This window comes from Pogoniulus pusillus, chromosome 25 (assembly GCF_015220805.1).
Source record: "Pogoniulus pusillus isolate bPogPus1 chromosome 25, bPogPus1.pri, whole genome shotgun sequence".
Lineage (NCBI taxonomy): Eukaryota > Metazoa > Chordata > Aves > Piciformes > Lybiidae > Pogoniulus > Pogoniulus pusillus.
The window spans coordinates 8,802,067-8,873,502 of NC_087288.1; the positions used below are offsets into that span (position 1 = coordinate 8,802,067).

A 71,436-nucleotide genomic window follows, 5' to 3' on the forward strand; every position below is an offset into this window, starting at 1 on the left:
CCAGGAATGTGGGAGGCTAGATGAAGTGCTCATCCTTTCCTGAATCTCTAACCATCAAAAATAGCAATCAGACTCTCACAGGTGCCCTGTTAAAATCTAGACTTGTTAGGCTGAACTAACTAACCCATCTAATGCTCCACCTTAGCTCCTGAAGCCACAGATGGCATTAGATTGGAAGGGATCATCAAAGATCTTTTTCCCCCACTACCCTGCACTCCGCAGGGACACCTTCAACTACATCAGACTGCCCAGGACCATATCAAGTCTGATCTTAAATATATCTCCTGCTAAGGAAAGGCTGTAGAATACCTGCCAAGGTGTGTTGTACTTCCTCTTGTTGCATTCAGATACACTAATCATAGAGCAATGAAGAGAAGGTAGCAGCATTGAGGAGACACCAGCAAAGCTAGACAGAGATTAACTGAAAGGAAAAGTACTGCAGCCTGCAGGGCTGGGAAACAGCATGTTACCAGTCACCTAGTTATGTCACACCTTGAGTAGTGTGTCCAGTTCTGGGGCCCTCAATTTAAGAAAGATGTTGAGGTGCTTAAACGTGGCCAGAGAAGGGCACCAAGGCTGGTGAGGAGGCTGGAGCACAACTCTACAAGAAGCAGCAGAGGGAGCTGGGGGCGTTTAGCCTGGAGAAGAGGAGGCTTAGAGGAGACCTTATTGCTCTCTGCAACCACCTGAAAGGACATTGTAGCCAGTCAGTGTCCATCAGCAGCCCTAGACACAGAAAGCAATGAACCAGACTCTTGATTCCTGCAGGAACAAAGAAAACAGAAGCAAGACTGGAGATGAGCTGTTACAGACACCTGAGGGACCAATCCAAGAGAAAAACTATCTACAGCAGAGGTCCACAGCCCATGCCAGAGACAGGGCTTCAGACAAGCACACTTACCACACGATTCAGACAGTACTCAAGCTCAGTCCAGAGTTTAAATGGGTTCTGGAGCCTGTGGGCAGGAAGGCCCCAGGTGAGGACGTTCAGTGACATTAAGGGCTTTTAGTGTTCTCAGAGATGTGAATTAAAATGGCACCACTAACTCAGGAATTGGCTGATTGGAACAGGTGAATATGAACTTCTCACAGCACAGCACTTGCAGTGGCATTTCCTAATTCCTGTGTTTTTAGAACTTCAGCTATTATAATTTAGAATGAACTTTCTCCCTGGAAATCTACCAACCTCAGTCTGGTGGTATCTCATGCTCAACGCTGACCAGTTAGCAAGAGCAACATGCCAGATCTCATTCCAGTTCCTTGCAGAGTTCTGCCCAAAACATCATGCACCTGCTTGGCAGTTTCTGATTCGTTCTGAGGAGATCCAATTTTAGATAGCTGAGAGCGAACTAAGTCAAGAAGAAGCATATCACAAGGACTGGAATGATTTTAACCTGGTACTTGATTGACCATTTTTGCCTTCCCACTACCAATTCACTAGGAATCTCAGAGTCCCTCTGGACTTTTCCTGCTAAATCAAGCCTACTGGGCATTGTCGTTTGGCTCCTGGGTTTGTCTCTTGCTACCTTAAGCTGAGAAGCAAACTCAGAACTTCACAGCACACAGACAGTGTGAACAAAAGGAGTTGGCTTCTTCCAGGTTGTATAAGTGCTGAGCAAATGTATTTCTGTTTGGAAGACTTCTTGTGGGTAGCTCCCAAAGCAATAGAACAATGCAGCACTCCTTCTCCCAAAATAGCAAGCAAACAAGATAAATCCAGTGATGCTTACACACAAAAGTAGTAGAGTTAGATAATCATAGAGTCATAGAATGGTAGGGGTTGAATGGGACCTCTGGAGATGATCATCAAGTCCAGCCCCCTGCCAAAGCAGGATCACCTAGGGCAAGTAACACAGGAACACATCCAGACAGGTCTTGAAAGTCTCTAGAGGGGGAGACTCCACAACCTTAAAGGTCTTTTCCAACTGCAACGATTTTATGATTCTATTAAAAAAAAAAATAATAGGAGCTGTTGGAACAAATGGAACAGTCCAAAATTAGAGGCAGAAAAGCAAAATGACAGAGCCAAGAGATGGATTAAAAATACATAGGTCAAAATCTATCTGAAACACCAGGAGAAGCTCTTCCTGGTAAATTCACTTTAGTGTCTGGTAACTGTTTGAAAGCAGAGTCGAACTATGTGTCAGGCTAATTACCCCCACTCCCTGCTTTCTGATGGCTCTTGATAGTATCTAAAGCATCGTGCCTACATCTCTATCTTCTGGGACAACGAGGTATGCATAAGGCCTGTTATATTACTGTGCAGCTGTCCACGGACATCCCACATAGCTACATTTATTCTAGTTCACGGTTACTAATAGTTGTCATTAGCTGCTGATTAATGAACGTGGTGGGGCTGGGTCGGGGGCTGAGGTGGGGGGTTGTGTGCAGTGACTCACTGCCTGAACCCTTAAGCAAAACGTCAGCAAACACAAGTGGGACTGAACAAGAGATGGTTGCTAAATGATCCATTTAAGTTAATCAAGACTTCAAGATTTGCGGGGTTTGGTTCTGGGTAACCTGGGAGGTTTGCTTTTGTGTGGAGTAGCTCCATCCCTGGTGACTCATCACGCTTGAGGGCAAACGATCGTTAGCCCTTGTCTTAGCTATTAAATTATTGCTAATTTAGGTAAGCTTGTTTGGTTTATCTGTTCCTCAGTTCTTTGGCCCACACCCACAATCTGATGTTTTATTTGCATGTAGGCAGCGGCAAGCTCCAGCTCTGAGTTAGCTGTTGAACACAGAGATCAAGGTAATGCTGCAACAAAGCTGAGAAACAGAAATGCAATTGAAACCTGGAGAAATTTGCCTTGATACCTAAGCAAACAGAAAACTGAAATAATTGTATACATAAACCATGTGTAAATTGCCTGGGAAGCTATATCAAGGCAGGACACTACCTTGCAAAAGAGGCCTTCTATGCAAGTGGAATTCCTCACTGCTCAGTGCTGGGGCCAGTCTTATTTAACTCTTTATCACTGATTTAGATGAGGGGATTGAGTGCACCCTCGGTAAGTTTCAAGAAGACATGAAAGTAAGTGGGAGTGTTGATCTGATGAAGGATAGGAAGGCTCTGCAGAGATATCTGGATAGGTTGGATCAATAGGCTAAGGTTCACTGCAGGAGGTTTAATAAGGTCAAGTGCTGGATCCTGCATTTGGGTCACAACAACCCCATGAGCACTCCAGGCCTGGGGCAGAGTCGATGGAAACTGCCCAGCAGAAAAGGCCATGGAGGTGCTGGTAGGACAGCCATCTGAAGATGAGGCAGCAGTGTGCCCAGGTAGCCAAGAAGGCAAAACAGCATCCTGGTCTGGGTCAGGGACACTGTGGCCAGCAGGACCAAGAGAGTGATTGTGCCCCTGTACTGAGCACTGGTGAGGCTACACCATGAATACTGGGGTCAGTTTTGGGCCCCTCACTACAAGAAAGACATTGAGATGCTGGAGAGTGTCCAGAGAAGGGCATCAAAGCTGGCAAAGGGTCTGGAGAACAGGGCTAGTGAGAAGCAGTTGAGGGAATTGGGGTTGTTTAGTGTGGAGAAGAGAAGGCTGAGGGGAGATCTCACTGCTCTCTACCTGGAAGGAGATTAGAAAAAGCCCAGTGTTGTGATCTTGTCCCAGGTAACTAATGCCAGGACAGGAGTATTTGGCCTCAAACCACACACAGGGAGATTCAGGTTGGATATTTGGAAAAATGTCTTTATGCAAAAAGTGGTCAGGCATTGGAATAGGCTGCCCAGAGAGGTGGTGGATTCACTGTGCCCAGAGGCATTAAAAACGTGAGTAAATGTGGCACTGTGGGACATGGTCTAGTGGTCATGGAGGTGTTGAGTTGAAGGTTGGACTTGATGATCTTTTCCAGCCTTAATGATTATATGATTCTGTTGAGATTTCACTGTAATATCATAACCCAGTGATTTTGCTTCAAGCAAACCAGCATTTGAGAGTCTCTTACAGATTGCTCCTCCTTGCTGTGCTTGATTCTCCACTGCATTGCTTTTGTGTGGAGGCATTTAAAACAGGGCTGAGCTAAGTGATCTCTTCTCTCTAGGAGAGCATTGCAGAGTTATCAACACTCTACATGAGACAGAGTGATTTAGAGAGATTTTTTTGGCTCACGGCAGCAGTTCTCAAGCATTGAGGAGTCTCAGCTTCCCAACCATGGTCTTCTATTTCATTTCCAGAATTCTGCATCACCAAGTGCAGAGGCAAATAGAAGAAACAATCTCCTGTTAGCTTTACATATAACTATAGGAGCCACAGCAAGACTGAGCTGTGGCTGAGGAGGAAAGAGAAGGCCATCTGTGCCATGGTTAACAGGAAAGGAGGTCTCCATAAGGCACTCAAATGAGTCTGCCCCAAGAAAAAGGCTGGTAGAATGCAAGAGCTTTGCTGCTGGTCCCACAAAGAGATCACCCTCAGTGTTCTGTGTGATGGCAGAAACACACCTTGCCTTTTTTTTCCTTTTTTTTTTCCTTTTCTTTTTTCTCCTATATGCCCTCATATATTAGAACAGAAGGGACTTAAAGGAAAGGATTATGCCCAGAAGTCAGGAATAAACACAAGAGAAGCATCCACAGAGATGTGATGAGTAGGTGCTGTTTATTTCTCTTGTCTCCTGCGCTTGCAAGCTCTCTCAGGACCTGCTTTGCACTTTGGCAAGCACGGAGGAAAACAATTTCACAGACATTTCCCACATCTTTCCTATTTTCAGCCTTCACCCTGCCCCTGAGGCCCTCACTGGGACCTGGGAGCTGAAGGCAAAGTCTTTCAGGTCGTATCTATGACTGTGCTCGAATGCAGCCTGTACCCCGCACAGATGCTAGTGAGAAAGGGGTTAATCTCTTCCCAGGCAGGGGTTTGCAAGGCAGCAGGGGCCACAGCAGATGTGAGGGAACTGATGGACTCACCGCATGCCCCCGTACCACAGAGGAGCTGTGCACAACCCGTGCCTCATTTTAGCAAGGAGCCATTTTTAGAATGGGGACTATAATTAAGATCTTCGATTAAATCCACCCTGATTTGGAGGAGAGAAGCAGAGAAAACATCTGGGACTCTGGTACCATAGTGATCTGGGCTGTATCTTTCTTTGAAGGCAGAGATTTCTGTCACAGAGTTAGCCTGCTTTTGGGAGAGGCAAACAGGAGCTTTTGCTGCCCTGACACCGTGTGAATTCTGAAGAGTGCTTATTTTTAAAAGGGGTGATTCACAAATAACTTCTTTTGTTGTTGTTGTTGTTTTATTTAAAGATGAACTGAAATCTTTCCTGGCAGTGCTTACAACTTGAAATGCCACAGAGCAGGGCTGTCACATAGCAGTTGGAAGGTAATACTGACGGCAAGAAGAAGAGAAACCTGGCTCTGCTCCTTCCCTTGTCTGGGTGGGAAGGAGCAAACACAGCCCTGTGAAACGCTGCTACAAGCAACCTCCAGAGGTCACCTCTGTTGCTAGGCAGGATATGCCAACATAAGCAAGGAAAGGAAAATTAGCCTCGGAAAATAGTTTCAGCTTTAATAATTCATCCTGGTGCTGACACTGAGGACCAGGTTGGACCTTTAGATGTCAATTTTTCTTGTGCATGTTACAACCTCCCCCTTTCTTTTTCTGTCCTACCCCGATTCACTTTGGATGGGGAATGATTCTCAGCCCAAGCTCATCATTGCCATTGTCCAGAGTTAGCATCCAGGCTGCTGGCCCCCATCGTGATCCCACCAGTGGAATCTGAGCCCTTCAGGGAGACAGCACAAGTGGCAGAAAATGTTGGTGGGCAATGATTGCCGTCTCCATCTGAGGGGAGTAATCCCAGCTGCATGCTGTGATTTCTGTTACCTGCACAGTGCAAAAATCTCACAGTATTATCACACACACCCCCCCTTTTTTTTGTTTCCCTGTTTCTCAGAGGAGCTAAATGTAAGCTTTTTAATAAACAGAGTGGTACTGGTTTGAATTGGGACAGGGAAGTAGCAGAGAAATCTGGGACTTATATGGAGGGCATCCAAAGTGTTCTCAGTGACATCAGTTTGCAGGGAATATCGGGTTATGAAAACCATCATCAGCTGTCCCAGAAGTAATTGTTTGAGTGGATTAGTCAGTACTGGTGTTGGCAGGGCTTACTCATTTGATTTCCAATAAGAGGCTGCCATTCCCACTCCCATCAAACCTGCTTGTGGCACACTGGCCAAAACACCCCAACAACCCAAAGGTCTGTGAGAACAGTATGGCACTTGTCTTCTAGGCATTTTGAGTGGACAGAAAGAGAGTTGTCTGGTCACACTGGCCTTGAGCTGTTTGAATTGATGCTGCTGCTTGTTGCTTTTTGATTTCCTGTACAGTGAGAAGCTCCTGGGATAAAGCTAAAATGTGAACATCTGAGATTTCTTGGGAAAACAAAACAAAACAAAACAGGAGGTGGAACCTCCTGTGCTGCAGCTTATATCCATTGCTCCTTCTCCTATCATAGGGAGCAAGTAAGCAGAGCTTGTGCCCCACTCCTGACCCCCAACCCTCAGATATTTATAAACATTGATTAAATCCCCTCTCAGTCTTCTCTTCTCCAGACTAAAAGGCCTCAGGTCCTTCAGCCTTTCCCCATAAGGCATGTGTTCCAGAGGCAGAGTAGAGGTGGGATAACCCAGCTCAGGCAGCAGCCAGCTAGATGTGAGTGCTTGCTGGCCTGGCAGCCCACACTTGGCTCTGAGTCTACCACAGCTTTTGCCCAGCCACAGAGGCCAGGTAAGACTTGGCTACTTGGTGGATACTAAGTGTGCCTGGTGGAGAGAGTTTCCTTCCTAACCATTGCATTAATCAGCTTAACCCTGCAAGACAACATCTGATAAGCTTGAGCTTTCTAAGGAAATACCTCATAGCTATTCTGTGTTTGGGTGATTACAATCACCCTGATAGGAGATGATATACTATGAAACACTTAATTTTCTCAAGAATCTGTATTTTGATCAGACAGGATGTTAAGAAAGCCTTCAAGGGATGTCCTTTTGCAAAGCAATCACAATTGTTGTAATTAACACATACCCCTCTCAGTCTCTCTGTCTGACCTCACACCAGCAGATAAGCTGGTTTAGGCTGCAGCTGTCTGCAGGGATTACTTTATAGCTGTCCACAGCAATGGCTGGGATTCATAGATTATTAGCATGGTTTAGGTTGGAAGGGACCTTAAAGATCACCTAGCTCCAGCCAGGGAGAGTGGGGACACCTCCCACTACACTAGATCACATTGTTCAAGGCCTCATCCAACCTGGCCTTGAACACCTCCAGGGAGGGGGCATCCACAATCTCCCTGGGCAAGCTGTTCCAGTGTCTCACTGCCCTCACTGTAAAGAATTTCTTCCTGATCTCCAGTCTAATTCTGCCCTTCTCAAGCTTCAGTCCATTCCCTCTTGTCCTATCACTACAAGCACTTGTAAAAAGTCCCTTCATGGCTTTCTTGTAGGCCCCCTTCGGGTACTGGAAGCCTGCTTTAAGGTCTCCCTGAAGCCTTCTCTTCTCTAGGCTGAACACCCCCAGCTCTCACAGCTTGTCCCCATGGCCTCTGATCATCTCCATGGCCTCCTCTGAACCCACTGCAGCAGTTCCATGTCCCTCTTATGGTGGGAGCACCAGAACTGGACACAGTGCTCCAGGTAGTGTCTCAGCAGAGCAGAGGGGCAGAATCCTCCTCTGCCCTGCTGCTCTCCCTGCTTTGGATGCAGCCCAGCACACGGCTGCCTTCTGGGCTGCCAGAGATCACTGCTGGCTCATGGGGAGTTTTTCATCAACTGACACCCCCAAGTTATTCTTTATGAAGCAATCCTGCTTAACCAAGAGGACCCACCAGACTGTTTCCCAGCTCTATTTTTAATGTGGCTTTATAAAATGGACACGTTTGGCATGTCATTTGGAAACATTAACCAGGGAGGTTACAGGGGTGAGGCTCTTGGGTTTGAAGCATCCATTTGGTGGGTAGATAAATGAATTGACTAAGTGCTGGCACATTTGTCACAGGGCTATTATGCCTGATTAGTACTTTTTTTTCCTGATCTGGTTATAAGCTATTGGTTAATGGCTTAGAATTAGATTTTTACAGAACTCTGTGCAGATAATTTTCTTGGAAAACATTCTGAAGAGCCTGCCCTTCCAGAATATGAGATGTGCTGTTCCATTGCTGCCTGACTGATTGCTCCTCAAACAGCAGGACTGCAACTGCAAGTGGTAGCCTGTGGCTCCTCCATTAATGTGGCTGTGCTAGGACAGGAGAGCTGTAACAAAGAGAAATGACACATTAACAAAGAAGCAGGCTCAAAGCCTTCAGACCTGAGCATCACGGGATGTTAAGGAAATCTAATGCTTGATCTAGAGCAGGGCTACTTGGCCTGGGGAACCTCAGGTCCAAAGTCATCATGTGTGCAAATTCTGAGCACAGACTGCTTAATTTGAGTTCACCTGCCCCCATGAATTGAATCCAAATAAAGAATAATGCCAAGGAAACTCACAGCAGGAGCTCAGAGAAAGGCAAAGTCATCTCAAGCAATGATAATATAAAATGGTGTATAAATGGTAATATAAAACCTGGCTGGACAAAATGCTTGCTATGGAAGATGCCAAAAACTGTGCTGCACTAGTGGGGGCAGAAGGAGAGAGAGATTCCCTAATGTTCTGATCTTTCCCATTAATGCTTTCCTTTGAAATCTCCCTTGCCTTTCCCATGACCTAATATCTCATTCAGTTGGCCCAAGGGTAGTACATAAGGAAAACTTTGTGATGTTCCTGGGTTATGATGTCCTTAATCTCCAGGACACTTATCTGAAGATGGTTGAGACACTTCAGACAGAAATAGATTGCACCCAAACAGACAGTAAAGGGAACATTTGATATCTTCTAGTTGCTGCTTGACAGGACTCCACAAAATCATCACCAAGAAGTTACAGACAAGCTTCTTTTAGTCCTAGGAATGAGGCTGAAGGATGGATAAACCACAGAAATGTTCCACAAAAAGAACACTGTTTCACTAAACAGATGTTCCACAAAACTCCTTGCACACTTAGGAGAGTCATTTAGCCTAGCAATAAGTCTAGGGGAGGGTAATGTTATTCCTTCTGGGTAGATCTCCTTTGATACACTCTTTTATCAAACAGAAATGCTCTTTTCTTTGCCCTGTATATCCTTGACCTTACATGTGGTCATTACTGAGTTCTTCATATAGAATCACAGAATTGTTTTGGTTGGAAAAGCCTTCTAAAGTCATCCAGTCCAACCATCAACCTAAAAGCACCAGGTCATTAAACCATGTCCCCGAACGCCATGTCCACACGTTTCTGGAACATGTCCAGGAACAGTGACTCCATCACCTCCCTGGGCAGCCTGTTCCAATGCCTGACCACTCTTGCAGTGAAAAATTTTTCCTAATCTCCAACCTAAACCTCCCCTGGCACAATTTCAGGACATTTCTTCTTGTTCTGTCACCTGATACTAGGGAGAAAAGACCAACCCCCACCTCACTGCAGCCTCCTTTCAGGGAGTTGTAGAGAGCAATAACATCTTCCCTCAGCCTTCTCTTCTGCAGACTGAACAACTACAGTTCCCTCAGCTTCTCCTTACCAGCTCTATTGTCCAGACCCTTCACCAGCTTTGTTGCCCTTCTCTGGACATGTCCTTCTTGGAGTGAGTGCCCGAAAACGGAAACAATATTTGAGGTGCATCCTCACGAGTGCTGAGTACAGCAGCATCATCACTTCCCTACTGCTGCTGGCAACACCATGCCTGACCCAGGCCAGGACGTTGTTCGCCTTTTTGGCCACCTGGGAACACTGCTGGCTCATATTCAGCTGCTGTTGACCAATAGCCCCAGGTCCTTTACTGCCAGGCAATTTCCATTTACTCTGCCCCAAGCCTGAGCATTCATGGCGTTGTTGTGGCCCAAGTGCAGGACCCAGCACTTTCGAGCTCATTTCCAGCACTTTTTAGCTCGTTTCCACTCAGTTGTTATCTTTTGCTCAGCATACAAAGCCTCTTGATGCTCTCTCTGTGGCTGGGAGGAGCTCCCCCAGCACACCCCCGCATCTCACTTGCTATTCTCTGCAGAAATCCTTCTCAGGAAGCCCAAATGCTTAAACAAAAGTTGGCAGCATGTAGGCTGGCACATGCCACTCTCATGTTTGCTTGTCTAGTAGCTCCTGCTTTTAGCCCCCAGCCATACTGTGCTCAGATTTTCTCTCTGCCTTGGAAACTCTTTGGAAGGCGTGTTGGCTATTGGGCTCTGAGCCCACGCTCAGCTAGAATGGAATCATAGAATCATAGAATCATGGAATCATGGAATCATAGAATGGTCTGGGTTGGAAAAGATCTCATCTAGACCAAACCCCCTACAGTGAGCAGGGACATCCTCCACCACATCAGGTTGCCCAGAGCCCTGTCAAGCCTCACCTTGAATATCACTAGGGATATTCCACCAATTAAGCTCTTTACTATGAGGTTGGTGAGACACTGGAACTGGTTGCCCGGAGAAGCTGTGGACACCTCATCCCTTGAAGTGCTGAAGATGAGGCTAAATGTGGCTTTGAGCAACCTGGTCTAGTGGGAGGTGCTGCTGCCCATGGCAGGGGTGTTGGAACTAGATGATCTTTAATGTCTCTTCCAACTCAAGCCATTCTATGCTTAAGATGACTAGGGGAAAAAAGGCAACTTAGCTTGTTAAAGAGCTGCTGAAGAGAGCTGTGCATCCTTCTGAAAGTTTGCTTTGGCTTCTTGCTTTGCTAATCTGGTGTTTGTGTTTGTGGGGACTGTGAGGATGTATCCTTAAGCAGCAGTTTTCATGTCTGGTGGACATTAGCTTTTTGCATGGTTTAGAAGTCACTGGTCTCACAGGCAACTGACATCCAACAAAGAACAGGGCCCAAAGGAAAGGAGAGAACCTGCAGGGTAGGACTAGCCAGCTGAACCCTGCAAAAGGTCACTCTGACCTCAAAAGGAGCTTTGTTAGAGCAAAGGATTCAAGCTGGGTCTGAGACAGTGCTAGACTTCTAAGCCACCTGTTTGAATCTGACACAGGCAGGAAGGCTCTGAGCTCTCAGAATCTTCTATTCCTTCAAGAACTACTAGAAAATAAGATGATCATCTCCAGAAGAGTGAGAAATTGGTGTGGGGTATAACTGGTGATGTCCTGCTCACACTCAAACAAAGGGTTCCCATTCTTCACTCTGTCGACTCAGCCTGAGTCTGTAACTAATGGGGGGCACTGTCTGTTTGTCCTGCCACTGAGAGGTGGCAGAAGAGCAGAACCTCCCTTGACCTCCTAGACACACTTTTGTTCACACGCCACAGGATACTATTGGCCCTCTTGGCCACAATGGCACACTGGTGTCAAATGGGTAATTTATTGTCTCCAGGACTCCAAAGTCCTTCTCCGCGGAGCTGCTTTTCAGCAGGTCAACTCCTAATTTGTACTGGATCCTGACTTCTCGTCCCTCATGCCTTGATGGAGTCTGTCCTCCTAAAATAATGGAATGGCACCACCTTGTGGGCTGTTGACAGCGCTGAGCCTTTCGCTGTCTTCCAGGCGTTGGCTCTGCAGGGCTGCGTTTGAAGAGTGCGGCATGCAAAGGTTGATTCATTCTCATGCCGCTTGTCAAACGCTAGGCAGACATCAAGAGCTTTCTGCTTCTTCTCTGCCAGCTGACAGATTTTAGCGCTTCAGGGTTGATTTTCATGGCTTCACTGCTTTTGCCTTTGCTAGTGGCCTTACTGCAAAGCTGTAAACAGATTACATAATTAACACTTTCCACTTCTAAAGGAGATGCAGAGGGAAAACGCTGAAATGTTGTCATCTGCCCTCTACACAGTGTCTTTCCTCTTTCTAAGATATGGAATTCATATCTCAGCCAGTCCATGCATCACCACATCCACTAAAGTCCTGAAAGCAAGGTGTAATGGTAGGACATAACACACACACTGTTGTCTTGGCCTTTAGGGACTGCCCTGCCAACAGTAGCACATGTCCTTATCTGCAGAGTTTCTGGGAACCATCAAACATATGCTCCTGAACACAAGAACAGTCCACCAACAATGACACCAAGGCTTTCTAGCAGCTATTACAAGAAGGATATGGATGTGCTGGAGTGTGTTCAAAGAAGGGCCATGAGGATGATCAGCGGGCTGGAGCTCCTCTCCCATGGAGAGAGACTGAGAGTTGGGGCTGTTCAGTCTGGAGAAAAAAAGGCTTCAAGGAGACCTTATTGTGACCTTCCAGTATCTGAAGGGGGCCTACAGGAAAGCTGAGGAGGGACTTTTTAGGATGTCAGGAAATGATAGGACTGGGGGGAATGGAGCAAAACTAGAAGATTCAGATTGGATGTTAGGAAGAATTTCTTCACCATAAGGGTGGTGAAACACTGAAACAGGTTGCCCAGGGAGGTGGTGGAAGCCTCATCCCTGGAGATCTTTAATGCCAGGCTGATGTGTCTCTGAGCAACCTAATCTATTGTGAGGTGTCTCTGCCCAATGCAGGGGGGTTGGAACTGGATGATTCTTGAGGACCCTCCCAGCCCTGACAGCTCCATGATTCTCTTGGTTGCCTGGTGTCTCCCTTATACAAGAAGAGGACACAAGTTATCATGGGTTTGCAGCAACTCAGGGTGCAAAATATCCACTGATGAGAGAATCAGTGTGACTGTAAGGTATGGAGAACCAGGAATTTTTTGTCAAGTTAGATTATCAGACACCTACAAATCCCAAATGACATAGCAGCTCCTTGAAGTCTATTCAGATAAGATTTTGCCAAGGAAAAGAGATGATGCCCTGAAAAACAAGGACATACTGTAGCCCACATTATATCAAGAAAATGGAACAGAATCTTAAGCAGAATGTAGGCAAGTGAGCAAATTCCTCCACTTCTATTGCCCCAAATAAGAAGCTCAAAGAAACACAGAATCACAGAATTAGGAGCTGGCAGGAACTGCTGGAGATCACTGAGTCCAACTCACTGGCCAAAGCCTAGGGTAGGCCACGCAGGAATGCATCAGGTGGGTCTTGAAAGTCTCCAGAGGAGGAAACTCCATAACCTCTCTGGACAGCCTGCTCCAGCACACTCACAGCAAAGAAATTTCTTATATTGAGGTGGAGTCTCCTCTGTTCCAGCTCATACACATTGTTCCTTGTCCTATCACCGGGCATCACTGGCAGCTTCATTCTGACACCCATCCCTCAGATATTTATAGACATTGATAAGGTATTTGAATAAATACAAATTATTAAACTGCCAATTAAAAATTTCAAGTCTGCTTCTCAAACTTGATTTCGGTTTTGGAAAGGGCATTTTGCTTTCACAATGTTGCCCACCCAGCTGTGTGCTCACCCAGAGTTTTTGTGGGCATCGTTACAAGTTCAGGTCATGCTGGTTGCAAAGTTGTGCCAGAGATGTGCAGAGAATCTGTGAGCAGAACAAGGTGGTCAAAGCCATGAGGTCCACCAAGTGAGGAGGGTGTCAGGACAAGGAACGAGGGAGGCTTGGCAGGGGATTGGAGAAGTTTCTGGGGGTAGGCATTAGGACAGGAATATGAAGGCACAAGGAGAGTCAGAGCAAGGTCCTGAGCTCTGAGCATCCTTCTGTCACTTGCTGCCTGCCTAATGTCTCTTGGCTCGTTCTGCCCTCAAGCCTGAGAGACCTGCAAGCAGGGAGCAGCTTACTGCATGCTTCCAATGACCTCAGTCATCTGCCAGGGTCACACCACCGTAGGTGTTGCATGAGCACAGAGTAGGGACAGTCATGTCCCCAGAGAACCTGCAACATGATGATAGACGGAGATGTGCAGAGAGGAAAAAGCATGTGCCATGAGAACAGGTGGCTGTCAGCACATCAGCAGTGTGACCTCTGTGGAGTGCTTTTTCCAGCTGTGGCAGCAAAGGAGAGTTTAAAGCAGGGATCTGAAGGGAAAAATGAGCCAGTCTTGGAGATCCTTATGGGAATGTCTTTCTCAGTATCCCAGACATGCCAGTGTAGGAGAAAGGCTGAAAATGCTCACTTGGAAATTCAGAAAACTGGTGACAGCATTGAGTGAGAGGTGGATACCAATATCCTGCTGTTGAATGGCAGCAGTAGGAAGGATGGAGATTTACAGGCTGAGGAGGTCCCTGATTTAATTCGCCAATGTAATCAACATGCATGGAGAGTTGGGTGCCTGATCTGAAGACTGCTGAGTGAGCAGAACTCAAAGTGGATATAAGTGGTACAAGTTGTGCAATAAATGTTTTTGCTTGGGAATCCTGTGGAGTCCATGCCCCTATTTGCCACAGTACTCTGCACTGGTGAGGCTGCACCTCGAGTACTGGGTTCAGTTTTGTGCACCATGGTATAAGAAAGACATTGAGGTGCTGGAGCAGGTATAGAAATGGACAACAAAGCTGGTGAGGGGTTTGGAGAGCAGGTCTGGTGAAGAGAGGCTAAGTGAGCTGGGATTGTTTGGCCTGAAGAGGAGAAGGCTGAGAGGAGACCTTATTGATCTCTACAATTCCCTCAAAGGAGGTTGATGTGAGGTCAGTGTTGGCTTCTTCTCCAAAGTAACTAATGACAGGATGAGATGAAATGGCCTCAAGCTGCACCAGGGGAGGGTTAGGTTGGATATTAGGAAAAATGTCTTTACTGAGAGAGTGGTCAGGGACTAGAATAAGCTACCCAGGGAGGTGGTAGAGTCACCATCCCTGGAGGTGTTCAATAAACAAGTAGATGTGGTACTTTGGGACATGGGCTAGTGCCCATGGAGGTGCTGTGTAGAAGGTAGAACAGTGATGATCTTAGAGGTCTTTTCCATGGAACATTGACTACCTCTGATATTTGTGGAAATCACCAACTCTGTGTCTACCTCAGTTTCCAGTCTGTGAGATAAAGGGTGAACAGTGACTCATAACTCTTATGAAGAGATACACGACAAAGATCCTGATGGCCATGAAATACCAACATGTCTCAGACTGAGAACCAGATTAATTTCTGGCCCTGATAGAGAGTAACACCAATTTTTCAATAGTTTTCGGATTCTAGTTTAACACTGAGCTGCCAAATAGGTGAGCTCAGAGCAGGGCTGTGTGGGGACCAGGTCATAGAATCATAGAACCATAGAATTGGTTGGAAAAGCTCTCTAAGATCATTGAGTCCAGCCATTGACTAACATCACCATGGCCATTAAACCATGTTCCCAGTGCCATGTCCACACATTTCTTGAACATCTTCAGGGATGGTGATTCTACCATCTCCCTTGGCAGCCTGTTCCAGTCCCTGACCACTCTTGTAGAAGAGAAATATTTCCAACCTGAACCTCCCCCGGCACAATTTCAGGCCATTTCCTCTCATTCTATTACCTGATACTAAGGAGAAGAGACCAACACTCACCTTTCTCCAACCTCTTTTCAGGGAGTTGTAGAGAGCAGTGAGGTCTCCCCTCAGCCTCTTCTTCTCCAAACTCCCTCCCACCCAGTTCCCTCAGCTGCTCTTCACCACACCTGTACTCCAGACCCTTCACCAGCTTCATTGTCCCTCTCTGGACAAGCTCCAGCACCTCAATGTCCTTCTTGGAGTGAGTGGCCCAAAACTGAATTCAGTGTTCGAGGTGCATCCTCACCAGTGCTGAGTACAGCAGCACAATCACTTCCCTGGTCCTGAGGGCTCCATCTGCAGGACAGGCTTGCTCTTGACAGTCCACTTCTCCTTGCTGTAGTGAGGACAATAGCTCTGCCTGATGAAGTGAAGTCCTCACTTTCAGGGATGAGAAGGAGAATGTATAACAGCCATCTGCAATAGTTTAACACTTCGGATTTTATGATACAGCAGCACATTCAATATTTCAGCCTCTTCCTGTAGTGCTTTTGGCGCTGTGTTTGCCAGGCTTTTGTGCCAAAATGGCACTGCTGGCACCCAGACAGCTTTTTCTGGCATTGCTTCTGCAGTGTCTTCACACAGACCCAGCTGATGTGTTAATTGTGGAAAGTCAGATTTTATTATTTTAGCTTTGAGCAGGTGCAGCCCATCAGTGTGAGCCTGAGAACAGCTGGGGTGTTGCTGGCATTTTGATTACAAGCCTTCAAGTCAAGAGTTTCAAATCTGGGTTAAAGTTAGATGCTTGTCTGTGTGATAGATGGCCTCATTTTGAGAGGGAGGGAGTCCTGACAACTTAAGCCGGATGGGAGAATGAATTTCTTGCTTTGCAAAGATGTTTCTATTCTCAGGGTATTTTCAGATCCCAGATCGAGCTCTATATGTCAAAATTCAACTCTCATTTAGAGATGAACAACATTTCATCTCGCCAGCATCAAGACTCTTGGAGATTCCTTGCTGCCACTGGTGTTTAGCTTGGCTGCTGGAGAAATGAGGAGTCCCAGCTCTGCTGTCACCTGCCTGGCCAGGCTCTGGAGTGGCAAGGGTGAAGGCTAGCTGGAAGCCTTACTCAAAGGTGCTGCATGGTTACCATGGTGCTCTGGTGCTTAGGGAACAAACCAGCCTGTGAGCTCATGGACTGTCCCTGGGACTTTGAATGGCAGAGTTGTGCTGGGGGACCCCTGGGCTCCACAGCAGCCCTGAAGATAAAAGAACCAGAGAGAGACTGCAATAGCATCTCTGATGGTTTTTCAGCCCTGCTAGGCTCAGACATCACCAGAGGCTTTTTGGAAACTATTGAGAGGAGAATAATTTCCATCAAGAACATCCCAGTCTTCCCTCTGAAGACTCCAGTAGCCTTGAACAAGCAGTCACAGTCTTCAGCAAGTCCACAGCTGAGGCAGCCTTCAGAAGGTGAGGTGTGTGCACAGCACAGTGCGAATCGCATCTCCTGAAACAGCATCCGAGATGAGGCAGGAGTCCCAACTCATGTCACACAGGCTGGCTACTGAGGACCATGAAGTCATGAAAGGTAGCTAACACTGGTGCTAAGTCAGAACCTCCAGGTTGTTTTTCCTGGATTGTTTTCCTCTTTTTTGGAAAGGCTAGGAGCTCCAGTAGGTCCTTCTAGCACACCTTCTCTGTGTCTCAAATCCTTAGCCCATCTCCAGTGGCACTAGATGTTGCATTTAGAGATGGCATCCCCCTGCAATTAGTGTGTCCTTGACAACACCACTGCCAGGTTGGCTGCATTTAGGCCCTATCTGGGGCTAAACTCTAGCAGTTGCTCTATCACCCAGTGACCCCTCCCCAGAAGAGAAGGGGGGATCAGGAAAATGAGAGGAGACTCACAGGGTGACATGAAAATGGATTTAATGAAATAGCCAAATGAAAACCAAGGTCAACACAAGAGATCTAAAGTTATACTCAACCCAGCAAAAGTGCAGCAGCCACACTGAACAGGAACGCAGTCCTCAAGACCAGAAGGCTCCCCTCAGCAGACTCCCTCCTTACACTGGTTGTGATGCTCATGGGGCAGGACACACCTGCAGTCAACTCCAATCAGCTGTGCTGGCTGACTCAGAGCTGCTGATGGCCTGCTGGCCTGGGAGTCTGTCCCAGCAACACCAGGACACAGCAAAGGCAAAGGGAGGACCACCTCAGATACCTGCTGAGGTTTGGCCACCGTCCATGATGCCAGAGACAGCAGCACCTCCCAAGTCTGACTCCTAGCCCCAGAGAGCCTGGAATTTTATTTTGTTAGTGACAGCTTGGTGCAGCAATAGAAAGCCTGAGACAAGGAGGAAGAGGAGGCAAACCATGTCCAGTGTGCAAAGCATGTGTCAGCTGCAGCAGGTACTGCTGAGCAAAGGGCAGCTTGTAGTCCTAGCACATGATAGACCATGGTGCTTCATTAGCTTAATTATGGCTGAGGAGGGATGTCCTTGCGCTCTGCAGCTCCCTGAAAGGAGGTTGGAGTGAGGAGGGGTTGGTCTCTTCTCCCTCACATCAGGTGATGGAACGAGAGGAAATGGCCTGAAATTGTGCCAGGGGAGGTTCAGGTTGGATATTGGGGGAAATGTCTTCACTGCAAGAGTGGTCAGGGACTGGAACAGGCTGCCCAGGGAGGTGGTGGAGTCACAATCCCTAGGAGTGTTCAAGAAATGTGTGGAGACAGCACTTTGGGACACAGTTTAATGAGCATGATGGTGGTGTTAGGCCAAAGGTTGAACATGATGGTCTTACAGCTTCTTCCAACCAAAACAATTCTATGATTCTATTATTAAGGTGGTTCCCAGAGGAATTTTGCTGCCAGTAGTATAGCTCTCCTGCAAATTGCCTCATATGCCATTAAGGAAACAGGGCCACACTGATGTTTTGGTTTAATTTCTCTACCTTCCCATTGAAGTCTTGGAAGAATGTTTTGCAAAGGCAGTCTCATGTGGGGAAGGTGACTGTAAACATGAGTTAGTGCAGGTTCTGTTTGATGGAGGGAAAAAACAACAAACCAAACCCCAGCATCCAACTGATACAGAGATGAAAAATCTAAGCCATCATTCTCCACTCCTATGAAGATCTGGAAGTTGAGCTGATTTCTTTCTGCCTCTCACTTTGGTTACTTGGTAGTAAATGTGTTTTTTTCCCCTGCCACCAGTTAGAAACTTGATCATGATAGGCAGAATACTCTGTGAGCAGACTGTAAGAGTGATTCACTTCAATCCTGCACTGTAGTGAAGCAATTTCATGTCTTCCTGAGGTACTTCCAAAGGAGGTGGTGGAGTCACCATCCCTGGAAGTGTTCAAGAAATATGTGGACATGGCACCTGGGGATATGGTTGAATGGCCATGGTGGTGTTGGGCTGACAGTTAGACTGGATGATCTCAGAGGTCTTTTCCAACCAAAACAATTCAGTGATTCTATTCTTAGTGGTAGCTATTTCAGTGTAAGGCACAAACAGAATGCTTTTGTCTGTCCTGGATCAGCTAGATATATGAGCCAGAAGCTCCAGCCAGTTAAAGGGTGGTTTGGGCTGGGGACATCTTTAAACTGTCCATTAGTGTTCAATCCAGCAGCTGTTAGCTGAGATGTCACTAAAGGCTGTTATGCACCAACAGCTGCTTTCAGGAGGTTTGATATTTAGATTGTTTGCTTAGTCAGGCAGCTCAAAGGTGTCCAGGATGATGTTCTTCTGGGTGCTGATGAATGAGTGCTGAGGCAGCTCTCCCACAGAAAACTCACAGTCCAAGTAGGCACCTCAGAGGATGTTGTGGGAAACCACTGTGCCCAAAGCATTTCTGAAACATCCAAAAACTTCTGCCTTAAGCAGCCTTCCAGGATTCCCTGCTTTCATTTTGCTAGTAATCCATCTACTACTGAGTGAATTCTCACTGGCCAAATTCACATAAATATTAAACCATAAAGAAGGAGAAAACAGATGACCAAGCTGCAGGTTAGCAGGCTGTGAACCCATTACATGTTTTTGAAGAAGCATTCTGTCTCTGGCTGAGTCACCACAAGTGCCACTTATTGTCCACCAGGACTCCAAGGTCCTTCTCTGTGGAGCTGCTGTCCAGCAGGGCAACCCTATCCTGTACTGATGGATGAGGTTATTCCTCCCTAGGTGCAGGACTCTTGCTGAACTTCATGTTGTTCACCTCCACTCAACTCTCTGGCCTGTCCAGGTCATGCTGGATGGCAGCACAGCACTGTGGTGTCAGCCACCCCTTGTCAAGGTCTGGAGAACAGAGATGAACAATATCTTTGTCCAGAGGAGCAAGATCTGTTCATACAGATTTCCATGTTCTGAAATTAAGGTGCAAGCAAGATCGGATAGCACCACAAAACTATTTATTAAAGGACAAAGTTCAACAAAACAGAGGGAGAGAGAGAAGGAGGGAGAGAGGGAGAGGGAACAATGAAGAAAAAGAGAAGAGCAGGGAAGGAAAAGAGCAGAGATGATATTACCATCAGGCAGAGATGGGGGGAGGCAGAGAGACGTGTGCGTGGCTGAGGGATGTTCTGGAGTCTGTCAGGAGTTCTTCTTCCTGGTGTTGTTCTGGGGGAGTTGTTGCTCGAGTTGTTCTGGTGGAGGTGTTCTTCTTGACAGGCATTGCTCAGGTCTTTTTAACGTTTTTTTTTAGCTTGGTGTCCAGGTGCAGGTCCCCAGGGAATCTTCCTGTGAATTCTCATGCATTGTCCGGTGGCAGCACCGGGGAAGGCCTCCACCCCCTCCCTGCACAGCTTACCTGTTCATACCCCAAACACAACTATTCCATAAGCCTTTTCTAGCTGAAGTAAGACAGACACATCCTGGGCATTCAAGCTGGGCTGAGTCTGGAAAGGTAACAAAGGCAATCTTTATCTTTGGTGATTTGAACAAGGGAGACACGATTTAGACTCTGACACCCCTTTCAGTTTTGCATCATCAGCAAACTTGCTGAGGGTCCACTCTGTCCCTTCACCCAGGTCATTGCTGAAGATGGGAAACAAGACTAGACCCAATGCTGAACCCTGGGGAATACCACTGGCTACAGGCCTCCAGCTGGACTTTGTGCTGGACACTGATCATAGCCCTCTGAGCTGCATTGTTTAGCCAGTTCTCTATCCATCTCACTGTCCACTCATCTAACCCACACTTCCTGAGCTTACCTATGAGGACGTTCTGAGAGATGCTGTCAAAAGCCTTGTGGAAGGAGTGGCACAGCTATAGCCTATTATTTACTTACCCCTCCACATGGTGCTAGGACCTCAGAGCCGCAGTTTTGGTGTTGTGCCAGCTGCTGTATGTACAGAGAACAAAGACCTCAATATTTACAGCAAACCCAAAACCTTATTTTGGAGGCTGCAAAGCATTTAGCCTCATTCCTACTGTGCAGCACTGAATTCCCCAGGTTAATTACGGCTTGTATAAAAGAGCATCATTTGTCATCAGTTTTGCAAACTGAATGTATTCATGAATGCTTGCTAAGGGTTTGTCAGGCTTGACATTTACACAGAGGGTTGGTAAAACAGGGCACTGATACCCCTAATCATCACCAGGAACAAAAAAATGTCAGACAATAGAAGACTGTCTCACCCATTGACTGGAAAAACAACATCTGGTTCAGTGCCTCTGCAGGCACAGCCTTTCTGCAAGGGCTTTTTGCTCTTTAAGCAGAGCTCAGCTGACAGGTTGCTGTCTAGAAGAGGCATGGTGATTTGCACACTGCCTTTGAGAGATGTAAGTTTCAATTAGCACAGGAGTCAGGAAGTGAAGAAAAAGAGCTGATAGAAACGGGAGAGCCCAGGATTTCTTGCCATGCAGGTTCTGTACATTTTCATAAAGTGGAATAAAATGAGCCTTGGTTTTGTAGCTGATTAAACTCAGCTGACATCCCCTCCTTTGGACACAAGTGTCCTGCTTGGTCTAACCTAGATTTGAAGAGGCAGGTGGTGTTCAGGGAGAGTCAGCAGCATCTTTGTCCTTCCTGTGGAGTTACTCCAGTGTTTACTGAGGGCCTGCCTTGAGAAATGGGCAATCTCTCCTCAGGACCTGACAGAGCATTAGGTTCATGGTGCCCTGAGCAGTCTGCAGCACCCAACAGTCCCCAGGCTCTGGTGATCCCACCAGCTATTCACAAGTAGCACCTCTGTGGACCATGAGGTATTCACCTCTCCAACTTAATAAGCTAAAATTCATAGAGTTAATCTTCTGTTTGGTATTGTTGGACAACTGGCTAAGGAGTAGGGAGGTGATTGTCCCCCTGTACTCAGCAGTGGTGAGGCCACACCTCAAGTGTTGTGTCCAGTTTTGGGCACCACAATACAGGAGAGACATTGAGGTGCTGGAGCAAGTGCAGAAGAAGACAATGAAACTGGTGAAGGGGCTTGATTATAAAACTTATGAAGAGCAACTGAAGGAGCTGGGGCTGGTTAGTGTGAAGAAGAACCTCATTTATTTGCTACAGTTACCTGAAAGGACATTGTAGAGAGGTTGATGCTGATCTCTTCTCACAGGTGACTAGTGACAGAATGAGAGGGAATGGCCTCAAGCTGCGCCAGGGCAGCACACTAGGAAAAAAAAAAATCACAGAAAAAAAGTGGTCAGGCATTGGAACAGGCTGCTCAGGAAGGTGTTTGAGTCACCAACCCTGGATGTCTTTAAACATCATTCAGGTGTGCTGTGTGGTGATATGGTGTGAGAGTCTAAATCCTCTCTCTCGTTCATCAACTAAGATAAAGATTGCATTTTCTCTCCTTAATCAACAAAGATACAGATTGCTTTTGTTAACTTCTGGGACTCAGACTCGGTGCTTGGCCTAAAGCTCAGGAATGCAAATCAACAGATAACACCTTCGAAACTCCTGGACCTCAGCCTGGAGGGAATGCCCAGGAGGCCTACATCTTATCTCAGCTACCCCCAAGGGAAAAGGTTTATGTGTATTCAGGGTATGGACAGGTACAGCCAGGGAGGGGGTGGAGGCCCTCTCCCCGGAGGCTCCGGACCCCTGCGAATGCATGAGAGTACACAGGAAGATTTCCTGGGGAGTTGCAGCCGGACACTGAGCAGAAAACTGTATAAAAAGGCAGGAGAAATGTCTGCCAAAGGGTGGCACTCCCACCATACCACCAGGGGCACCTCCACCGGACCACCGAGGGCAGACCACCACCAGACCACCAGAGCTGCACACCGCCCGAAGAACCTCTGACAAACTCCACAGCAGATCACCCCTGGGCCACGCACCCGTCTCTCTCTCTCCCCTCCATCTGCGACTGAGGGTAATATGATCACAGCTTTTTTTCCTTCCCTGCTCCTTCTTCTCCATCGTTCTCTTTCTCTCTCTCTCTCCCCCTTCTCCCCTCTCTCCCTCTGTTTTGCCCAACCTTATCCTTTAATAAATAGTTCCGTGGTGATGTATGCTCTCGTTTGCACCTTAATTTCACAACACGGAAATCCATAAGAACAGGTCTTGCTCCTCTGGACAGAGATGCTGTCAATCTCTGTTCTCCGGATCTTGACAGATGGTTTAGTGGTGAACTTTGCAGAATAGGGTTAATGGTTGGACCTGATGACCTAAGGGGTCTTTCCCCATCTGAATGTTTCTATGATTCTAATAGGCTTCATGTTAGGAAAACGGTCCACAGCAAGAGGTTAATGTTCACAGAGGAGTCCTGTAAAACTTTATTGCAGTAAAGAGAGAGCCCACTGGGCAGAATCCCCATGGGATCTCTCAAATTGCTGGCAGAGCCTCCTTTAATCCTAAATTCCTGGCCTCAAGTGACCCTCTTCCTTTCCCCACTGGCTGAGGTACTTGGAATGTACAGATGTCCTGGTCTGCCTACTCCACGTTCTCCCCTGCATCACACATTCCATCTTGATTAAAACGAGGCTTTACCTCTCCCTAGCTGGAGAAGTTCATATTCAGTAGCCTATTAGGTCCACACACTATTCCAGAGGTTCAAAAGTTCAGGCTGTGTCCAGCTACTCCTGGTCCTTACTGCCTTTGAAGGACACTTTGTTGATTTAGGGAAGGATCTTTGTGGAGACATCAGTGGTAAGGATGCAGAGAATCTTTGTCATCTCAGCTTTCGTCTGGAAAGCTTTTCATTTGTAAAGACACTTTATCTTAATCCCATCATTCACAAGGTGAAGGACAGCAGGCTCGGGAGGGGACTGAGCCTTGTTCCAATCATATGAGAATTGGCCTTGAAACTGAATGTTTGGGCCATGACCTTGAACATCCAGACCTTTGGAAGGGGTACATAGATCTAGATGCAGTTTTCTTTTTGGATGACCACAGATAATCACAGAATCATAGATGCTGGAAGCGACCTCCAGAAGTTGAGCCCAACCCCTCTGCCAAGCAGGATCCCCTAGGGTAGTCCACACAAGAATGCATCCAGGTGGGTTTTGAAAGTCTCCAGAGAAGGAAACTCCACAACCTCTCTGGGCAGCCTGCTCCAGGGCTCTGTCACCCTCACTGTAAAGAAGTTTCTCCTCACGTTGAGGTGAAACCTTCTGTGTTCCAGTTTGGAGCTGTTGGTCCTTGTCTTATTGCTGCTGACCACTGAAAAGAGATTTGCCACATCCACTTGAGACTCACCCCTCAGATATTTATAGACATTGATCAGTTCTCCTCTCAGTCTTCTCCAGACTAAACAGCCCCAGGTCTCTCAGTCTCTCTTTGTAGGGGAGATGCTCAAGTCCCCCCATCATCCTCATAGTTCTCCACTGGATTCTTTGCAGCAGGGACCTGTCTCTCTTGAACTGGGGAGCCCAAAATTGGACACAGTCTTCCAGGTGTGGTCTTGCCAGGGCAGAACAGAGAGGGAGAAGAACCTCCCTAGACCTGCTGGCCACACTTTTCCTAATGCACCCCAGGATACCATTGGCTCTCTTGGCCCCCAGAGCACATTGCTGGCCCAAGCAGAACTTGCTGTCCACCAGCAAAGCTTTTCAGCAATTAGAGATGTTCAGATATGATACTTGAATACAATCTATTTTAATATACTAAATATATGTTTGTCTCCTTGCTGAATGAAAAAATGATTTCTTGCTTTGCTGTATTTCCCCTGTTTTCCTTTCCAGGTGGTGAGACACCACCTCACTGCAGTTGCTCATCATAAAATTCATTCTCTAAATAAAAGGAGAGTCCACTGGGAACAAGCTCCCTGTGTGGTCTCTCCAGTTGGTGGAGGGCAAGGAAGGGAGACATCAGTGATAAGAATGCAGAGAACCACTCATCTCAAGCTTCCTCTGGAAGCCTTTTCACCGTGTGTGTAAAAACGTCTCCTCTTCATCCTACAAACCTTTGGTTGGACTCTTTTCTCTGCAGAGAGGAGCGCTGGAATCTCAAACATGAGGAACGCCTCCCAGACAATCCATTAACAACATCAGTGCCTCCTCAGTGGTTAGCCATACCATTATTTATGACATAGGGACCCTTTCCTAAAGCTGTGGTACTAATCCTTTGATTTCTTCAGCACAGAATCATGTGCAGAGCATTTTACCTTGCTGTGTATTTTTTACTACTGGATGAGCTGCATGTGTGAGCGACGTAAAACAGATGAATCTTGTTCTTGCACTTGCTGCAACCTATGAGCTGCTCTGGTGAGACATGAAATGCAGACAGAAATCCGCCTCACCTCTCTCTCCAGCTAATTTTAGTCTCTCCCTCTCCTCTCTAGCTGTGTGTGCATAAAATCCCTGGCAGCCTGACAGCCCACGGGTAACCTGTGCCACACGCCGCTCGAGAAGCTCTCACCAACCATCTGCTCGCATGGCATGGGTTAACTGAGCCTGTGGGATTGTGCTTACCTAAACAAAACCACTGCAGTGAGGGGGAAAAACAATGAATGGGTGGAGATGATCAGCCCGTGCGTTCCAGCTAGTGCAGCCCAGGCAGCAGTGACAGCCTGAAGGTTGCAGCAACATCGGGATCTGCGTTCCGAGTGCACAGATCTTACAGTCTGGAGTGATTTGACGCGGAGCTGCTCTTTATTTGCTGAGCCATGGCCAGTAACCAGGCCAGCCTGCAGGATGATCAGAGCAGGCACTGCAAGTTTTTATCCTATATGTTCTACCAGGCTGTGAGAGATCACAAGCCTGTGTGGATGCTGGAAGACATGAGAACTATGGAGTATTTTTACTGGGAGGAAAATGCCAGCCTAAGAACCTACTCACCTTCAGAAGCCCTTCTCTATGCAGTGGTGCATAACCACCTGCCTTATGCTCAGTATCTGCTGTCTCATTTTCCAGAGGAAGCTCTCAAGGTGCCTGGAGAACACTTCTGCTATTGCCCATCCTCTGCTCCTCACTTGGCCATGGCGGTCACATATGACAGGAGGGATATTTTGGGGCTGATCATCAAAATTGCACATAAGCTCCCTAGCTTGAACTCCTACATCAACAGGACTGGCTGCTTTCATCTGGAAGATGGGAAAACCCCCCTGCACCTTGCCTGCGAACTGCTGAGGTCAGAGACAGTCCTCATCCTCCTAGGGAATGGAGCTTCTCCCAGGATAGAGGACAGTAAAGGGCTCACCCCATTGGATGTCATCCTGGAGCAGATGTGGGACTCCAAAGTCAATGTGGCATCAAAGAAGCTCTGTCTCGACTACCTCTTGCTTTTCATGCCCAACCCACAGTTTAAGATGCGGAAAGCTCTGCAGGAGCATCCAGACCACTGGACAGCCTTGCTGGGGGAAGACAAATTCAACAGCCTGGTGGGGAACACACCTGCTTCTTTATATCTGCAAGCTATGCAAACTATTCTCCAGACTCTTCCCCCCTCCCACTTCCCTAAAAGCATCCAGGAACTACCTATACCTCAGGCACTAAAGCCCTTACCATCCTATGGCAAAAAGCTACCAACAAAAAATGTGGTAACTGGTTTTTCTTGACTTTACATTCAGTGGGGCTTGGATTTTCAGAGGCAGCCTAGGGGAGCTGGTAGTTTTAGTGTGGTTTTAGTATTTAACCTGTTAGGCTGTGCTGGAAAATCCAATGTCTTGTGACAAGACTTTGTGTCTTTTTTAATTGAATGCAGGCACGGCACTTTTAAAGGCAAAAGCCTTCCTTGATTTCTGTTGTTTCGTTGTGCATGTGAAGGGTTAACTGTGCTATGTCTGGTCTCTTAGCTGTCAGCTGGTGTCAGTGTATCTGAATTCCCAGTGTGATAACTGCATCCTCCTGCAATGTACCCGGGGAAAAGGGAACTTGGTACCCGGTGGGATTTTCAAATGGTGTAACTATGGGACTGTGTTCTGTCAGAGCCGGCAGAAATACCACCCCATGCCAACAGGGTTCAAATGTCAGGCTGCCTTTCTCACGGTGATCTAGCATCATCTAGTAATAACCCAAAAGTCCGAGGCTGATGCTGCAGGGACACAGAGGCAGTCCTGTGGGGCATCTCGTTTTACTGGGTTACTTCACAGCAGGTCAGAGAGGGCAGGAATTCAGAGACGAGCAGTGAGTGCATATTCTTGGTGGGGGATAAAGATGGGCAGAACAGCATCCTGAGAAGGAAAGGGTTAAAGGCAATCCTAGCCCTGATGCCTCTACAGGTTTGTGCAGTGGGGAAGGAACCATTTTCCTTGCTGTCCAACTAAGAAACAGTAACAAGAGCAGGGCCAGGAGAAGCTCTCTCCTTCATAAATGCCATTTCTCCTTGACTTGTGTGTTGGGGCTGTGTCTCCACAAGAGATGTAGCTCACAAACTTGGTTTCCCAGTGGGTCTCAGAGCCAGCACCATTTGCTAGTTCTAAGCTGGGCTATGATGTTCTGCTGTTAAAAGTTGTCACTTGTCACTCAGAGTCTTTTTGCCACCAGGGTCCACATAGAGGATCTGATCCTGGGCAATACAGAAAGCTGCCAACCGCTGCCCTGCACCACGGGCAAGGTGTGTTTGCAGGAGGCAGGGCTGGGGCTGCCCTGCTTTCTCTGGGGAGCTCTGCAGCTCCTCGCTGCCCAAGCACTTCAATGAAGTGATTCTTAAAGCAATCTCGGGGATACAGCACATAACACAGACACACAGGGGCAGGGCTATACAGCAGCTAACGTCAGACAATGGAAATTCTTGGCTCTTCTCACTAAAATCACCTGCCCTTGTGGCCGGCTAGGCAAGGATGCATGTCACTTCTCAGCTGCTCCCTGCAGAAATGGCTGGTGTCTCCTCTGGCCCTGCCTCTGCTTAGCTGGCTGTGCTGGAGCCGACCCTGCTTTGACCATCAGCACAGGAGCACTTGTCCTTGGTTCCCCTGTCCACAGGGTGCCTCCTGTGTGCCAGGACACTGGTCATGGCCAGGTGGACATTTCCTGCAGAACTCCTGGGCACAGCCAACTGGAACATCCTTTGGAAGATACTGGGATGCTCCTCCCAGAGATCCCTTCCCATGTGTCACAGAAGCACCTTGTTGCCATTGCCATCTGTGCTGGGTGAAGCAGCAGACTTGCTTGTGAGATGGAGAAAATGTCAGCTCAGCCCTAAAGGTAGCAAGCAGGCTGCAAAGGGGTTAACTCTTCTCCCAGAATCCCACATCCCTGATGCTACAATGTCCTTCCACCCCTGCCCTTGGGGACTTGTATATCTTTCCCCATCTGTGTCTATTCCTCCTTGTGTGATAGGCAAGGGTATGGCTGGTGGTGGATAAATTCAGAGTCAGTCTGCATTTTCTCTACTGAAAGGTTTCTCAAACACTGGAACAAGCTGCCCAGGGAAGTGGCTGAATCACCATCCCTGGATGTACTTACAAGCCGTCTAGATATGGTGCTCAAAGATATGGTGTAGTACTGGCCCTGGTAGAGTTAGGTAATGGTTGGACTTGATGATCTTGAAGGTCTTTCCCAAACACGGTGATTCTCTGAGTCTTGGGCAAGGGTTTTGCAGAGCAGCTGCTTGCTCAGCAGCCTCTGCAGCAGGCGGAGGCTGTCACAGCTCGGGAAGCAAAGCAGAGCCCAAGGCAGATTTGCATCATAAACGGTGGCTGAGCCGCTTCTGCCAAGCCCTGCAGGCTGCCCAGCCCTGGCGGCCCCCAGAAACCCGGAGCTGCAGGTAGAGCACAAAGCAGGCGCTGGCTGTCCAGGGCAGGTGAAGGCAAACACAGGGAGCAGAGCCCCTGTGGCACCCCTGGAGTTGGGAGGAGTAGGACTGGGTTTGTCTCCAGCAGCACTGCGGCATCTTCTCCGGATGCTGGATGCTGGTGGGTGAGAGGCAGAGGAGGCTGATGATAGATATTATTAGAATAGTAATTAGGCCCCCGAAGCAGAGATCCCAGGGAAGGAGGGAAGTGAAATCACCAACTGTTACTGCACTGGCTGGAAACCATGAGAGGTTTGATGCTATAAGGAATGTCAGGAAAGACAGGGGGGAAGGGAAAACTGTTTGACTCACAGATCAAGGGAGGCAGTTTTTCTTGGGATCAGTGAGGCAGCACTTTCCAATGAGGCAGGTGGCTGTACACAGAGAGCCAGAGCAGCCCACAGGGAGCACGGGGGTCTGAAATGCTGCAGGGATCTCTTGGTAACTGTAATAGTTGTGGATCATTGCAAAGATCAGGGTGCAGACACTTCGGGCTTTCTGGATGGGTGTGTAGCAGGCAGCAGGAAGCAAGATGTCCCTGTGGGAAGCTGCTCACTATCCACCCAGCCAGGCAGAGATAAGAGACAGATTCCCAGCAACTGTTCAAGACACTCAAATCCTTGGGTGTGTCTCTGTCTGGTCTCTCAGCCTGGAAGAAAGCTGCTGGCCCATTGTTGGCCAGGATGTAAAAACTCTGCTGTGCTCAGCCCAGTGTGCAACAGGCAGCTACACATCACTGGGAGATGATCTGGAGGTGATCTGGAGAGATCACTCCACAGGCTTCACACTCCTCCTTTTCCTTATTTTAACAAGAGATTGAGTCCTAGCTGCTGAGCTATCCTTGGTCCCACTGGGCCAGATGTAGGGGCAACAGCATTGTAGTGACAACAGTTTTCCATCACTTGCAGTGACAGAGCACAGGATGAGGTGCCCTTCTGCTGGACAGCAGGAATCTTTTCCCTAAATCCAGTTTGCTTATCTTGTGGTGACCTGCCTGTTGGTTTGAGATCCAGTTTGTCTTTGTGCTCTGTACAGTGACATTACATCAGACACAGCCATATCTACCTCAGCCCCATCTGCCTTGAATTTTGTCTGCATTTTTCCCAAGCCAGGTCGTTAGCAAAGAGTAGTCAAATTATCTTCCATACTTCATGCAACCTGATTCTAACCCATAGGGCTGAATAACCCCTGTGCCTGCATGGCTGATGCACTGGTGACTCTGTCCATCACAGAGGGTGCTAGGTGCTGCGTGGGGAGGCTTACAGCTTGCTTGTGTACACAGAGTAAGGGTGGATGAGATCTGTACTGTGGAGCCTGGGGAGGCAAATAAAAGTAGAAAAGAGTGAGGCTGAGGTTAGTGCTAATCTTTGGGTTACAGACTGGCTCTGCAGGGGGCATCTGAACTGCTGTTCTGAAGAGCAGCACTGTGAGGCCTTGAGCTGCGTGTGCATGGCTGCAGTGTCCAAAACATCACTCCAAGAGGCTTGGCATGTGTGAGTAATGGTGTGGGTGCCTGTGTGCACACCTCTGTATGTGTAAGTGTGTGGGTGCTTGCGTGTACACCTCTGTGTGTGTGTCTGTGTGTAAACGTGTGCCTGCTGCACACCTCTGTGTCTGTGTGTATGTACATGTGTGCCTGTGTCTCTGCCTGCCCTCCCCTGGCACAGTGCCTACTTGCCCTGCACTCCCCACCTCTCCAGTCCTTGCCCACACCAATACCTTAGGCACGCAACCCTTTCCAGGAGCTCTGTGTGCATCCCAAGCTCTGTGCTGCCCACAGGTAAGGACATGTCTTCCCTGGTCAAGAGGCAGCAGCTTTGCCTCTGAATTGGATGTTGTGCCCTTGAACTGGGTGTTGTACCCTTGAACAGCAAGCCCAAAGGCTTCTGCTTGCTGACAACCACAGTCATCCAGCAGAGGGTTTGTGACAGTGCCACATTTTATTCTTGAATCCTTTTATTTGTGTATTTCTTTCTTTAAAATAAAATCTAACAAGCATCTGTCTTTGTCTCTCTTTTCTCTGAGCTTCCAGCAACATTCAGCTACTTATGACCTCCTAACTCTATGCTTCTGTCTGTTTCTGCAGCATCACTAGCAGGAAGAACAGACCAGATTCTGACCTCTGTTACAGCTCTTTACACCTGAAGTAAGGCTTTTAAAGTCAATTGTATCACTCATAATGTTTGTTAGCCTAAAAGAGAGCAGAAACTCTTTGTGCACTTACATTCTTCAAGGTTCCCTGAGTGACTTCAGCAGATAACTTGATGTGATGCTTAATCCCTGAAAACATTTTATATCTTTTTGGTACTCTGAATGTATGCAGAGATCTTTTTTTCATCTCACCAGCAGGCATTTCATAGAAGCATAAAATCATAGAGAGGTCTGGGCTGGAAAGGACCTCCAAAGGTCATCTAGTCCAATCCCCCCCACAGAAAGCAGGAACATTCTCAACTAGATCAGGTTGCCCAGAGCCTTGTCAAGCTTCACCTTGAAGATTTCCAGGGATGGGGCCTCAGCTATTTCCCTGAGCAATCTGTTCCAGTGTTCCACTACACCTCATGGTGCAGAACTTGTTCCTAACATCCAATCTAAAGCTATTTTTCTCTATTCTGAAGCCATTGCCCCTTGTCCTGTCACTGCAGGCCTTTGCAAACAATCTCAGTCTCTCTCCACCCTTCTTGTACCCCCTATCAGGTAATGGAAAGCTGCTATTAGGTCTCCTTGGAGCCTTCTCTTCTCCAGGCTGAACAAGCCCAGCTCTGTCAGCTCTTCCCTGTTCCCAGTTCCTTTGACTTTTCTGGAATCAGCATGACAGTGACAGATACTGCTGTTCACTGCCTGAGACTGAATGTTGCCCTGTCTGAGTACAAAGAAATGTTCATTGTGTGACACAACTTTCTTACAAAGCCATACTTTTGTAATTTGGGGCTCTCTTTTTTTTAAGGGTTAAAAAAAAAGAAGAAGAATAAAGAACTCTTCCCTGCAACTGTGTTTGTACATCATTTGCTGCATGACTAAAGAGAGAAAAAAAAAAAGAGATTGTAAAGTGCTAGGAATAAAATCTCTGTACATGCCCTGGTGTAATTAGGTCTATTAGCTGTATAAATAATTTGATTTGATTGTATTGCTACAATAAACTTGCAGTTTAAACCTGATGTGTCTGATATTAGCCAGTTGGTCAACACCTCACCCCACCCCAAAACAGTGCCTATTGCTTTTGCTTTGGCTCGTCTGGGTGATTGAATCATAGAATGGTTTGGGTTGGAAGGCATTTCCAAAGGTCATCTAGTCCAGACCCCCTGCAGCAAGCAGGGACATCCTCCACTAGATCAGGTTGCTCAGAGCCTTGTTGAGTCTGGCCTTGAATGTCTACAGTGATGGAGTGTCAACCACTACCTCCCCAGACACCCTCATGAGTGATCTAATCCTTTGATTTGATGTGGCAACAAAGTCTTACAGCTCTGCCAAAATGAAATTCTCATGGTGAAATCTAGCACAGCATGTTTTGAATTTCTGGACCAGGGCTTCACAGTCCCAACTACCTTCATGGAAATCAGAAATGGATAAAAATTCCTTGGACCACTGAGTCCATCAAACAGTCACAGGTTTGCTCTTTGTCTGTGTTCTGAGGTTCAGAGATTCATAGAATCATGTGAAGATTTAATTGTGACTGCTGAGCCATTACCTCCAAAAGTGTGATCTGCAGAAGATAACATTTTCCTTCAGAGGCTTGCAATAGCTGGCTCTGTTGACATATGACCTCAAGTGATGAGGTGAACCTACATCTCAAAGATCTGCTGTAAGGTGGAGATGAGCCAGAAGAAGGTGCTTCACAGGGGTGAATGGTCATTTGTTTTGGAGATGTTAATCTTCTAGGCTTGAGCTCACAACAAAGCTGTTTGCAGGGAATGTATCAGTGCTGCTGGAAGCCTCCTTTCCATGTCTGGTTGGAATCTCATTTCCTTCCTAAAGCATGAAAAGATACCCTGTAAAGCTTTCAGTCCCGACTCCTGAAGATCCTCAGGCAGATGTGCAACCTCACACCCACTGTGCTCTCCTTGGGCCAACGACCCACTGGCACCTGTGTACAAACATTCCAGCTCCGCTGCTGCCCTGACAAAAACAGCTAACCACAGTGCTTCAGGTGATGGGTAGCTGGTGATGATGATGATGATGATGATGATGATGATGATGATGATGATGATGATGATGATGATGGCAGGGTTTGGACTATACTGCCAACTGTACCCAGTAGTGTGCAGTAGTACATACAAGCTGTAACCAAAGGACTTAGAACTTCAGCCTGTGCTTCTGAAAGAAGTTATTAGCATCACAGAAGAGTGCAGAGAGGGGAATTGTCTCACTGGCCCCACTTTTTAAGACCAAGACTATCTCCTTGCCTCTATACTGAGAAATTTAGTCCTGACTACTTCACCACCTGATTGCTGTTCCCAAAGATGCAAGTTTTCTGGCTTACTTGCTTCCATTTTTCCTGTACTTGAGAGTGAGAACACGGTTTGATTTCTCTTGTGCCATGACAGCCCTGCCAAGGCTGACCATCAGGGCATCTCCCTCTGGCAGGGAGATGAGGGAGTCCTGGGCTGAGGCATCTCTCAGATCACCTAGATCTCAGGTTTTTTACAACTGTAGTCAATTGTAGGGCCACGGACCAGCAGGCAGAAGGTACTTAAAGGGTGTATTGCCTTGTGTATGGGCAAGCACTGTCAGGAGCAGATGATGCAGTGACCAAAATCCTGCCCATACCTCAGTTACTGAGAGGTTTGGCACGTCCCATACGAGCCTGTGTCTGACTGGCCAGCACAGCAGCAACACCTGGGAGCACACCCTGCTTTTTGCTGCACTGCCACACTCACCTGATGACAGGGCAGGGCCAGCAGGATCCAGCTCCCAGGATGCTCCCAGTTATCTCTAACGTTTCAGAAGCTGGTCTGAAGCCAAGAAGCCAGGCTTCTCTGGTGATGACTCCCAAATAAATTAGAATTGAATTAGAAAATCAGTCAGCATCTAGAGATGTGATTGTCCCCCTCTGCTCAGCACTGGTGAGACCATACCTTGAGTACTCTGCTCAGTTTTGGGCCCCTCACTACAAGATGTTGAGGTGCCAGAGTGGGTCCAGAGAAGGGCAAGACAGCTGGTGAAGGGCCCTGAACACAAGTCTCATGAGAAACAGCAGAGGGAACAGGGGTTGTTTAGTCATTAGAAGAGGAGGCTGAGGGGAGACCTCATCACCTTCTACAACTACCTGAAAGGAGGTTGGATCCAGATGCGGGCTGGTCTCTTTTCACACGCAACAAGTGATGGGGCCAGAGGAAACAGCCTCAAGTTGTGTCAGGGAAGGCTCAGGTTGGAGATTGGGAAAAATATTTTCCCAGAAAAGATTCTCAGGCATTGGAACAGGTTGCCCAGGGAGGTGATGGAGGCACCATTCCTGGAGGTACTTAAAAGATGCATGGCTGTGGTACTGAGGGACAGGGTTTAGTGGTGGTAGCTTAGCAACAGTAGTGGGATTGTGAGCTCTAGGCAAGCATTTGGACTTGATGATCTCAAAGGTCTCTTCCAACCTCAACAGTTCTATGGTTTTACGATATTCCAGACCAGGTCACAGTTCCAGCTCCAGTAAAGTGTTGGTATTTTGCTATGGATCTCCTGTGAAGCAGCAATTTACTGCTAGAGGGAAGGCTTTGGGTGAATTTCTTGAATAGAGGGAGAAGACAGCTGTGCTCTGCACACCAGCTATTCCCACCCACACCATCAGATGGGCAGATTCCTGTGGGGAGCTGTGAGGAGGAGGAGTGATTATCCAGAGTTGTCAGACTCACAAATGAAAATCTGGGAGAAAAAAAGGGAAGAAACAGATTGGGAGAGACAGTGTGACAAGATTCCTTCTGGAAAGCAGATCTTACAGTTAAACAGATAATAGGGAAAATAGTCTGGAAATCCCTTGACAACCATTTCATAGCTCCAAGTGGGAGTACCTCCTTTAATCTCTGACCAGTGATGCTGCTCTAATCAGGCTCAGCAAGAGCTCAGGTTCAGTCCTGAAAATGTCCAGCTCCTGCTCCAACAGGGAAAGTACCAGCACTGAATACTCTGGTTCATCCTTGAAAATCCTTAGCAACCATTTTATAGCCTTGAGAAATTTGGGGGTACCACCTTTGCTTTACCTTCTAAAGGATTCCAAACTGCAGTACAAGCTATCAGAAACACAAAAGTAGAGAAACTTCCCCTTGCCACTTTCTTCTGGAGCTTGGTTTCAGGGTCACAGGGAGCCTGAGGTACCAGTCTCAGAACTGAGGCAGTATGGTGCCCTCACTGTCCACATCCTGACAGACATGTAGATCAGATGGCCTTTGTCTCAAATGGAGAGATATTGCCATGAAGTCTTCAAGCTGGTGTAAGCTGGCACTGGATCAGCAGCTCAGAGAACCCAGGCCCACCCTGCTGCTGTCTGCTTGCTCCCTGCTCCTACTCTCAATTGAGCAAGCTCCAGCAAAGCTAAGGTCACAGTGCTGTCACAGCAGTGCTGGTGCCAGCCAAGGGGCTGGGGGCTCTGGTAACACGACTGAGCAACTGGGCAGGTGATATTGCTCCTTTGCAAGGTTGCTTTTATCTCTAGCAGCAGATCTCATTCTTTGATGTAAAATTAATCAGGGATGATCTCTAGTTCTGATAAACCAAGCCCCCCCCACTAGGCTGTACATTCTGTGCACAATACCTCACCATGGCAGAATCACAGAATTGTTTGGCTGGGAAAAGATCTTTACGGTCATAGAGTCCAGCCATACTCCAACTCTACTAGCTCTGGTGCTAAACCATGTTCTCCAGCACCACATCTCTGCCTCTTCTCCCCTCTCCAAGTCTCTTTTGCACTAAAGACCTGAGAAACTAGATTTTAAGCTTGTAAAATACAGCAGTGCATACAGACCTGAAATCCTTATTCCATATACATCTTTCTCCAGAACTCAGACAAACCTGGCCTGTCTTTTCTACTTCTGTCTCTCTTTCCTAACCTTATCTCAAAGCTTTCTGAAGAACATTATTTTATTATGTGTACATGATATCCAACATGAAAATGAAAATGAGCTCAGTAAATGAAAGAAGTACTTATGGAGTCTCTATCAATGAGGTAATGCCTTTGGAGCAACTCCCATCACAACATAAGGCAGAGACTTTTAAGAATCCTCTTCTGATAAATGTGTGCTCACAGCCCAGAAGGCAAATTGCATTGTGGGCTGCATCAAAAGCAGCATGGCCAGCAGGTTGAGAAAGGTGATTACTGCCACTTGCTCTGGTGAGATCTCACCTGGAGTACTGTGTCCAGCTCTGGAGCCTCAACACAGGAAAAGACATAGTCCTGACAGAGTGGGTCCAGAGGAAGGCCACGAAAATGATCAGGGGTTGGAGCACCTCTGCTGTGAGGACAGGATGAGGGAGCCTTCCAGTACCTGAAGGGGGCTACAAGAAGGCTGCAGAGAGACTGATTACAAAGGCCTGCAGTGATAGGATGAGGGGCAATGGTTTGAAATTAGAGATTTACATTGGATGCTAGGAACGAGTTCTTTACCATGAGGGTGGTGGAACACTGGAAGTGTTTCCCAGGGAGGTAGTTGAGGTCCCATCCCTGAAGATACTCAATGTGAGGCTTGAAAATGTTTTAAGCAACCTAATGTAGAGGAGGATGTCCATGCTCACTGCAGGGGCATTGGACTAGATGACCTTTGGAGGTCCCTTCCCACCCAAATCATTCTATGCTTCTGAGGTTTGGCTGAAGCAAACAATGAGCAACTGCAGGACAAAACCCCCTGTTCTTCTCCCTGGAAGGTGTTAGGCAGTGACACTGTAAGCAGTCTCTTTACTCTGAGTTTACAGATCTTAGAGACATGCTATTTTTAGCTACAATGCATGTATTTTCAGACACTAAACTTCTCACCAGTAGAGCTGATTGCTTGATGAAATGGGTTTTTTCTTTGCTTGTGTTTTGTTTGGCTTTTGGAGGTGGATTTTTTGTTGTTGTTTATTTGTTTGTTTTTTAACGGGACTCCTTCCGTGGGTAGAACTGAGCTTCAGTGACAGCTACAGGCTTTGGTTTACTTCTGTACCAGCTGGCAGCGCTCTGCATAGTGACAGACAGAGAGAAAACTACATTCCATGCATAATTTGGGATTTAATGAAAGGAAAGCAGAAATTACAGTAAGGAAAATAAAAAAGAGTTCTGCCTAAATTAAATCTTTGCTTAAAGGTGTTTTCCCTAAGCACTCAGAAATCCACATGCTTACTTAGACAACCTCATTCAGGTCTGGTGAACCTCAGGAAGGTGTAAAGAATGGTAAGTGGTCCAAATTTTGGATCAGGGAGGGCAGCTTTCTTGCAAAGGTACTCAGCTCTCCCTTTGCAGAATGAACACATTCTAGAAGCAGTTTATGCTTTGTGGTATTTGAAAAACATCAACTATGTTTTAAAAGGTCCCAGTTTTACCCCAACACAGGTCATCATCATCCCTTCAAGTATGAAACATCACTTAAATGACAAAAGTCTAAACCTAGACCTGTCCATATCTATTCTTAGCCCCTTTGTGCAGATGTTTAAACCTTGAAAGCCCCTTCCATCATGGCCTGAGCCTTTGCCTGCATTGCCTTAGGGAGGAAGCACCCTCAAATTTAAAGCTCTAATAATGACTGCACATGATTCATAGCATATGGCATACACGTGCAGGCATCACAAAGGAGGATCTCCACGAGCCCAACTTCTTTTTCTCACTCCCTCTTTTACTCTCTGGGTAAAAACACCTTGCTTCAGACAGGCAGGACTCCACAAGTAATACTAGGGAAAAAACAATGTCTCATTTTGGTGCTGCTGCCAGCCTGCCAGATTTTAGTACAGTTGCTCTTTGATGCTGGGTCTGCTGATACAACTGCTCTAGGATTCAGGAATCATAGAATGGCTGGAATTGGAAGGGACATTAAAGATCATCTAATTCTGAGCTCTCTGCCATGAGTAGAGACACCTCCCCCTGGAGCAGGCTGCTCAAAGGCTCACCCAGCCTGGTCAGCCTGCTCAGGATGAGCATCCACAGCTTCTCTGGGCAACTGTTCCAGTGCCTCGCTGCCCTCATAGTAAAGAGCTACTTCCTAACGTCCTCTCTAAATCTGCGCTGCTCTAGTTTCACATCACTGCCCCTCGCCCTACCCCCTCCCGCCCGTGTAAACATTCAGGCAGTTGGTTGCCTTTGGGAAGCTGCTCAGACCTCGAACAGGCAGCCGCAGCTTCCACCTGGAGCAGCTGCTGCGGCTTTGCTCCGTGCAGGCCTCAGTACCATCCCCAGCAAAACCTACAAGCTGTTGAACCCGGGGAAGCTGCTAATGAATGCGCTCTCACCAGCTGAAAGCGGGAAAGGCGTGTGTTTTACCACGGAAGGCCTGTGGTTTAGGTTTGACATTACAAACGCCTTAAGTGTTTGGGCTTCTTTAGTTCCTGCGGCGTCGCCTGAAAGGTCCTTTTCTGGCAGGTGATCGGCTCCAGGCGGCGCCCTCTGCCTTCTCCCTGTCCATCCTCAAACCACCACAGCTTTGACGCCCTTTTCTTCCGGCCCTCTTCATCTAATCAGCGCCCCTGTGGGGCTTCTCAACTCCCAACGCCGCCTTTATTAGACGAGAAAACAAAGAGTGGGAGACGTGAAATGGAGGAAACTCATCTGGGCAAGGCGTGATAAAAATAAGAAGGGCTGGCCCTGGCTTGCTGCCTGCGGCATGGGAAGGAGCGAGAACTTCTTGCACTGTGCACTCGCTCCCGCCAATCATTGCCGCACCCCGCAGCTGGCTTGCAGAGCGCCTTCTCCCGAGCAGAGCTGACCGCCTCGGCAGCTCCCGCTGGCTGCGGCATGGGAAGGAGCGAGAACTTCTTGCACTGTGCACTCGCTCCCGCCAATCTTTGGCGCACCCCGCAGCTGGCTTGCAGAGCGCCTTCTCCCGAGCAGAGCTGACCGCCTCGGCAGCTCCCGCTGGCTGCCGCCAGATGGCGCCGCCTGCCTGCCGCCGAGCCGGCGCAGCCCGGGCCCGCCGTGAGGGGGTGCGCGAGGGCGGCAAGGCACTGCGCCATCGGCGGCCTTCGTCCTTCACGGAGCCACAGCTCTGCAGAAGGTGAAAGGAACCTCCGCAGAGCATCTGGGCAAGCCATCCTGCTAAAGCAGGAAGGTCTCGGTGCACAGCATCGCAATGCCCAGGCAGGTTTGGTGTGTCTCCAGAGAAGAAGACTCCACGGCCTCTCTGGGCAGCTCCGGGCCTCCGGCACCCTCCCTGGTAAGAAGTTTTCCCTGAAGTTTCAGTAGAGCCTCCTGTGTTCTCGTCTGCGCCTGTGACCCCTTGTCCTGTCACTGGACACCACTGAAAGAGCCCAGCCCCACCCTTTAGCTCTTGCAGGGCACTATGGCAATCCTCTCTCAGCTCGTCTCCAGGCTACCCAGGCCCAGGTGCCTCAGCAGCTTTGTGTCCCTTCCTTGCACTCTCAGCGCCGGCGCCGCCTCACCGCCTTGGTGATGAGGGCATAACTTGTGGTCTGGCTGTGCAAACCAAACCCAAGTAACCAAAACCTGTTACACTTGCTAAAGCTGGTGAGGGATTTCTTAGAATGTCAGGTAGTGATAGGACTGGGGGGAATGGAGCAAAACTAGAAGTAGGGAGGTTCAGGTTGGATGTTAGGAAGAAGTTCTTCACCATGAGGGCGGTGAGGCACTGGAACAGGTTGCCCAGGGAGGTGGTGGAAGCCCCATCCCTGGAGGTCCTTAAGGCCAGGCTGGATGGGGTTCTGAGCAACCTGGCCTAGTGTGAGGTGCCCCTGCCCATGGCAATGGGCTTGGAACTGGATGATCCTTGAGGTCACATCCAGCCCTGATAATTCTGTGTTTCTACATGGGGTGCAGTTGCCTTTGCTGTTTTGGTGCTTATTCCAGCAACAGAAGGGCCTCAGGTTCTCTAGAGTTTTGACCCTGAAGCTGGGCTCTCAACAAAGAGCTATAGACAGAAGAGAATTGTTTTGCTTGGCTCTTGTCGGGACTGCTGGGCAGAGGTGGCTTTCGGCCCTGAAGAGGTGCCAGCCGTCATCCTTGCTGTCTCTGAGGGACAGGAGAAGCTGTGGTGGCTGAAGCTAATGATGTGTGGATGACAGGCTCCCTAGTTGTGTTTATCAAAGCAGCCCTGCTTTGCAGGTGCTTTACACCTGCTAGTGCTCTATGCCGGTGTAAAGAAGCTCACTAGAGCCATCAGAGCTGGTAAACCTATGAGAGCTGCCATTTTCCACTCTCCTGCAGAAAAGGGTTGCGGAGGGGATTGGTGCCTGTTGGGAGCAAGGAAAGGTACTGCCGAAGATGTGTTTAGCTGTGCTTTGGGCTCGTGATTAAATCTCATATAGCTCCCTAGACAGTGGTAGCAGGCCTGATAGGCTAAAGTCTCAGCTAACAAAAAGCACTGTAGCATTGTGGAGCTATTGCCCTCTGATCTGGGGGTCTGTCTCTTTATCGTCAGTCCTCTCTGCCTCAGGGCTAATCAGCAGAGCTTGCAAACCAATAACAAATCAGTTAAAAATCAACTTTATATGCAAAGCCTAAAATAAAACATCTGTATATACTCCAGAAGCCTTCACAATCTCTTGTTTTATTAGTATCTCTAAAATAACTTTTCTTCTCTGACTCTAATTCCAGCCAGAAGCACTCAGATAATCCTCACAGGACTGTTATGTGTATTTCCAATTAAGCAATTTATAAGCGCTGGCTGTGAGGAGCTTTTTCTTCTTAAGGAAATTATTTCTTCATTAAGGGTAAAACAAGTCTTTTTTTAGCCGTGCTTTATCTGGAAGCCCTTGTGCCCCCTTCACATGTGGTTTAAGTACTGAACTATGTAGAAGCAGATTAATCATCTTGTATCCCAACTAGGAGGTGAGACGTGACAGCTGGGTCAGCCACACAGGGAATAGGGTTTTCAGTGTTTGTTTTCAGGGAACAGTAGAAGTCAGACAGACAGACACTCACTTTCAAGCCACTTGCCTTTGCCAGAGGCAACCCACACAATCATGAGCCCTTCTGGAGTCTGAGTCATGAAGAGCTGCTGCAGATAAAATGAAGACAGTTAAGAGGAAAGAAGAAAAAAAATTCCATTCATACCCAGCTAATGAGTGGAAGGTCCAAATTGCCTCTTGTTTTCCAGGCTGTGTACCTTAATTAGATGAATCACAGAACACCGAGGGTAGAAACACACAGGCCAGAGAGCTCATAAGAGTCCGTTTCATTCTTTCACACTAGCTGCATTATCTACCTCCCCACCAGGGAAGAATGCCCCTCCATTTTCTTGGGCACAAAGTGTCCTGGCATAAGGCATGGAAAATGAGGAGCAGAAATGTTGTATGATTGACTTCAGCTAGTAGCATAAACAGTCTATTCTTATTCCTCTTTTCCCCAAAGCCAAAAGTTGACACTTTCTGTAAAGGCACTTAGTAGCCAACTTTCTGGTCAAGGTCAGACCCATGAGAAAATAACATCAGTTGCACTGAGCAGCAGCATGAGGGACCAGCTTCAAAGTGATGCCACTCTTGCTGCTGTTAGGAACTGACTCATCAGAAAGCTTTCTGATGTGACAGCAGGAAGTCATTATGAGTCTTAGGCATTCCAAAGACTCTGAGAAGAAACCTCATGTTAGTGAAACAAGTGAACTTAATTCCCTTCATTTTTCTCTCGATGAGAGGGCTACAGCCTAGCAATTGGACAGGTCCTGACTGGTGTCTGGTATCAGTTTAGTAACGAGTGTAGAGGCAGGAAAGAACTGATAAGAAATGCATGGCTGTGGCTCCCTCAGCAAGCCCAACTGCGTTGTGTATTTTGCTTATTCTGGTTTTATGGCGTCTGTCTCTACCTTAAAGGGAAGTAGGTTCTGAAGAGGGATTTGGAGGAAGCTGGGGAAGTATGTGTCTTTATGCATGGCTCCTGGGACAGAGGCAGCTCTACTGGCAGGTGGAGAGTCACTGATTTACCTGATGCAAAATAAAAAAGTCACGTCATGGCAGCATGAGAGAAGAGGGTAGAGCAATAGACAAGTCATATTTGGTGTTCAAAGTCAGCACTGTTGTCAGCTTGGAGAGAAGTAAATGTCAGAAAGAGGTAAGCAGGTTGACAATGGGTCTCTGGAAAACAGAGATGTGTAGGAAACAATGCTGTAGTGGAAAATCAAGAATGAGGAGGGAGAAGGAAGTGGTAATTCTGCAGGGTGTGAGGTTGATCTCAAAGCTGTTCTTTGGGGTGGCTTCTGTGTCAGAGAGACCAGAAAGGTGGGAGCTAATGTCAGGCAGAAGATAAAAATGGACAAAAGCATCTTCTGTCCTGAGTCTTAGTTGCAGAAGAATCAGAATCACTGCAATTTAGGCACAGTCTAATGTGCAAAAGAATATAGAGAGCAACCAGAGCCATTTGACTACTTTCACAAAGGATAGTAACAGGGCAACATCTTAGTTATAGAAAAATAGAGGGAATAAGAGGAGGCAGTTGAAGAGAAAGATCAGGATTTAATTTGCTGGGTGTTCTGTCAGCAAGAGACAGGGGGGTGGCAATATTGCCAAAGCAAAGCTGAGTTGAGGGAAATAAATTAGAAACGGTGAGTCAGATGTGTGAGCTCACGGCTGCACAGCTGATATTTGAAGCCGCAGGAAGAGTGAGGATCATATAAAGCTCCAAGGGAGCATTTCTTCCTGGCTTTTATAGTTCAGATCCCATCAGAAAACACATAGTTTAACAACCCTTAGTCATCACAAACCTGCAAGAGCACGTCAGAGGCAGAGAAGAAAAAGAGAGAGAGCAGTAGCCAGGTATGGAGCTGCAGTAATATTCCTTGGATAGAGGTAGGAAGTTGAGAGAGAATCCCTCTCAAATTTAGATTCTCACCTCTCTGGGGAATCTTTTGTGAGTAAAGGATTAGGATATGTGTCACCTGCTGTAAAGTCTCTTTTTACAGCCAATCCAGGCAGTATCTAACTGGGTGATGCAGAACAGCACATGAACCACAGAGGCACTAGTCATATTTCTGTCTATAGTCATCACAATATTTTTCTGTAAACAGCTGATCTTCATTTGCTCTTTGCTTCATCAGTGTTGACTGAGGAAATCTCTTTTGGTATCCAAATGCATTTCTCTCCCCTTACTAAAGCTTTTGGGAACTGCTTTGCAATATCTCCTTGGTATTTTTTTTACGTACCTGCCATCGTGACTGCGATAGCAGTGTGCTTCTCTATTGCTCTGGAAACTGGCTTTACATGCACTGTTTCATCTACTCCTTAATTCTTCCACTGGGGCACTAAATTTGGACTAAGCTGAAATACTAGGACAATAATTCTTAATCCACTGTGGAACATTAACTGAGTGTTAAGACAGCGATTTGCTGTATATTATGAACACATCTCCATTTCCTTTCCTCTCTGGAGATGCTGATTCACTGATGGAGTGATGTTCTTCCAGGCAGGAAAAGATTAAATAGAGACAACAGACTCAGAAGTAATAAATAAGGCTGTAGAACAAAACTGCCTGATATTATATTATTTTAGAAGCCATATATAATCATGTCATCAGAGATGTGTTGTGATGCACACATGCAGGGGAGCAGAGTTAAAGTAGTGTCTCTAATCTTATACTGTCCTAGTTCATCAGGTTACAGAGTTTACAGCTGTATATTTTATGCTGGATCAATCCAGGACTTGGGAAGGTTTGCATCTATTTAACTACAGCAACAGCATCTCTTATTGTTTCCCCCTTCACTCCATCACAGTCAAAGCATTCTTTGGGAGAAACAAAGGCCACATCTGGGGTACTGTGTCCAGTTCTGCACCATTCAGTTCAAGAAGGACCTCAGGGAACTGCTTGAAAGAGTCTAGCACAGTGCCACAAAGGTGGCACAAAGGTCTCCCTTGTGAGGAAAGACTGAGGGAGCTGAAGCTCTTTAGCCTGGAGAAGAGGAACCTGAGGGGTGACCTCATTCATGCTTATAAAGATGTGCAGGGCAGCGTCAGGAGGATGGAACCAGGCTCTGCTCAGTGATGTCCAATGATAGGACAAGCTGGATCAGAGGAGGTTCCATGCAAACATAAGGAAAAAACCTTGTTCACTGAGGATGCCAGAGCCCTGGAGCAGGCTGCTCACAGAGGTTGTGGAGTCTTTTCTGGAGACATTCAAACTCCCCCTGGACGTGTTCCTGTGTGACTTGCTCTAGGTGATCCTGCTCTGACAAAGGGTTGTTCAGAAGGGTTGAACTGAATGATCTTTCGAGGTCTCATTCAACCCCTAGCATTCTGTGATTCTTCTGCCTCCTAAATGCAACATTGAGGTGCTGAAGGTCTTTTACTCCCTGACATGAACAGAACATGCAGTAAAGAGCAACTGTGTTTTCCACACATCGTACTGCGGTCACACTCTCTCTTTACTACTGCCGGGAGGCTGCATGGCTGAAACGCTGAAGGCAAGTTTGGACAGGCAGGTTTGCTTCTCTGATGCATGAAGAGCACAGGCTATGATCACAGGCAGCCTGTAAAAGAATTGTCACAACACTCTGTCTGAAGGGGCCTCCTTCAAAACCAGACAGCAGCAGTTGATCAGAGACAAGGCTGTTGTTACTCTCTTGATTTTTGTGATTCTCCAGTCCAGAAAGCAGCTGGGTTGGTACTACCATCTGTGCTGCTGTTCATACTGGTGCTGGGAGCTTACCAGAACACCCTTCCTCAGGCTAAGGACATAGGGAATATTGAGCATAGGCAGAGCCAAATGGCTTACTGGACTCTTTCTGTCTTTTCAGGGTCAAGGGCCAAATAGCACATGTAGCAGCAGCATTTGGAGCGCATTAATTACTCTGAGGCCATGTAAATTGTGGAAATTATGCAGTTGTAAAGGCTGCAATTTTTACCTGAGTGGATCAAGGTGCAGGAAAGAACCTCAGCTTCCTTGTTCATTAGGAGAATCCCAGCTGCTGTAGGACTTAACCTTATCAAAGAAGCCTGATTACTTCTTTTATCCTGAGCAAACAAATGTCAGAAAGCTCTTCAGTGACTGCTCACAAGTTACAAGAGTGTTTGATTCTCAAGAGTTTTTCTGGTTGTGCAGAACTCCACTAAAGCCCTCTGCCTGTATCTCAGAATCTATTTCACCTAATCCTGACTCACTGAAAAGATCTGAAAAAAGAACCTGACCTTTATCCCTAAACAAAATTGAGGATGCAGAATGCCCCATCTGTTTTTGATAGAATGCTGTGTAGCTGTGAGAGAACCTCCAAGACGTGCTGTGGAAGTGGCCTTGCTCTCATGCAAGCAAGGGGGTTCTCCCAAGCCCTGGAGCATGTCTCTCTAATGCCCAACTCTCCCCTTTAGCCTCAGCAGGGGCTGGCTGCGTGTACTGGTGGCTTACAGCACTAGCCACTCTCGCCTCATGCTTTGAGGAACCTCGGTGCTTCACAGCAGGGAGGTAGTTGACATTCTTAGCACATTCCTTTCATTTCTTTCCCCTGGCATAGCAATTGATATTCCACACAGTGCTGCCTCATTTCTGGCCAGGCTGTTCTTTACAATTTATTTTTAAGGTTTTCCCCTCAAAACTTGCCTAGTAAGAGCTTTTATATAATTGCACCTCAAGATTTGCATTTCAACACGGAATTACTTCTTGGAGATGGCTGCAGGCTCACGTCACCTCCCTGCAAGGTTAATCTGCACAGTTAACTGAATGATCTAAACAAAGAATGAGTCCTTTGCTTCTGTCCTCAGAACAACATTTTTCTTTCCTAACCCTCCTTTTTTTTTTTTAATTTAACTCATTCTGTTGCTTCTGAAAGAGGCCTCAAAGCTCTTCTAATTGAAGAGGATGAAGTATCTGTCAGAACAAATTTTTGGGGTGTTTTTCTAAGTGCTTTTCAGATTCTCCCAGGTTTTGCAGCCTTGACTTAGGCCTGGTTGATTTGTGGGTGATGGTTCCAGAGACGTAGTTCTCCTTTTCCTTCTTCCTTAGTCATCTGCTTTAAGTTATCATGAGCGATAAGTTTGTTTATCTTCCGCCTTACAGGTTCACAAGTCTCCAGCACCACCTACATCACTGGAGTCAAAGAGAAAAGATGACAAACTGAACCAGATTTGCTTTCCAAAAATTAGCTTTAAAGGTTTCCCCCTGGACTGGAACTCAGAGATTTTAATTAATTTCTGGATGGCATTTAGATATAAGTGTTTTCTTCTCTCCTCTCCCTGGATAAATGATTCTCTGTTTGTAAAGGTTCCTTGATGTCCTGCCTGCAATTTGCCTTTGCTTCAGATGATTTTAGTAATTCTCCTGTTTCTAACTCTCCTCTCATTATGATGTTTGGACCTGTGCACACAATTTCAAAACATCTTCTGTCATTCTTACCTTTGCAGTTGTTACCTTGCCATGTGAGTTCTTTTTTTTTTTTTTTTAATTTGGCAGATTATGTTCCTCAGGTTCAAGCTCTTGTGATCCTATCTGCTCATATCTGCCAGCATCCATAACCTTTTCCTTATAAATAGCTCTTAGCACTTTGCCAAGATGTCATAATAAGAACTAAGTGGGAAAAAGTACAGATGCTAATGACATTTATTGAACTTTCCCAAGTAATGAATCTTGGCTTCCTCCCCTGCCAAAATGTGCTTGATGTGCTCTCTTTTCGGTCTCTTGCTATGGGTACAAAAATGACCTTCCTCCTTATTCTTTTGCTGTCATTTTAAAAACTCTTGTTCCAAATAGGTAGTTTAACTGCCTTACTTGGCAAGTTTAACAACCTGAGTATCACTGCCTTATTTCTTTGATGATAAAGTGGAAGGAGAATTAAACTTGGAGTAAGCTCCAGTCACGCCACCTCCCTGGGCAATCACAGTAAGTTTTTGGAGTTGTGAATCTGTTTGAATCCCGTTCTGCTAGGAAACAAGGCACTCAACAAACTAGTAAACTCCTGGCAAGGCACAGCAAACATGCAGCCCCCAAACTGAGCTAAATGCATCCAGACTGCATATTCTAGACTGCCCTTGTCAACCTCTAGACCATGCACAGGCATGGGCTGGAAGAGCTTCGGCTGACTCAGTCCAGACGTGTGCCGTGGCTGTGCTAAGAAGTTTTAACAGCGCAGACACCCCCTGTTTCAAGTCTGTGTCCAGGCCTAGGCTTTACATCCTTTGGGTGCATGTTGTGCTTTGTTCCTTTATTTTTTTTTTTCTGGTGTGAGTGTTCTCAACACTGGTCAGGCCATACCTTGAGTACTGTGTCCAGTTCTGGGCTCCCCAATTCAAGAGAGTTGTTGAGATACTGGTATGTACCCAGAGAATGGTAATGAAGCTGGTGAGAGGCCTGGAACATAGGGAGCTGGGGTTGTGCAGCCTGGAGAAGAGGAGGCTCAGGGATGACCTCACTGCTGTATACGACTACCTGAAGGGAGGCTGTAGCCAGGTGGGGTTGGTCTCTTCTCCCAGGCAGCCAGCAACAGAACAAGGGGACAGTCTCAAGTTGTGCCAGGGGAGGTATAGGCTGGATGTTAGGAGGAAGTTCTTCCCAGAGAGAGTGATTGGCATTGGAATGGGCTGCCCAGGGAGGTGATGGAGTTGCTGTCCGTGGAGGTGTTCAAGAAAAGAACTGGATAAGGTGCTTAGTGCCATGGTCTAGTTGATTGGACAGGGCTGGGTGCTAGGTTGGGCTGAATGAGCTTGGTCTATGAAAGAGGTTCAAGGTGCCACAGGGAGCAAGTGAGAAGAGCTGTCTCTCCCTCCAGATGTCTACTGCTACCAATTACTTGTTAGCCCTTGTGTTGAAGGTCTGTCCTAGGGACCTAAAAGGTTTCAGTTCCATTTGGAGGTCACTAGGGTTTCAGATAATATAATTTATTTTCAGTTAAAATGGGAAGTAACTTGATAATTCCAATAAATTACTAGGTACTTAAAGCAAACCTGGCTAGAAAAATACAAATTTCCATCCAGATGAAAAATTTAAACAATTGCCATTTCATATGAGACAAACCAGAAAACCAGAACAACTTACTGTGTCTTTGTGGTAGTACATTAAAGCTAAATGCTCTTCTAATTTGTCTCTGTGAGCTATGTCTTCAAAGAGTTAACAGACATGAAGAAAATGAGATGATCAGAGATTTTATATAAAGATGACTTTGGTCTCCTAGATAGCATAAGGCAGGGCTTAATTCAAGATTAACACACTGTATGGGTTAATTAAAGGAAGCAACTGTGAAAAAGCCAGTTCTACTCTTCAACAGCTCATTTAGCTTATCTTGAATGCAGATTGTCAATGCAATTCCTGTTATGAACATAAATCTCATTAAAAATACATCACTTCTTTACACACATGTAAACCAAGGGAAGTGTGCACTCCTACCAGGTAGATTTGATGTTGCTCAGCTGCAAAGCAAAGATAATGTGGGTTTCAAAATGCAGTCATTGTTACACTTTCTGAGAGATCTTTCTAAAGGATAATCAGAGTCCCTAATGAATGTGGAATAATTGGGAGAGGAGGGAGGGGGTAAACTGATAAAGGGAAAATACTTGGAAAAACAAGAGCTTGAAACTCACTTTACCTCTTTACCTGTGGGCTAATTTTGCTAAAGGTTCTGTGTCCTTAGGCTTACAATCTCCTTGAGATTTTTCTGTGGCTTTCTATTGAGTAGAAGTTCAGATAAAAGGAAACTGTGAAAGCAAATACAATTTGAAACTGTATAAAAATGTAAAAAACCCGATATTGTGCTTATAAATCATGACATCATATTATTATTATTCTCTTGGAGCAGTTTATGAAGCAGTAAAGGCAGAATTCTGTAGAGAGATGAAAGTCAGTATCTGTCTCCATCCCTGCACCAACATTAGTAGGAGATATTGCTAGGCATTGCAAGCTAGGAGGGAAAGAAGAGGAATATTAACTAGAGGCTTTTTTTTCTTATTATAGTCCCACGTTACAAAACAAACATGTGTCTAGTCCCTTTTTATATGCTTGCAGAACTGCCTTGCCACAAAGCAGTAAAGAAGCAGATTCCTAAACATTTGGTAGGACAGAATCTGACAAGCATAACATAGAGATACCTCCAGAGGCAGTGATCTCCCTTCCCTTTAAGGTGAGAAACTCTAATAAAGCACTTTTGGATGGGAATCAGGCTTTTAGAGAGAATTCTAATCATGTTCTTACCATAGTTCAAAAGGTAGAGTGCAATGTAAGGTCGTGACAAAGCTTTTCTTTTATGTTCGTGGTCCAAAAGGCATTGTCTATGTCTCCATTCATTCTGTAACTGCTACCTTGAAGCTTAGGCATCTCAGTAAATTTTAGGTCAGGCCTTTGACCTGAAAGGGAATAAAATCCGAAGTAGGTTGTTGTAGTGTGTTAAATTCCGTTCCGTGTGTGATAACGGCCAGGAGATGGCAGAGCAAGCCTGGGTTACCACGTTGGCATGACGGGCACCAGCTATTTACCAGTCGTGGAGCCGTAGAAAGATGGTGAATTGCTGCAGTTCTCCCATTTGCAGCATTTAGTGGCAGCTGCCTGCACACCACTCGCAGCATTTGCGAGGCCATTAAGAAGGTCCCAGCAAGCCAGCAGAGCTCTCTAGGAAATGCTGCCTGGTCTATTTTCTTTCCTTTCTATTTTTTTTTCAAATGATAATTTTGTACTGCTGACTCAACTCTGCTTTTCACTGCCAGTTTGACCAACCCATCCTCTCAGTGGCAAGCAGGAGTCTTCAGTGTGTGTGCGTCCTTGCAAACAAATGACATTGGCTTTTGCCCACAACAGCAAGTGAATGAAAGCACATCCTCACTGTGAGTGCTTCCCAAGTAGCAGCACATCAATAGGTAGCACATAGTTCTGTATTCTCTCCTCTGCCTTGCTGAGGCTACACCTGCAATACTGTACCTAGTTTTGGGCTCTTCAGTTCAGGATCTACTGGAAAGAGTTCAAAGGAGGGCTACAAGATGAGCTGGGGCCTTGAACATCTTTCCTGTGAAGAAAAACTGAAAGACCTGAGGCTGTTTAGTCTTGAGAAGAGAAGGCTGAGAGAGGATCTGATCAATGTCTATAAATATCTGAGGGGTGGGTGTCAGGATGCCAAGCTCTTTTTGGTGGTGCCCAATAATAGAACAAGGAACAACTGGTACAATCTGGAACACAGGAGGTGCCACCTCAACAGGAAGAGCAACTTCCCTCCTGTGAGGGTGATGGAGCCCTGGAGCAGGCTTTGCAGAGAGGCTGTTGAGTGTCCTTCTCTAGAGACATTCAAAACTCATCTGGATGTGCTCCTCTGTGACCTGCCCTAGGTGATCCTGCATTGCAGTGGAGTTGGACTCAATGATCTCCAGAGTTCCCTTCCAGCCCACAACATTCTATACTTCTATGATATGAATGCCTTCTTTTTGCTCTTGGTTACTCCTTTGCAGTGTAAGTGTACCACACAAAAAGCAGGAAGAAACGGTGTGAGAGGGCAGAGCAGGTGAAGAAATAGGGAGAAAAAGCAAAGAGGGAGTGACAAACTGGCCTGTATCAATCAGCTGGGGTACTTTTTGTATCATCTTGGGCTGATACAAAATCCACGACTTTAAAACCAAACAGCTCTGGGTTAGGTCAGCACATAATGGGGGGGTGCTGGGGGAAAACAGATATTGCACAGAAGCATTGCATCTGCTTGTGAAATGACTAAATAAGCAGTAGGCTTTGGCAACATCATTCTTTTACTTAAAAGCTACTGCTGCTGTTTTGCAGCAAAAAAAGCCAAGTTTATTAACAGGAAGAAACCCCAAAGTCTCTCTGTCTTAGGTTTAAAGGGCCACAATCGCTCCAGCATAGATGTTGCTGCCTCTGCAAAATCAAGCATTTACTGTCCTCTGCCTCCCAAGCAGAGTTTTGGACATTCTTTTGTCTGAGGCAAAGGGGAGGTAGAATAGGAGCAAGAAGAGAAAGTAGCAAGCATTGTTTTAGGGTGTGATCACCTTTAGGAAAGGAGAGGAACACTTTGGGGTCTTGCTGTTTCAAGGCGAGAAAACCTGATAGATGACAATGGAAATATAAGAACCTCCTTCAGTTGAGACTGGAAGAGGAACAGATGATACAGAGATTTTTGAACACAGGGTCAGATACAGAGCAAGGGAACTCTGCATGAGGGTGGCAGGCAGTGAGGAGAAGTGAACAGAGGATTCTTTGCACTGAAAGTAGTGAAGTTATTATCCCCTAAATTCTGCATTTATTGTCTGTCCCAAATGCCTGCTGGTTTCAAAGCAGCAATGTACGATAGAATCTGACCCTAAATTGATGTAGTTGTCAAAGTCAACAATAGGAAGCAGATATAGAAAGAGATTTGCTATCTTCTCTGCAATCCTGCCTCTGGTGATGGTTACTGCTATAACTAGTCAGAAGAGGGAAGGAAATTGTATTTCTTCCAAGGGCTCTGCTAACAGTTCTGTTGTTTGTTACATTGTGAGAAAGGACCACTATACAGCTGGGGAGAAATGGCAAAGAAACATTACTGATTGTTCTCCTAGGGTTTTCCCCAGCCTTCTCAAGTTTTAGCCAGCTGCAGGTAGGGTCTATGCCCTGAATGCTAATGCAGGCACTGTTCCCCTTGCTCCCAACAGACACAGACTCACCTCTGGACAGCACTGCTTGGATGAGAGAAGAGGTCACCTGCCATGGCCTGTGTGGTCTCTGACTGCTCTGCTGACACCGGATGTGGAGATAGGATCCAGAAGACCAAGTTATGTCCACAGGCAAGTGAAATGAGAGCAATTAGTGTGAGCAGACAGACAGGGGGTGGAGATCGTTTCAACTTTGAATTGCTCCTGGCCAAGCTGGAGTTAGATTGACATCTACAACTGAAAGGCTCCTTATCTTGTGGTCCCTTCTTTGAGTTTTACAAACAGTTCTGTGCGTGTTACTGCAAGCCCTTTCGCATCAAGCTGAAGGCTGCAGCTGCCAAGAGATCATGCAGTGCTCTAAGGATCCAGGTCCAAATCTCATATCTAAAACAATGGTGTTTGGATTGGAAATGCTATTTTGATTCTCCTCTTTTTTTAGTTGCCCCAGCCTTGAGGAGGATGGCTTAGAATAGCTGAAATATTTAAAAGCTCCGCCAAGCGCTGTGCTGGCAAAACAGCAATTTGTGTGTGCTGAGTACTTCTGGCTAATCTCAGCATAGAGTTCACATGTTGAATGAATCTTCTTCTTTCATCGTTCAGTGTATTAACTCGAGGTCATGCTCCACTGACACTTGCAAACAGCACCCGTCTCTGTCAGTCACAGCCATGCACACAAGGAGCTTGAAAGGAATTAACTCCGTCTAATAGCCAAACCCAGCTTGCAGACAGCCCCTCAGGAGAGGAGTGATAGTGTCAAGGACTGATGGGGAGCTGTGGGAGGAGGGAACAGGAGTTAGCTTACAGAAATGCAAACACTTCTGTTTGAAATGGTATCACAAACATATCATGTCACAGATTCAGAGATTTTGTTTATGGTTTCTTTTGAGAGCTCTACAAAGCCCAGTAGTCGTGTCAAAGCCAGCTCCTTTTGTTTTGTGTTTGTTTTGTTTCCATACAAAAGACCAAGTGACACTGTGCAGTCCTGTGAGCTATATCACTGGTGGCTGGGTTTAGTTCAAAGCTGTAAGAAAAAAGGAGGAGAGCAGAGCAGTAATGCCGGCAGTAAGAGAGCTTTATTTCTGAGAGGGAAATGAATTCAGCAGCTGTAAATAAAGGTGCTGTTCACAAGAAGTCACTCATATTGCTAATGTGCAGCATCACGTAAATGTGAGGTTAGGAAATGTGAGAATTCAACTCGTTTGTGCAGCTACTGTCTAAGGGAGGATCTCACAGATTCACAAACTGCATTGCGTTGGAAGGGAACCTCAAAGGTCATCTTGTCCAGCCTCCCTTGCAGTCAGCAGGGGCACCTGCAGCTACATCAGGCTGCCCAGGGCCACATCAAGTCTGATCTTGAATGTCTCCAAAGATGGGGCCTCCACCACATCCTGCAAACTCTTCCAGTATTTTATGACTTTCATTGTAAAGAACTTGCTCCTGATGTCCAACCTAAATCTACCCTGCTCCAGTTTCAAATCGTTGCCCCTCATCCTATTACTACAAGCCCTTCTAAAGAAGTCCTTCCTCAGCCTTCCTGTCGGTTCCCTTCTGATACTGAAATGTAACAATAAGGTCTCCCTGCAGACTTCTGTTCATCCTGTTTTCATAAGAGAGGTGCTCCAGCCCTCTGATTTGTGGCCCTCCTCTGGACCTGCTCCATCCTTTCTTCTTGTCTCTTTCTCCTTTCATTCCAGGACATGTTTTTCACTGGTGCAAGAACAGCTGTTTTGGGACTGGGGGTAATTCCCATCTGATTAGCAGAAACATGTATAAATTAGCAGCATCTGATTCTGTTGTGTATTCATCCCAGAATCATCAAGTATGCTACTTAAAGTCTGATAAATCTTTACTGCACATGTGCTGTAGGGAAACGCTAGGGGCTGGAAGGGACCTCTGGAGATCGAGTCCCACCCCTGTGCCAAAGCAGGATCACCTAGGGCAGGCCACACAGGAACACATTCAGGTGGGTTTTGAGGATCTCCAAAGAAGAAGACTCCAGAACTTCTCTGGTCAGCCTGCTCCAGGGCTCTAGCACCCTCAGAGTAAAGAACTTTTTTCTCATGTTGAGGTGGAATTTCCTGTGACTGAGTTTACTTCCATGTCCCACTCTCCTATCACAGAGTATCACTGAAAAGAGCCTGGCTTCATCCTTCTGACAGCCACCCTGGAGATACTTGTAGATGCTGATAAGGTCCCCTCTCAGCCTCCTCTCCTTCAGACTAAACAGCCCCAGGTCTCATAATCTTTTCTTATAGAGAATTCAGCCTCATAGCTCTGTGTTAAATGCTCCCCAGTAGTCCCCTGTCTGTCTTGAACTGGAGAGCCCAGAATTGGACACAGTATTCTAGATGTGGTCTAACTAGGGCTGGCTAGAGGGGAAAGAGAACCTCCCTTGACCTGCTGGACACACTCTTCTTGAAGCACACAAGTATGCTATTTGCCTTCTTGGATATCAGGGCACATTGCTGTCCAATGGATAATTTACTATCAACCAGGACTCCAAGGTCCTTCTCTGTGGAGCTACTGTCCAGCAGGTCAGCCTGTGCTGGTGCATGGTGGTGTTCTTCCCCAAGTGCAGGACTCCACGCTTGTCCTTGTTGAGCTTCCTTAGCCTTTGCAAGCTGTCCGGTCCAACGCATTGAAGCCATGGGAGAACATACTGAAGATCACCACAAGCAGTGCTCTGACCTAGGACAGAAACTTAGTGCTTTTAGCTTTTGTTCACTACTCCCTGAATACTGCATTCTCTCCCTAATGACAAAATCTGTCCAGGGCAGAAGGATTAGGAGATTCTGTTAAAAAAAAAATAAAATTTGGGTGCTCTGACTCTTTTTTGCCTCCCTTTATCCCTGGAATAGGTTTACCAGGCTGATTGGAAGGGACTGACTGCCTCTTCTGTGTTCCTTATCTGTTCATAGAATTGTCAAGAACTCTCTTTTAAAAGATTAAAGCTGAATTGTATACCAGTAAAAGCAAACCATTTCACCCTAGGAGCTGCAGTAGTGAGTTTAACTTAGTCTGGCTGTGCCGGGCAGAGTCTGGCACATGAGACTGTGGTGACTGCAGTTCTTTTCAGTTTCTTTCTGCCTTATTATGGAGTCTAATCACAGCTCAGGTGGAGTTACTGGGAAAGCAAAGGTATCTCAGCATACTATGAACAAGGGTCTCTCTGTATCTTACTGCCACATCTGGAGCCATCGATGAGTGTCACTAGAGAAGTAAGCAGGTGCTGTAAATGCTTACATTCAATCTATGCAAGGAGCTCTGCCTGTCTAATGTATGCAGTGTTCTGCAGAGGTTGTGTGTGCATCTCCTCCTGACTCTCTGCTTCAGTTTTCCTATAGCATTGTTAGGGTTGGAAAAGACCTCAAAGATCATCAGGCTTGTACTTTCTATCTGACACCTCCATGGCCACTAGACCACGTCCCAAAGTGCCACATCTACTTGCTTCTTGAAAACCTCTTGGGGTGGTGACTCCACCACCTCCCTGGGCAGCCTGTTCCAATGCCTGACCACTCTTGCAGGAATGAATTTTTTCCTGGTATACAACCTAAACCTCCTTTAGTGCAGCTTGAGACTATTTTCTCTTGTCCTGTCATCAGTTACTTGGGAGAAGAGGCTGACACCCACCTCACTCCAGCCTCCTTATAGGTAGCTTTAAAGAGCAATAAGGTCTCCTGTCAGCCTCTTCTTCTTCAGGCTGAACAATCCCAGCTCCCTCAACCTCTCCTCTAAGACCTGCTCTTCAAACCCTTCACCAGTTGCGTTGCCCTATGTTAAGAAACAGACAGGCTATTCACTACTGATAACTATGAGATTTCAAGGCTAGCAGTGATGTGTTAAGCAAGTGAAAATATGATCTTTTGAGAAGTATGCCAATGTTTTAAGCTATAGACACCCAAAAATTGTGATAGTGACAGGCTGGAGAGCAAATTATTGGATTGCACAGAATGACTCTGAATGCTAGAAAAAAGGGAGATCATAATTGTTGCAATGAGAGCTGTCCCGACTCCTTGACCGTCACTAGCAGGTATTGCTCAGATGGTGAGTTGTTCACAGCAATCTGGGTCTTGCTCATGGCTGACTCACCTCTTGCATTCTCATCAGGGATCTGTATTACTGTTCTGGCCTCCAAGGTACTGAGCCTGCTGTAGTTTGCCATATATGGGAAGCCTGGGATCAAACATCAGGGAGTAGGAGCAGTCACTGACAGAGTTTTCTGATGTGAAGAGATCACCCAGTGCCCAAGTCTTGGGATTTTTCCTCTTCCAGTAGAACCAATCAACCTGAGTGCAATCACAGGGCACCTACAGAATGGCCAGGGGATCACACCTAGCCAGCATGGGTTTAGGAAGGGCAGGTCCTGCTTGACCAACCTGATCTGTTTTTATGACCAGGTGACCTCCCTGGTGGATGTGAGGGAGGCTGTAGATGTAGTCTACCTGGGCTTAAGCAAGACTGCCATAGCAAAGTCCTGGCAAAGCTGGCAACTTGTGGCTTGGACAGGGGCACTCTGCTGGGTTAGGAACTGGCTGACTGGCCGGGCCCAGAGAGTGGTGGTGAATGGAACAACATCAAGTTGACAGCCAGTCACTAGTGGTGCATCCCAGGGATCAGTGTCTGGTCCAGTTCTGTTTAATTTCTTTATAGATGATCTGGATGAGGGGATTGAGTCCAGCATCAGTAAGTTTGCAGATGACACCAAGCTGGGGGCATGGTTCGATGTGTTAGAGGGCAGGAGGGCTCTGCAGAGAGAGGACAGGTTGGACAGATGGGCACAGTCCAGTGAGAAAATACAGTGCAGAGCCACAAAGATAATGAAGGGAATGGACCATCTCTCTTACAAGGAGAGAAGAGGGAACTGGGGCTCTGCTGCTTGGAGAAGAGGAGACAGTGGGTACAAGCTGACACACAGGGTGTTCCACCTCAACATGAGGAGAAATTTCTTTATAGTGAAGGTGCTGGAGCACTGGAACAGGCTGCCCAGAGTCTTGTCTCTGGAGACCTTCAAAACCCACCTGGATGTGTTCCTGTGTGATCTGCCCTAGGTGATCCTGCTTTGGTTGGACTTGGTCTCTAGAGGTCCCTTGCAGCCCCTAACACTCTACATCAGATTAAGTCCATTAGTCTGTACCAGTGGCCACTGTGCCTGTGGAGATGACTCTGTGTGCCTGTTACTGCAAATGAACAGAATTGGTCCCGAGTTGTAGGTTTTTATAGGGTGTGTAAATTTTGAATCCCAAATCCTCCAAACTCCTTATGAACTTTGCTGTAAGGGGCCCATCTGCACCTTATCAGAGGACTCATAAATTTCTGGATAGGTTTGGAATGCATGACCAAATTATTGCTCTAATTTATCCACATATACTATCAGTAGTTACCTACTTGTTCTTTTAATTAGGCTAAAATTTGCCAAAGCCTATGAAAAATTGCTTCTCCCACTGAAACCAGAATTATATGCTGGGAACTTGCAGCCCATTCTTCAATTTCTGCATAAATATTTTTATCATATATTTTTATGTCCTGCATTAAAAGTGTGTATGTGGGAACGTGTGCTGGTTGTCAACACTACACTTTCCACCAGCACCTGCTTCTTGAGCAGGGTAAATGTGGAAGCACATTCCAGTGGTTGAGCTGTACAAACAGTTTGTTCTCTGGTCTGCAACAGCATACTCAAGGCAGGGAAATTTTCCTCCAGCAGAGTTGACCTGGAGTGAAATCTGGAATCATAGAATCACAGAACTGCTGAACTTGGAAGAGACCAGCAACAGAATGAGGGGACACAGTCTCAAGTTGTGCTGGGGGAAGAATACGCTGGATGTTAGGAGGAAGTTCTTCACAGAGAGAGTGATTTGCCATTGGAATGGGCTGCCCAGGGAGGTGGTGGAGTCACCATCCCTGGAGGTGTTCAAGAGAAGACTGGCTGAGGCACTTAGTGCCATGGTCTAGTTGACTGGATAGGGCTGGGTGCTGGGTTGGACTGGATGATCTTGGAGGTCTCTTCCAACCTGGTTGATTCTATGATTCTAAGGGGCACTGGATGTAAACTATAGCACAGGAAGTTCCACCTTAACATGAGGAAGAACTTTACTGTAAGGGTCACAGAGCACTGGAACAGGCTGTCCAGAGAGGTTGTGGAGTCTCCTTCTAAGGAGACTCAAGCATTGTCTGGGTGTGTTTCTGTGTGATCTGCACTAGATTCTATGGTCCTGCTCTGGCAGGGCGGTTGGACTTGATGATCTATGGAGGTCCTTTCCAATCTCTAACATCCTATGATCCTGTGGCTGAATTAGGCCTTGAAAGATCCCTTAATTGATGTGAAGCTCACTATGAGCCAGCAGTGTTCTACAGTCCAGAAGGCAACTGCATCCTGGCTGTATCAAGAGGAGTTGGGTCATCAGGGCAAGGGAGGTGCTTCTTCCCCTTGGGATCTCTGAGACCCCGTGACAAATACTGCATCCAGCTCTGATATCTCCATCATAAGAAGGACACAGAGCTGTTGGAGCAAGTCCAAAGGAAGGTCACAAGGGTGATCAATGGGCTGGAGCACCTCTGCTACAAGCATAGGCCAAGAGAGCTGGGGTTGTTCAGCCTGGAAGAAAGAAGAGCAGGGACCTTAGCACTGTCTTCCAGTACACAAAGGGAGCCTGCAGGAAACCTGGAGAGAGACTTTTCATGATGGTGTGCAGCAATAGGACAACGGGAAAGGGTTTTAAGCTGAGAGTGAGTAGGATCTTAGGAGGAGGATGATGGACTCTGGAATGCGTTGTCCTGGAGGTTGTGGATGCTCCCTCCCTGGAGGTGTTTAAGGCCAGATAGGATGAGGCCTTGGGCAACCTAATTGAGAAGTGTTCCTGCCCATGGCAGGGGTGTTGGAGTAGGTGATCTCTGAGGTCCCTTCCAACCAAAGCCATTCTGTGGTTTGACAATAATCCCTGGAAAAAATGAAATTACAATGCATGAGCACCTCAGAGAACAGCACCATACAGTGAGCACTGTGGTGGAACAGAAGTGTTTGGAAAATGCTGCTACCACTCCCCATGGTTTCAAGTCTCTGCAGAATCCTTCTCTAGTACGTGAGCAGAAAACATCCTTCAAACACACATCAGCATCTTTCTGTTCATTAAGGCATTTATGTAGAGGTAGGATCTGCACTTGAGTCTACCTTGAGGGTGTAATTGTGTGTTGCTAATGTAATGGCTAGAGCTGGTGATCCAAATGGCAGCATAGGAAAGGTCAATATGTAGAATGCAAGGCTGTGCAGAGCAGGTGGAAGAAAAACGGAGTCTGATTTAAGAGAGTAAGGAGGAAGAGGGAGGGCAAGGGCAGGCAATGAGAGAGCCACAAAAAGGCTTTTTAAAATGGGCCCTGCAGAGGTGAAAACAAAACCCATAACACCATCAGCTATATGCAGTGACTGCCTTAAAAAGAGGAGATGGTAATGGAAGAAAGAAACAAGAGCTAGAATCAGAGCTAAAAAATCACTGATGTAAGAGAGTGCAGGATTGAGAGGAGCTGTTTCTACGTATGTCACCACGGAGACATTCTGTGGGTATCCACATGGATGTCCTTACAACACCAGAGGTAGCAGCATGCCTTAAAAGACAAGTCCCACCGTGGAATGCTGATCTCTCATACTCTTGTGAACATCCAAGAGAGGTTTCTACCAAAGGTCTGCATGGCACAAATGAAAACAGAACTTAAGTCCTGCCTTTGTGTCTTGTCTTCCACCACAGAATCAGAATCACAGATTGATAGAGGTTGAAAGGGACCTCTGGAGATCATTGAGCCCCCTCACAGAGCAGGATCACCTAGTAGAGATCACACAGGAACATATCCAGATGGGTTTTGAAAGTCTCCAGAGAAGGAGACTCCACAACCTCCTGGGCAATCTACTCCAGGGCTCCCGCACCCTCAGAGGAAAGAAGTTTTTCTCATATGGAGGTGGAACTTGCTGTGTTCCAGCTTGTGTTTGTCTCCTCTCACTTTATCACAGGACACCATGGAAAAGTGCCTGGGCCCTTCTTCTTGCCACCCACCCTTAAGGCCTTTGTAGACATTGATCAGATCCTCTCTGAGCATTCTCATATGCAGACTATGCAGCCCCAGGTCTCTCAGCCTTTCCTCCTCAGAGAGAAGTTGCAGTCCTTTCATCATCCTCACAGCACCTCCCTTGGACTCTCTCCAGTAGCTCCCTGTCTCTCTTGAAATGGGGAGCTCAGAGCTGGATATGATACTCCAGTGAGGCTTTACCAGGGCAGGGTAGAGGGGGAGCAGAAACTCTTCAGACCTGCTGGCATTTTCTCAGATGCCTTCTGACAAATCTGTGTGACTCAGTTCTGCTGACAATCAGACAAGGTCAGAACCCAGTGCAGCATTATTATAGGGGTTGTTTTGATTTCCCACAGACATTTAAATCAGTATCCTATCTTAACAAAAACATCAGGCTAACTTTCTTGCCTTGAAACTGTCTGGAGGTTACTTTTGTGCTTTTATCACTGCTCTGAGGTGCTGTCACCTTAATATAAAGTGGCTTGGACATTCGTATGGGTTCATTTCAGTGTCTGATCATGTATTTCAGATGCTACATCGCTCTCATCCCCATCACAGTTGGATAAGTACGTCACTTGTCTAGGCCCAAGTCCAGTGGAATTTAAGCCTTATTAAAATTACATAACAACAAAAAAAAAATTGGATTTTTTTCTTCTCTGGTTCTGCAGATGTGAAAGAACTAGTTCTTGCTTCTGAAGCAAGAAGCTGGACATAAGCCAGCAATGTGTGCTTGCAGCCCAGAGGACAACTCGCATCCTGGGCTGTAACAAAAGAAGCATAGCCAGCAGATGGAGAGAGGTGATTCTGCCACTCTGCTCTGCTTTGCTGAGACTTAATCTGCAGTACTGTGTCCAGCTGTGGGACCCCCAATGCAAGAGTGAAGTGGACCTGATGGAGCAGGTCCAGAAGAGGGCCACAAAGATGATTGTAGAGCTGCAGCACGTCTCCTAAGAGAACAGTCTGAGGAAGAAGTTCTTCAGTATGAGGGTGGTGAGACTCTGGAATAGGGTGCTCAGAGAGTTTTTGGATAGATTGGATGAGGCAGGCCTTTAGCAACCAAGTCTAGTTGAGAGGCACCGCTGCACATGGCAGAGGGGTTGGAGTAGATGATCTCTGAGGTCCTTTTCAACCTGAGCCAGTCTCTGATTCATTTCTTTGGAAATTGAGATAGAAAGATCAAGCTACATTCTTGGCATGCCCAGGTCACATGGAAGTAGGTCTTGGATGCTCTTATTCCTTGCACCATTCCAGTCTTGCAGTTGTCTACTTGGGAATTTTGTCCTGGGTGAGACTACTGCTACAGCAGTCTCTAAGAGTCATTCCAGGAAATAGAAGCTGTGGGTGTGTTCAGAGTGATCCTGAGCCACCTTGGAGATCCATTGTCCTGAAAGGATGGACCAGTCTGTCCATTCAGAGAGAGAGCTGATGCTGAGGACAGCCAACATGTTGTGCTTGCTGCATGTGCCTCGGTGGCAAACCTTAATGAAGTCTCTGTGAGTGGCTGTTCCAGATGCTCAGCAAAATGCAGCTCTGTCATTTGGATTGCAAAGTTACATTTTTACAAGTGAGGCCAATTTCTGACCCAAAGTCTTCTTTCTCTACTGTGTCTCAGATCCACTAAGAGTCCTCTTTTTTAAGTGTGTGACAGATGAAGCTGCCAGAGCAGTGTTGTTCAGCTGGGCCGTACAGCTCCTCATTTTCCAGGGGACTGTTTTTCTGCATGACCGAGATTGTTTTCATGGATCAAAGGAAGCATGAAAAGGATTTTTCCAAACAAACTAATTAAAACCCAGCTGATCTCTTCATCCTTTAGCTGGAAGCCATTTCTTCTAAAGGAATCTCATCCAACAAGAGAGCAATCATAGATGCTGCACTGACGGCAAAACAACAAGCAATTTCCCGTCTTTCTGGTTTCCCACAACTGCAAAAAGCCACAATCGCTTCCTAAAAGTTTGATGAGTTCCACAGCATGGCCAGTGATTAAGTGCAAGGGAATTTTTTACTTCCCCACTTGACTTTAGCTTTTTGGCAGCCACTCAGCCCTTCCAGAGAAGCGTTGAACCTCCTCATTGATCACCTGCACAGAAATGAAGAGGTGGTGGCAGGAGCAGCCTAGCTGAAGTGCTGCAGATGGAAGACTTTCCAAGTTGCTGGCCTCTCAGTGCTGTGTGGAGTGCACAGGTTGAGTCATGCTCAGAACAGCAGAGCATGAGTAAGAAAGCTCAGCCTCCTCTGAAGCTCAGTTTTATTGATGAGCTGACAACATCAGCTCCTGTGCCAGCCTAGCTCCCCTGAGTTACTCTCTGCATGACTTCCTCTGTATTAGTCCTCATTGCCCAAGTAGGTAGTCTCATCTGCTTGCAGCCAGGGCCAACCAGAGCCACCTGCCACCATGACTCAAAGGCAACTGTCATGAATTTGGCATGACTAAGCTTCACTGGTAATAACACCAGAAAACAGAGCAAGGGACGAGACCTGCAGGAGTTCTGCCTCACCTTCTTGTTATCCATTGCTATAATCTGTGAGCAAAAACGCATGAGGGAAGAGGATGGGGTAAATCTTAAATGTGTTGGTCCCAGTTTATGTGCTGAACTCCCACTTCTGATTGAGGTCCTGTATTTGAGAGGCCCAGAGCAAAAGCTGACTTTGTGAGGGAAGAGGATAGGGTAAATCTTAAATGTGCCAGTCCCAGTGTACATGCTGAACATACCACTTCTGATTGAGGTCCTGTATTTGAGAGGCCCAGAGCTGACTGAGACACAGGTTCAGGTAACTTGGTATTACCAAGTGATATATTTTGTCTGACCACAATATAAAACACTTTTTAGAGCTGGAGTTTTCAAAGGAAGGTAGATTCCTGATGAAGTACAAAAGGTAGTGCACAGTGAGCCTCCTGACATTCATAGAAGGTTCCAGGTCAGATGGAGAGAGGAAGTCTCCAGGTGTGATATTTTGTACCAAGTCCTTGGTGATGCTGCTCTGAACCCAGTGGAAAAGCAGTAAGAGCATTCCCCTCATGGGAAACACATCTTGTAAGCATAGTGCAGAAAGCAAGCTTTGTCTCATTTACTGAAGTCTTCATTAAGAAGGTGACTTGTTTTAGTGAGAGAGGCAACCTGTTCCAGTATCTCACCACCCTCACTGGAAAGAATTTCTTCCTAATCTGTAGTCTATATCTGCCCTCCTCAAGCTTCAGTCCATTCCTTCTCATCCTGTCACTACAAGCCCTTGTACAAAGTTCCTACCCATCTTTCTTGAAGATCCCTTCAGGTATTGGAGGGTGCTCTGAGGTCTCCTTGGAGCCTTCTTTTCTCCAGACTGAACTGCCCCAACTCTCTCAGCCTGTCTCCATAGGGGAGGTTTGTAAGCCTCTGACTATTTTCATGGCCTCTTCTGGACCTGCTCCAGCAGTTTAATGTCCTTCTTATGCTGGCAGCACCAGAACTAGATGCAGTACTCCAGGTAGGGTTTCATGAGAGCAGAGCAGAGGGAGAGAATCACCTCCTTCATCTTGCATATTTAACTGCAGTTTCAACTGAACAGAGAGTTCTTCACTTCTTGGCCAAATTATTCTGCAGAGTCACTTACTCTACAGCTGCTGCATCCTGCTGCTTTTCCATGGCAGCATTTCACCAGTATCTTGTCATATCATTCCAGGAAGCATTGGGATTCTCCCAAGAGGTAGCCATTCCATCACTGCGAGGTGATATTATTAATCTTTTCATCCAGCAGCAGTCAATGTCAGATTTTTTTCACGATGTATTCAACAGGCACCAGCGTTTCAGAACACACCAGACAAATGTCTTTTTACTTGACCTCTTGAATGCAATGCCAGCGAGCATTTGGGTGTTTAACAGCTCTCAAAACATCTACCAAACAGAGATCTTCTCACTCCTTTTTTTGCCTCCTTCAAGTGCCATGAGAAATTATTTAAGGAAGTTTTAATGAAATGCATCTGTCACTTATGAAGATAAATAGCCATAGTATGGCTTTCCATTACTGGAAATGGCAGAATTAAATTAGAAAATTACAATCCTCAGCATCTTCCCTGACTTGTTTTTGCATAATGTGTTAGAAAATGTGCCCACATAGGCAGAATGCTGCGATGCCAATGGAGCATGTCATAAAACGAGACCTCTTTTTATGGTTGTTTTGTTAGTTTGCAATGGGGAGTTTTCTCCTATGGATGATTCTTGCTTCTGTTTCCAGGCAAGGAGATCCAATTAGGAAACCTAACTAGAAGGGCAAGTACAAAATCTCCCCTTTCTTTTCCAAACACTGAAGTTCTGAACTTCAGTCTCTATTGTTATGTGGCTTCCAAGCCAAATGGGAAGACCATGGTGGAGCATATGATCAAGACTATGTAATTCCTCATATTCCATCTAGAGGGCACCTGCTTTTGCATTACATGGAATAATAATAGTGCTAACATTAAAATTCTTTTGACCACACTGGACAATAACAATAAATGCTGTATTCTGACTCTTCATAGATAGCTATGTAGCCACACAGGTGGCACCAGTACTGGTGACCCCCACGTAGAAACAGTGAACTGCTGGAGCAGGTCCAGAAGAGGCCACAAAGATGATCAGAGGGTTAAAGAACCTCCCCTATGGTGAGGGACAAGCTGTGAGAGTTTGGGCTGTTCAGTCAGAAGAAGAGAAGGCTCCAGGGAGACCTTAGACCAGCCTTCCAGTACCTGAAGGAGGCTACAGGAAAGCTGGGTAGGGACTTTTTACAAGGGCTTATAGTGGTAGCATGAGGGGCAATAGCTTTGAGCTGAAAAAGGGGAGATTTAGACTGGAGGTGAGGAAAAAATTCTTCACAGAGAGGGTGGTAAGGCACTGAAACAGGTTGCAGAGAAAAGTTATGGATGCCCCTCCCTGCAGGTATTCAAGACTGAGTTAGATGAAGCCTTGACCAACCTGGTTTTGTGGGAGGTGTCTCTGCCTGTGGCAGGGGACTTGGAACTAGATGATCTTTTAAGGTCTCTTCCAACCCAAAGCATTCTGTGAATCTGTGATTCTATTAGAGGAGATATTTAAACGAAGAGTGGGATGGTATAAAATCGCCTTTTCCCATGGAATGGCCTTCTTTCAGTCCCTAATTAGCAAAATTGGGTTTTTGTCCTCAGAAGCAGATTGTTGGTAATTTGTTTTCTCTTTTTAAGTGAAGAGTTAGGCTCCTTAGAATCTGACCCAGTTAGAGTAAGCCAGATTGTGATTTGCAGCCTTTTAGTCCTGCTGCTTCTGTAATCAAAGAGGTAGTAATTGAAATAAGCAGACAATAGGAAGTCCCTTGTGCTTCTTACCTGTGCTTCCAGCTGGTACTGGAGGATGCCTGCAGAATACTTGTGTGCCTTAGCTCTCATGCCCGCTTCACACCAGCTGCATATGCTCCTATTCTCCTGCTCCATTGACCTCCAACTCACCCAATATTTTCCCAATCATTCTCCTGCTGTTTCTCTTTTTTTAATGTGGCACATGAATTTAGCAGTTTTTGTTGCACAGGAGATGGCTTCAGCAGACATAGCAGCACTTTGTCCACGCCTAATGCCAAGTTTCTTTCTAGGCATGTTCCTAATGAATCCTTATCCCTCACTGCCTGAATAAATGCTTTAGCTCCTGTGCTTTTATTCAGTGATGGTTACCCTTGCTGTAGTAGCCCTCACCAGCTGGCATGTAGCTGTTGTGCTACAGCTCACGCTGAGCCCTGCCCTGTCTGCACACCAGGAGTGTTCTGCCAGGACACAAATGAGGAAGGACGGTTTTGCACCAGTCAAAAGCAGATGCAAATGTGAGCAAAGAATATTCTTGTAACTAATGAGTAGAGCAGGTTAAAAAGAGATAGAAGGAAATTAGACTTTTCTTTTTTTTTTTTCAAATGAAATTGCTGTCATTTTTATTACTCCTTACCGTTCCAATCTGCTAAACTCCTGAAACATCCCAGAGAGCCCTGTGAGGAGCTGGACAGCAGTAACTGAGGGTCCAAGCACATTGAATACATTTTCAGGAATCCCAGGAGTCTCTGAAAACAGGAGGCAAGCAGATAAAATGTTTGGGGCACCAAGATGGGCTTGTTGAGAGCTGAGAGCTTTTAAAGTCCCAGCTGCTTTCCTTTCAGCCTCATCTTAATTGAACTGCTCAGATAACAGCAACTCTGCATGAAGTAAATGCTGGTTGTTCTAGCTTTGACCTTCAGTAATCCTCCAGGCAAGTGGATAGGGCAGTATATCACTTCTTCCCTGACTATGCAAAGGAAGAAATACTCAGATTTGAATACCCAGATGAACAGGAGCAGCATAACTGATAAGCACAAGTAGCACCAAGGTCACCCCAAACCAGCACAAGCAGTGGTCAGTGATCTCCAACAGTGATCAGTATTTGGTTCTTGCAGATGGCAGCACAGCTCTGTAATGCTCCCAGTTAGGGGTGGGATTTTGTTTGAGCATCCCAAGATTGGCATGCCTTGCTGACCTTGGTAGGGGATGGCTTATCCTAGGAAGTTTGGAAATTTAATTACCTTAAAGTTACCTGGAACTGCTCTGCATGTTTATTGATACAATGAGCAAACTCAACTTCAGCCTTAGTATTTAACTCTGTGACTTTCTCTGCAGTGCATTTTCAAGTTTGACTGCATCCTGTGCAGAGAGGCATTTATTGGTATTTTTTTCCTCTACATGCAATGCCCTTTAATGTAATCAAGTTTCACTTGTTCTCTGTCCCTCCATGCAATCTGGCCAGGAGTAAGATGAGAAACTTCTTCTCTATGCCTCCTGCCATCTGGAACAGACATGTCTGTATTTCTCTGCTTCATTGGCTTTCCATCTCATTTCAAATCTCAGCTGAAAGTTCTTTCCCTTCCCCTTTACTTCTGTCTTCCTGCTCGTATTTATCTCTGAAACTATGCTACTGGTTTCTGCAAAGCAGTTGAGAGATGGCGTTTGCGTGACAGAATTCCTTTAGCCTTTACTTATTGTGACATGTGTCTGTACTAGAGACAGTGGCCTACTGGTGCAAGCAAAACCTTCAGGACTGAGTGGATCTGCAAACCTTGTGGAGCTTCTTCTGGGATTCATAAAGGAAAGAGTAAAGAATTTATTTTGAGAGTTCCTAATTGTAGGTGTTTACAGCAGCCTCAGGGGCTACAGGAATACTGGAACAGAGTATGCTGCCCCAAGCATGGACTGGGTCCTAGGAGCCAGCTGGCCCTATGCAGTTAGCAGACCAAACAGATAAATGATCAATGAGTGAGCTGTAGAAAGCCACAAAGGGGTTTTAGGAAGGAAATGACTTTTCATGGCAGATCCTTTTGAGGTGGAGTTCAGCCTGAAGGCTCCACAGAGACCTTGTAGCAGCCTTCCAGTACCTGAAGGGGGCTACAGGAGAGCTGGAGATGAGCTGTTTACAAAGGCATGTGGCACTAGCACAAGGGGCAATGTTTTTTTCATTAAAGCAGGGTAGATTTAGATTGGACATCAGGGAGAACTTCTTTACTATGAGAGTGGTGAACACTGAAACAGGTTGCCTAGAGATGTGGTGGAGGCCCTGTTTCTCCAGACATTCCAGGTCAAGATTGCTGGGGCTCTGAACAACCTGATCTAGTTGGGGATGTCCCTGCTGACTGCAGGGGTGTTGGGCTAGAGAACCTCTAGAAGTCCTTTCCAACCCAGTGCATTCTGTAATTCTATGATTTTGCTTTACAAGAAGCTTCAGCATGTTGGTACTGGGCTGGAGAATGAGTCCAACCACCTCATAAAAATGCTGGCAGATAATGCAAGGAAAATACCATGGAAAACTGATCCCAGGGTGTGGATGTGTGCTTCCTTTGCACTCTGTACTTACAGCTGATCTTGGAGGGAAAATGCAGGATCAAATTAGTGATAATATGGTATGGTTACTGCCTTGACAAAATGCTTCCTCTTTCCATGTCTCACCATACTGAAAACCCTCAGGATTTTAATTCTGGATATAAGGAACAGGAAACAGCACCACACATCATGACTTTTTCTTTGGCCATTAAGGTGAAGAAGATAAAATGCGTGCTGGGTAAGAGGCATTCTTGTAGCAACATCAACAATACTTTATCACCCTTCATATTTTCAGAGCGCTGAGACTCACAGTTAATCCAAGTCCTGAAGGCCTGCCTCCTGATTTGTCATCCTGTGCACTGTGGAATAGCTGCTTGGCCTTGGTCTACCAGACCATGCCCAGTGGTGAACATGTTTCACACCCTATCATGAAAGCCCTTTAGCTGCAGTCATCTTTTATGACAGAATGGAAGCAAGAGATTGGCTTCATCAGTAATATTTTGGATAAAATATTATTTAGGATATTTTAGATTAAATAAATGGTCTTAAGTGGTTGACAAGTCTATGCCTTTCAGTAAAGACCTGAACTGGGAGGAGATTGCCAGATCTGATGTCAGTAGGTAACCAGTGAAAATCCAGGTGTGTGGACAGTAACAGCATGTAGAGTTAGTGGTTGGATTCAGTGATCTTGAAAGTCTTTTCTAACCAAAGTAGTTCAATGATTTGATAATCAAAGCCACCTGGAAGACTTTAGTACTTTGAAGAATTCCTGTGCATCTTCATTCTCTATGACTAATTCCGGATGCTTCAGGGTAAAGGGGAAAAAAGGGTGGGAAAGCCTGAGAAGCAAGTGATGTATCAAGTGGGAAGAGACTCTTCCTGTCCCTTGCAAGTGATCAGTAGAAGCTCCAGAGCCTGGAATAAATTTTGTGTAAGTATGTAGTGTAAGCAATACCTTCAACAAGTAGTTGAAGTCTTTTATTTTTTTTTGCCAAACCCACTTGGTTATTCAAGGACTTATATCACAAGTTGAAATTGAAGTTCTTTGCCCATCACTAGTCTATTTGAAAGGCTATTCCAGAATGTCATTCTTTCAGTGGCTGGAAACCTTCCCCCAATTGCCAGTCTAAATTTATTCATGACCAATTTATATCCATTTGATCTTGCTCAGCATTATCCTTTAGGTTAAAGAACTCTTCTCCCTGCCCGATATTTACTCCTTAATGTATCTATGAAGAGTCATTATCTCCTGTCTCTAGTCTCGTTTCACTAGACCAAACAAGCCAAACTCTTTTCAGCTCATTTTGTGAGACAGATTTTCTGTTCATGAGCTCATCTTAGAAACCCTTTTCTGCACCCCTTTTTATTGCAGCTTTTCTTTTTAGAACTGAGGTGACAGGAGCTTGCAGTATCTGAGACAAGACCTTAGCAACACTGTGTGTGGCTTTTCCTCTGTCCACACTGACAAAGCCTGGTCCATGTGCCCTAGAATCACTTTTCACTGCTGTATTGCACTGACAGCTCCTTGTTGTAGGATCATAGAATGGTTTGGGTTGGAAGGGACCTTAAAGATCTTCTAGTTCCAACCTCCTTGCCATGGGCAGGGTCACCTCACACTGGGCCAGGCTGCTTAAGGTCCTGTTCAGTCATCTGCTGCTGGGACAGAAGCAGAGGTTTTCCACATAGGCAGCATGTTAATTCTGTGTGATTTTGTAGAGTCACAGAATCATTCAGGTTGGAGAAGACCCATGAGATCACCAGATCCAGCCATTAACTCTACTCTGCCAAGTTCACCACTAAACCATACCCTCAAGCACCACATCTGAATGACCTTTTAAACCCCTCCAGGGTCGGTGACTCAACCACCTCCCTGGGCAGCCTGTTCCAATGCTTGGCTGCTCCTTCAGTGAAAAAAATATTCCTGGTGTACCACCTAAACTTACCCTGGTGCAGCTTGAGGCTGTTCCTGCTTGTTCCATCACCAATTGCCTGTGAGAAGAGACCAGCACCTACCTCTCACTATTGTCTTTTCAGGTAGTTGTAGAGGGCAATAAGGTCTCCCCTCAGCCTTCTCTCAGTCCCAGTCCCCTCAGCTGCTCTTTCTCAGACTCATTATCTAGGTTCTTCACCAGCCTGGTTGCTCTTCTTTGGCTTCTCTCCAGCACCTTGATGTCTTCCTTGTATTTAGGTGCCCAAAACTGAACCCAGTACTTTGAGGTGTGGCCTTACCAATGGCGAGTACAGAGGAGCAATCACTTCACTCCTCCTGCTGGTCACACTGTTCCTGATCTAAGCCAGAATCCTATTGGCTCGCTTTGCTTGGATGCCAAAGGATGCATGCATTGGCAAGATGGAAGTTAAACTTTCTTCTCTGGCAAATTTGAGGTTTTATGCAGAGCAATTCCCAATAGAAATGTTCTAGGGGAAACTCAGGGAGTGGAAATTTCCATTCTGCCTTCACATGAATACCACAGGCTTTCAAATTGCAGACCTAACTCCTAAGAGGACCTAGTAAGTAAACACAAAGAGACAAGGCTGGTTAGGACCTTGCTTTGCTGAAACATGGGATTTTCTGACTTGTTTTGTTTTAATTAAAGTAACTTTAGAGGAAGATGAAAAACAAAGGCAAATCTGAAGTAAATGGAAATAAAAGAGTCTCAGAAGTCCTAATCTTCAAGGGTCTTAAATTCAGGAGGGGCTGAGCACCTCTCTGGATTAGGATCTGAGTTAGCAAACAGTCTTCCCTGCCAAGGTCAGTGTCTTTATGGGCTCTTTTGTGCCAAGTGCAGAATGCAACAGAAGATTAAATTTCCTTTAAACAAGCAAATATGTAGGAAATTTGTGACCATTTTCTGGGGATAGTAACAAAAATAATTATGCAGGGAAGCAGGTTTCCTGAGTGTTCTGCTTGGCCAGGATTTGCAGGGACTTGGCTAAAATAAACTTCTTCATACTGGTTGCACTGAAGTTTGCTGTAGAAGTGGATCCCTTCTTTACACCAAACATTTGGAAATCAGAGACCATATCTCATTCTTCATGAGGCTGTACTGGAGAGCAGGTGTCCTAAGTGCTGTGCCAGTTCAAGGTTGGACACTTCTCTGTTTGAATATTGCACTTGTAGAAAAATTCCGATTTAGGTCAGTCAGAATCTCATTATGAACTGATGTTGGTTAGCAACAGACAAATCTGAGTGAAGGCTAAAATTGTTTGTTTACTGCCTCCCAAAGGGAGATGCCTCCTTAAAACATTTACACTTCAGTTTTGACATTGAAGGACAAACAAAACCAACCTAAAAACAATCTAGCATTTTATTTTATTGAAAATGACTGATGGGAGGAAATGGATGAGGGGAATAAGGGAATATTTCATGCTGGAAAACTATTCTCTTTTGTTTGCCTGTTTTGTTACAGGTCTCAACAAATCAAACAGCTTTCTAAAGGCTTGTGCCAGAAGCTGTTGTCTAAAGATCTAGGGAGAACCTGTGACTTTCATAGAATCATAGAATGGCCTGGGTTGGAAGTGACCTCCAAAAGTCATCTAGTCCAACCCCTTCTGCAGTAAGCAGGGACATCGTCCACTGGATCAGGTTGCCCATAGCCTTCTGGGCAAGCCTCACCTTGAATATCTCCAGGGATGAGTCCTCAACCACCTCCCTGGGCAACCTGTTCCAGTATTCTCATGATAAAGAACTTACTCCTTACACCCAACCTAAATCTGCTCTTCTGTAATTTCAAACCATTGTCTCTCTTTCTACTAGTACAGGCCTTTGTAAACAGTCTCTCTCCATCCTTCTTGTAGACCTTGATGCATTTTTCTGACCTTAATTTGTTTCATCACCCTTTGAATCTAGTTAAGCCTTTTGGCATACAGAAAGCAATGTGGACAAAGTGTTAACCTGCATTTTAAAACTTCAAGATAAATATGTGGAAGAATACCCAAAGCTTCATCCTTGCCAATACCTTTTCATGCTATCTTGGTGGACTCAGTGTAGTGGAGAGCCACTCCCAATGTTTAGTCTCTCATGACCTCTTATGTCTTTGCCTAGTGTGATTACAAACAGTACTTGCAGCAGTCTCTCAGCTTCATACCATTTATATGACAGTGTTCTCAGCTCATTTTCAAAACAGACAAGATTCAGTAAGATTAAATAACTGGCCCATGGTTACTTAACAATTCATTTGTGAAGTGCAGATGATTCATTGGAAGCTCTTGTCTTGCTTTCACCTGGTCAGAATGTTTCTATTGCAGTGTGGGGAATGGACCATCACCAGACCTCTTCATCAGAAATCTGTAATCCTTTGCTGATGGTTTGCTTGGCAGCCTCTGTGGATACTCTGGGATGTTGTCCAGGAAGGGCCCAAAAGATTAATAGTCTCCTAGCCTGTTAAAATATAGGTCAGCCTTTCATGGTTGTACTTTAGCAAAGACAACCTCAACCATCTAGGAAAAAGAGTAAAACCTGAAAGAGGTGCAGGAAGATCCCACAGAGGATCTTTTAAGGCAAAACAACATCCTGAGTGT

At 46.3% G+C, this 71,436-nt stretch overlaps 1 protein-coding gene and 1 long non-coding RNA gene across 2 annotated transcripts; both read left to right on the forward strand.

Annotated features, from left to right (window-relative positions):
* Positions 1-25,119: 25,119 nt before the first annotated feature.
* On the forward strand, positions 25,120-31,567 carry LOC135186554 (ankyrin repeat domain-containing protein 9-like). The gene is made up of 2 exons (XM_064164355.1): positions 25,120-26,217; positions 30,499-31,567. Exons 1-2 carry the CDS (start codon positions 25,345-25,347, stop codon positions 30,505-30,507), a joined length of 882 nt encoding a protein of 293 aa, XP_064020425.1. The 5' UTR covers positions 25,120-25,344; the 3' UTR covers positions 30,508-31,567.
* A 6,987-nt stretch (positions 31,568-38,554) lies between these two features.
* On the forward strand, positions 38,555-51,345 carry LOC135186539 (uncharacterized). The gene is made up of 3 exons (XR_010307013.1): positions 38,555-38,728; positions 48,436-48,550; positions 51,054-51,345. It is a non-coding gene; the product is annotated as an uncharacterized LOC135186539 (long non-coding RNA).
* Positions 51,346-71,436: the final 20,091 nt, after the last annotated feature.

What these genes read in the sequence shown, in the direction of transcription:
- LOC135186554 (XM_064164355.1), top strand. Translation starts at nt 25,345, where the DNA reads ATGGCCAGTAACCAGGCCAGCCTGCAGGATGATCAGAGCAGGCACTGC.